Genomic DNA, 72,089 nt, shown 5'->3' on the forward strand with positions numbered 1-72,089 from the left:
ATCAATACGACCATTGAGTTGTAAGTCTGTATGGTCGTTTTTGAAATTAATATTGAAGAATATATGTCTATGTCGGTTAGACATTTGGCAATGGATGCCAACTTATAAGCTCTCAAGATTACTTCAATGAAATATGGAGGCGTTTGGGCATCACGAGCATTAAACTGTGACCTCGAGATTCCAGAATCTAATACAATCCTTGAAACGGTGGACAAAACTGGGTCACACAGGAGGCTGGCTAATATTAGTTTTATATAAAAATCTATTTGTCTTTTGCACATTAAAATTGTTTCCCAGGTGCATTAAGTTATGAACAATTTTATTGCTAGGTAGCAAGTTGGGGCGCTTATCTATGGAACAGAAATGTCATAACGATGTCGTTTGCACCTAGAGATTCCCACCAAGCCCAGGTTCAATTTGCTCTTGAAAGGGGTGTACCTGCAGTCATTGGCGTTCTTGGAACGATAAAAATGCCATATCCTGCTAGAGCATTTGACATGGCTCATTGCTCTCGTTGTCTTATACCATGGGGCGTAAATGGTGAGAACCACATGTTTTACCACATTTCATTGTACCAGATGGAAAATGGAACCTGTGTATAAAATGCATTCACAAATGCCCCATGAAACTACTTATAATGTGATAAAATTTGCCAACATTTTTATTAAGATAACATTTTCTGTCATCTGAGTTTGCGCCTTTGTAACTTGGTTCACTTTCTATGTAGATGGACTATATATGAAAGAAGTTGATCGTGTGCTTAGACATGGTGGCTATTGGGTGCTTTCAGGCCCCCCAATCAACTGGAATACTAACTATAAAGCCTGGCAACGTCCGAAGGAAGAACTCCAAGAAGAACAAAGAAAGATCGAGGAAATAGCCAAACTTCTCTGCTGGGAAAAGAAGTCTGAGGATGGTGAAATGGCAATATGGCAGAAGAGAATGGATGCTGATTCTTGTCGTGCTGCACAAGAAAATGCGGGAGTAACTTTCTGTAAAGAGTCGGATGATGTCTGGTATAAGAAAATGGAGCCATGTGTTACTCCATATAACAGTGCTAAAACTGATGAAGTTCGTACTGGCGATCTCAAACCATTTCCAGAGAGGCTTCACGCCGTTCCACCCAGAATTGCTAGTGGATCAGTTTCTGGAGTCTCCGTCGAGGCATACCTGGAGGACAGCAAGAAATGGAAGAAGCATGTCAACGCCTATAGAAAGATTATCAAAATTATCGACACTGGGAGATACCGTAACATAATGGATATGAATGCTGGATTTGGAGGTTTTGCCGCTGCACTTCAGTCTCCTAAGTTGTGGGTAATGAATGTTGTACCTACAATTGCTGAGCATAGTCACCTTGGCATTGTTTATGAACGGGGATTGATTGGCATCTACCATGACTGGTATGCTTCTATTTCTTTCTTCTGTTCCCTTCGCGTCTGCTGATTTACATCTTACAGAACTTTATCAGAATTATAAGATGTGCCATGTAGTTCATAAAATACAGTTTAAATGAAGAAGAATAAATTTTTTTTTTCAAGAAAGAAGATATGGACACATATTTCTTATATTTGAAGGCCTGAAAGTCACATTTTTGAAAATACTAAAATTGCATAATTTTTCTATAAAAATCCGGGTAGTTTGACCTTGAAACAGATATTTGGTTTGCTAAATTTAATTTTCTTCTCCAGGTGTGAAGCCTTCTCTACGTATCCAAGAACATATGACCTGATCCATGCTAATGGTGTTTTTAGCTTGTACAAAAACAAGTGAGTATCCGGCTATCATGTGTTGCTATAAGTTTCCTAAAACCATAAAAAAAAGCCCAGATTATTTTTAAATTTCCCATTAAACAGGTGTGAGTTTGAAGATATATTGCTAGAGATGGACCGAATTTTACGTCCCGAAGGTGCAGTTATACTACGAGACGAAGTTGATGTACTTGTCAAGGTGAAGAAGATGATTGGAAATATGAGATGGGATTTCAAGATGATGGATCACGAGGATGGTCCCCTTGTTCCGGAAAAAATACTCATTGCTGTTAAACAATACTGGGGAAATTCCACATCTACACAATAAGAGCCAATAGAGTCATTGTTTGCAGAATGACACGATTCATTCCTAGCCTGTGATGCTTTGATTTCTTGTACAAAATCAACGGGAATATTCGCGCCTTGTCCATTTTACCGGGCGACATTTTCGCTTCAGAATGGGACAGGGGACGTCTAGTTGGGCGTAGATTAGCATGTTTAACCATGGATGAATCGTTCTGTATGTTGTATTTTGGTCGAGCTTCTTGTTACATTAGTACTATTTATTGCTCTTTCTGAGCCCATTTCTCCCCACCACCTCCTGGATTCATCGTTCTAGCCGCAGTAGTTTTTTGTGGTTCTTGCGGAAGAGTCATGCATAATACCAATATTCCATACTGAGTTTGAACTTCAATTCGATCAAGTAAGCTCAAAACTCAAAAAAGCAATCATTTTGCGAGTGAAATCGTGCTCCGTTCGACATGTCCATGCTTCACACGAAGCCCTATTTCGTCAAGTTCCAGCTTGAACCAGGCTTGAAATTATCAACGTCGTTCGAGTTCAACTAAAGCTCTACAAGTCCGTACATGAATCTGACCCGCCACAAAGCCCGGCTGACAGCAAGTTCGATCCTTTCCAACCACAGCCATGATACCTTATTTTGTAACCTTTCAGAATCCAAGAAACCGTTTTTATGAAAATTACACAAATTTTATTTATTTTCTTTTTTTATATATATAAAAAAGAAATCCACAGGCAAAATAAATTTATGTTTAACCGAATTATCCATCGATGAACAATCTTGAATTAAAAAAATCCATGCATTTGATTCTGTGGTTAAGATCAACTGGAGCACATCGACAGTGTTAACGAGTTTAAGGCTCGAGTATACGCAAACAATTTGGTCACACAATGCTTGGTTGAGGTTTTGGAGAGGAATTTGTTCAAATCTCAAAACCCGATGCTTCGTTCTAAATTTTGGACCTTGGGATCAGATGACTATAAGTCGTCTACCAATGGAATGGAAGAGTATTGTATTTACGAAATAAGGATCAACCTTCATTATCTTCAAAATTTTCTCGAAATTTTGGTGCAAATTTTATAGACAATGGACAAAAGGCCTAAAACACCCATTATATAGATACTCTCAACAAAGTAGTACCAGAGCCAGCCTTGGCCTGGGACGAACGAAAGCCGCAGCTTTGAGTGTTATACAAACACAGTGCGAGAGACAATGTCAAGCAAAGGAAACATTGTCCAACCTGCAATACCACGCTTTGATGATCATTATAATCATTGGAGATACATGTGGTCTAACACTTGAGACATTGATGTTAAATGAACTACACGTCGTCATCGACATTTATATCTTTACTTTTATTCTTATTTTTTTGAACCTTTAAGTAAATTTTTTTTTTTCGGGGGGAGGGGTGGAAGGTTTGGGTTGGGGGTTTTAAAGAGAAAGTAATGTTTAATTTGATTGCTCGAAGTAGAAGAAGCATGCATTGAACACAACTATTTTTTGGTGCAACACTGAATGGTTGCAACAGATGCTGCTAAACTTCAAATACATCATCACAAGCTAACACTTTATTCGAGAGGCTCGAGAATCAAATCTTCATCATAATCATTCTCAGCATGGTTAGCAATTGCGATCGCGGAGGCTGCCGTTCCAGTTCCATTGATATTTCACGGAACGATCGCGGTTATCGTCGCGGAGTATTTTAATAATAAAAATATAAATAATTATATAATTTGGAATATTTTTAATTCAAAAAAATTGAAAAAATTACATAAAACAGCGTTATATTAATCAACCGTTTTCATCCGAAACTTTGTCGCGGCAGTTGCCGTTCCACCCGTTCCGCGACCGTTTTTGCGAACCATATTTCTCAGGCTTCACTCCTCTCACTATGGACAGTGGTCCGAGCAAGAGTTGTAAAAACCGGCAAAGAGGATCCTGCAGACCTTCCATTTCATAATGCCCGAATCGCCAGTCTCTCTCAACATAAATAAGGTCGCTTAATTGATGGTTAATCTTTTATTATATAAAATTCCAAGATTACTTTAATGAAATATGTAGGCGTTTTGACATGGCTCATTGCTCTCGTTGTCTTAAACCATGGGCGTAAATGGTGAGAACCACATGTTTTACTATACATTTCATTGCACAAGATGGAAAATGGAACCTGTTTATAAAATGCATTCACAAATGCCACTTGAGATTACTAAGAATGTGATAAAATTTGCCAACGTTTTTACCTAGATAACATTTTCTATCATCTTTAACCTGAATTTTGTGCCTTTGTTACTTGGTTCACTTTCTCTGTAGATGGCCTATATATGAAAGAAGTTGATCTTGTGCTTAGACATGGTGGCTACTGGGTGCTTTCAGGCCCTCCAATCAACTGGAATAATAACTACAAAGCCTGGCAACGCCCGAAGGAAGAACTCGAAGAAGAACAAAGAAAGATCGAGGAAATAGCTGAACTACTAATGCCGAGAATAGTCACCTTGGCATTGTTTATGAACGGTATGCTTCTATTTCTTTCTTCTTTTCCCTTCGCGTCTGCTGATTTATCCTATAGAGCTTTATCAGAATTATAAGATTTGCCATGTAGTTCAGAAAATACAGTTTGAATGAAGAAGAATCATACATTTTTTTTTTTGGAAGAAAGAAGAATCATACATTTTAATGACTCTTTCTGTTTAATTTTTGCTTCTCATTGTTTATTTCTTCTAAGCATGAGATATAGACACATATTTCTTCTATTTAAATTCCTGAAAGTCAAATTTTTTAAAATACTAAAATTGCATACGTTTTCTATAAAAATCTGATTAGTTTGACATCGAAAAACAGGGGAAGTTCTATGCTATCCGAAGGGCACTGCCCTTGGGATGACATGGCAACCCGTGATTGGTTTAAATCAGTGGGCTCTGTTCTAGGCTACCCCAAGGGTACTGCCTTTGGGTTGGCATGACAACCCGTGATTGGTTTAAATAAGTGGTGCTACCCCAAGGACAGTGCCCTTGGCTAGCATAGAACTCACCGGAAAACAGATGTTTGGTTTGCTGAATTAATTTTCTTATCCAGGTGTGAAGCCTTCTCTACATATCTAAGAACATATGACATCATCCATGCTGATGGTTTTCACAAGCCATGTGCAATTCCACATCTACACACAACACAATAAGATCCAATGGAGTCATTATATGCAGAATGGCACGATTCATTCTTAGCCTGTGATGCTTTGATTTCTTGTACAAAATCAATGGGAATATTAGCGCCTTCTCCATTTTACCAGGCGACATTTTCACTTCAGAATGGGACAGGGGACTTCCAGTTACGCGTAGATTAGCATATTTAGGTTTTGACCAGGGATGAATCGTTCTGTATGTTGTATTTGGTCGAGCTTCTTGTAACATTAGTACTATTTATTGCTCTTTCTGAGCCCATTTCTCCGGATCACCTCCTGTATTTGCCGTTTTAGCTACAGTAGCTTTTTGTGGTTCTTGTGGAACAGAGTCGTGCATAGTACCTATATTTCATACTGAGTCTGAACTTGAATTTGATCAAATAAGCTCAAAACTCAAAACGCCATCACTTTGCGAGCGAAATCGTGCTCCATTTGACATGTCCATGCTTCACACGAAACCCTATTTCGTCAAGTTTCGGCTTGAACCAGGTTTGAAATTATTGAAGTTGCCCGAGTTCAACTAAAGCTCTACGAGTCCGTACATGAATATGACCCGCGAAACGCCCTGCTGACAGCGAGTTCGATCCTTTACAACCGTAGCCATGATACTCTATTTTGTAATCTTTCAGAATCCAAGAAACCATAGCCATGATACTATGTTTTGTGACCTTTCAGAATCGAAGAAAACCTCATTTATGCTGGTGCAATCTGTTGTTCCTTCAAGTACAAACAAGAAGAAAACATAGGACCAAAATGGTATCCAATTTCGGGTTCAAAAATATTAATTGTGGAGAGCACATGTGAACCTCGCATTGGCATTTGGGCTTCTGTGTTTTTTGTATTTTATTGGGCACCATGCGTTTAAATGGATGAAGGAGAATGGAGACTAATTGCACATCGCTTGTGAAAAGTATGGCTATGTTTAGTTCAGTTGGTGAGATTATTGAATGATTAATAAATGAATGATAAAATATATGATAAATAAAGATTGGTAATTTGTGTTGAAAATAATATCGTGTTTGGTTTGATTTTTAAGAATAAAATTAAGTAATGGTTTAAAATTTTTTTCCAAAAATACTCTTTACTGAATAATTAAATTAAAACCTACTTTTTTGTTTTTTCTCAAACATTTCCTCCGCGATATTACAGAAACACCTAGCCACCATTCTCGCTCATGACCGTGAAGAGCATTTTACAGAAAGCAAAAAAATTTTGGATAGAAACGAATAATGGATGTTTAACAACTCTCCCCAAAATTATAATTTCTCCGAAACGCATCATCTTCACAAACAACGTTCAAAAATTTCAAGGGCATTACGCATTTTGTCTGCATATGTGGATAGCCAACACGAAATTCCAACCTTCCATGTTAAATGTTCAAATTAATGTTGTGAAGAAAGAAAAGCCTGCGCAATGAACTTCCTCCACTTTTCTAATAAAAAAAAAAACTGCAGAGATTTCATCCCTCTAAAACCCGATGCTTGGATCTTATCGTGAGAAAAAGTTTTACATCGGATCGGAAGAGATCACTTTGGAAAGCCAACGCAAATCTTTGTCTGCAGTATATATAGAGATCGGAGGTGGTGTAAGGTCAAGAATGGTAAGGGTAGTAATGGAAAGTGGAGTAGGATAGAAAGAATGATAAATAATAATAGGGGGTGCAAGTGGTTTACTTAACCCTTCTTTATTCACCTTAGTCCTATCTAGACAACATTAAGTAGGTTTAATAAAAATTCAACCAAACAAAAGACTAACACTATAATTCACCTTGGTCTGAGTGATAATTGATTAAATCGAATAAAAAAAGTTCTAAAAAAAAAACTTATTATTTGAGTAAAACTGAATGCTAATCTATATCATATTATCTCTACTGTAATATACATAAATTAAGTGAACCATATAAGTATATATTTTTCTCTTTATAATATATCAAATTTTATTTCCCAAAATACACATTCTCCATACTGTTCATTATTATTTTTGTGAGAAGAATAAAGTAAAAACTCAAACACAAATTCAAAGTAATATGAATACAAATAAATATCATACTTAAATAAATATGTTAATTAATTATTAAAAATATTGTAACAATCATCTTTAAAATTCTTAATTTTAATACAATTTATAATTTAATTTTTTTTCATACAAAAATTACATGATATGTAAAAATATTTTTAAAAAAATTATATGCATTCATGTGCATATGATTTTGTTTATCTTTTCTACAATATCTCATAGTAACACACGAAAGTTTATTTATAGAACTATAGTTTTACCCCGTTAATTTATTACACAATTTGATATTGTAAGTTTATTAGTAATGTCCGTACTTCTTTACATCTTCTTGCAACTTGGGGGATTAAGATAATAAATTATGTGAGTACGTGAAAACTACGTACGTACAATGGTACTAATAAGCTATAAAGCTTGAGTTCCTCGTGCTAATTACTTTTTGTTGGAAAACATATATATTAATTATTTCCCAAAATACTTCTTTCCAAAACACTATTATTTTTTTAAAAAAAAATTAAAACATAGAAACTAAAAATTCAAATATTTATCTTTAATTAATTCAACAAAAAAATATTACTCTGCCATAGTTCGCCCAAAAATGTACATAAATAAATTAAATTTTTACATGCATGTGTCACATGCCAGGATTAATTACTTTGTTATAATAGGTGCAGAGCTGGATTACGGATGCAAGAATTAAACTTAGAGAGAGCTGAAACGTAATGTAATAAATTATATTTTATTACAAAAAATATAATAAATCATATATATAATATATTTAAAAATCATTTGAGAATTTTATGGATTTAGAGTAATACGAAAATAAATACGACTTGAAATATTTGTTTTTCCCCACTCTTATAATTTATCTTGATCCAATAGCGAATAATTTATCAAAATTAATAAATTAAAATTTCATTATTGAATTTGAAGTGTTGCAATTTTTAATCTCTGAATCATGAAAATCCTCACTTTTTATACATCACATAATACAACGATTATCGTATTTAAAAATTAATTTGAAACAAAAGAGATTTCGTGTGTGTACGTACCCAAGTCGTGAAATTGAATTTAATTTACAGATTACTACCAGAAAAACAGTAAGAATTTTACAATACTATTAATTATTTTGGATCTCTATATAAATAAATAAATAAATAAAAATAGAGGTGATTTTTTGGTATACCGTACTAAAAATATTGATATGAAAAAAAAATTCATATCGATATTGATAGAAAAATTTCGAAATTTTGGTATGAAAAAATTTCATATTGATACCGTGTAGATACCGAAAAAATATTTGTATATTGAAAAAATTTCGATATGATATGTCGAAAATTCGATATTTTGATCCGATATTCCAACCCTAAATCCACCGTAGCCCTAAATCTAATGTACATCCGTCCCCAAATATATAGAGGGGATGTAGAGTAACCAGTACCTTAATATCATGTTATCAGTTATATGTGGACTTATGGTCACAAAATTAATTAATTATATTGTTATCATTAAAAAGTTATTACAAAATACTATAAATTTGTTAAACATAACGTAAAAATTATTCAAATTAAATAATTACTGAAAATACTAGTATATTCTCTAGATTATTTTAAAAATACTTAATACAGAAAATATAATACCTAAAAAAAACTAATTTATAGTACACATAACCGGCACCAAGATTACATGTAATAAAATAAAAAAAATCTTAATCGGATGAGATATTTCAGCATTCATGGATTTTGGGTTTTGGTTGGTTATTTATTATTGTTTAAAATAAAATTCTGGGACCAGTTTAAATTATTAAATTAATCAGAAAATAATATATTAAATTAAACTCCTACAAGGAAATATCGGATTATACATATTAAATTAAAAAAAGACAAAAAAAATCAAGACCCAAATAAAATAATAAAAAATATTATCTCCAACCAGATCGGATTGATGGAAAGTGTGAAAATACACTTATTTTGGTCACAAGTGTAAAATTTGCCGACAAAAGGGCATGAGAAAATGGACTCACTCTCTATTATTAATGGGATTCAACATGCTATAAATTTTTTTTTTGACAGTTCTCAACATGCTATAAATTGAGGCAGACATTGGCTGTAATGCTGTTGATTTTCTGAATAAACAAATATACTCTTCACATGGTTGCAAAAGGCTTTGTGTAGTTTTCATTATGTACGTGCCAGTATTTAATCTGTAACATGGGACACACAATCAATTGCATCCACCACAAAAAAAAAAAAAAAAAAAAAACAAGCATCGTAATTTTTTTGTGTACCTCGATTTTTCTCTGACAAATGCTTCCCAATGATCAAACATTGATCGTTTTATCAAAAGTTATATATAACTGTGATAATGTGTTTTCAAATATATTTAACCATATGACAATCATTGATCTGTCGTGTTTTGATCGCTCTATTCAGTAGGAACAATTATTGCATCTCAACAAAGGGGCTACTGTTGGAGCACCCTTATGCCCCCTTTTTTAACACTATGTTGTGATTTCAAGTTCACCCAATCTTAGATATTGACTTAATTGGGTCAATTTCCTAAAAAGAACCATTCAATGATAGGAAGTAGTATCACCGTTGATGTAGCCAAAAATAGCTTGTAAATGACACGTTGATTCCGCAAAATTCGGAGTATCAACAAATCCTTATATGTTCACGGTGGAGATTTTTAGTGGGTTGCCGATGGGGCGAAGGCAACCAATGATTGCTAAAGAAAGTCAGAGGAGCCGGGAGGGTTCCCGGCGATGGCACTCTGAAGCTCAAGTCAGTGATTACTCAAGGAATAATAGTCAAGAATAGAGCGTTATAGTGCTAAAGAAAGTGTGTACCTTAATAATGAGGTGACTTGAGCTATTTATAGATATTCGAAGAGTTTCACGGGCTTGAGCATCTTATGGGCTTTTGTAGAATTCAGGGTCTGCTTGAATTAAATACATATAATATTTAAATAATTAAGCTTGAGCCTCAAAAATATTTGGAGTGGAACTTCATAATTGGGCTCAGGTCCAGTTGAATTTTTAGGTGTAACCTATCAACAGTGTATGCAACTACAATGTTAAAAATACCTAATTGAGCTCGATCTTTTATATAAATGGATTTTTATTTTTATTTTTTATTTCATGTTACACCGAGTGATTTATACTTGATGCAGTTTGGCGATGATAGTACGAGGTGGGGCAACACATCCCATGTTCAACGATTATGAGCCTATGAGGGTTATGGTCGATCGACTACTGATCATTCACGTCCGGCGAAGCATGGTCTCAAGCTGGTCTCTTTTGAAATATGGTGAAGCAAAATTATGTGAGTTTGCCCATACCAACTCTACAACACTACCAACCAATTAAAATATAAATAAGATATCTGTATAATTATTATCTCAAACGCTCACGTGGCAACAAAAATGCAGTATATTTAATGGGTTATTGTATATTTTCTTTTAAAATATACATTATATTTAACGATTATGAACGTATTAAGATGGTGAGTTTCAAGTATTCTACGACGGATTCGTGGTTCTGTCACCAATTTGCATGTAAAATCAATTGTATATATTCCTTTTATATTTAAAAAACCATTTGTATATTTATCTAATAATTATAATTATATATGTGTATCTTGACTTCATACATGCTTCTTGCTTTAAAATTTTGTACATTAAATTTTATTTTATTTTTTTGACAAAAAGTTATTAACATGTATTGGAAGAAAAGGAGGAAAATTGTATTTTTGGGAAGGAATATAAATATGTGATAATTTGATTTAGTGAGCGAAGAATTTGTTAATAAAATATCTAGGGAAAAATCGATTTTTAAGTAGAGGGAATGAAACTATATTTTTAATTCATGTCATAACGAATCAGATTGAGTCGAATCTGAAAAAATTGTAGGCTAAATTACATATATTTGAGCTCGATTCGAACTTCAAATAATTTTAAAACATTTTTTACTTGAATTTTATTCGAAAATTTTAAACATGTTTTATTGATTAAAAATAAATACTCTAAACTAAAGATTCAAAAATATTTATTTAATACATAATTATATTTATTTTCCCTTATATTATATTTATAAAATGTTAAAGTTCATGAATTATTTAACAATATATTTTAAGCTCAAATTTGACTCGCCAATAATTTAGAGCTTAATTGTTTGGGTTGGTTTGAATTCGATAAATTAAATAAGTATTAAATATTTTTTGATGCAGTACGAAAAATTCGTGATTCGGCTTTGTTCGTTTGCACCTTTTTACCGGCATATGAAGGACAAACTCATCTATAATTGGATTCTTTTTGAGTTGGAATTGAAAATTGTTACAATTGGATATTGCACTCAAGATTTCGTTCTAAATTTGGAATATGAACACGTCATCGTCTTGTATTTTTAGTTATTTTTCACTAAGCTAGAGAAGTTTGAGTACTACCACCACCAGGCGAGCTCAAATTTTTTGTAAGTTAAGATTCTTTTATTATTTTGAGTACAAAATAATGTCTAAATTACAATTTATATATCTTTATATCTATCATGATTTACCTATTTTTTTATTTAATTTATAGATTTCGAAATAATTCGAATTCTAACCGTGAAAATGCTTTTTTACAATACATATGTTAAGATTTTAAGTTAAGAAATGGATTTGGACTTGCTCAGGAAGGGTTGTCCAAGACCATATATTGAAATTTCAGTAACTCTATGCAACCGATGCAAGCAGGGGCGGAGCCAATATTGAAAAGTATCTGAGGCAGGCTCTGCCCCGTGTTAGACAATATATATGTATGAAAAGTCAGTTAAAATTGAATCGAACTTTCTAAAATCGAATTAACATTTTTTCAATAAAACGAACCGATCGAACTTTCCTATGAAGACCAAAAAAATCAAACAAAAATAATCTATTATTTTGATCAGTAACCAAATTAAACTATATTCTCGATCTTTTAGAATTTTTTTAAAAAATAAAGTTTTACTTCAAAAATTTTAGTTAAAAACTGAATTCTATAAATTTAAATTATTTATTAAAAACTATATTTTCAAGTTTAGTTTTATTGTCCAATAAAATTTTATAAGAAAATTTAACAATATTCAATTTTTTTAATAAATATAGGTATGTTCAATAAATAAAACTAATATGTTAATTAAAATTCGAAACCAAAGCGACCTAACCAATATTTTTAAAATTTAAAGCTGAACTTTTGAATAAACTGAACCGATTTTTCAGATGAATTCAACTTGGTAGGTTATTTCGATTGAAATTGATATTTTCTGCTCACCCTAAACTGTAATTGATGTTTGCCTCTGATATATCGATATATATGTTCTTTCAGTTTAAAAATAACTTTTAAAATTTTATTTCTTCATTTCCTGAAATAACTAACTAGAAAACTTTAATCATTCCAAAAATTTACTACAAACTGTCATTTTTCAAATGTCATAATTATTGAATTTTCAGTTATTTCAACTAGAAAATTTGCAATACAAGCTCTATAATAATTGTAAAGTCAATAATTCTCAAATATTTCAATTTTTAACCAATTGATTATTTTTCCTAAATATCGCAACAATAATATTTAGGGTAAAAGTACAAACTTCAAAATTCATTTGTATCCTAAATCAATATTATCGCAACTAAATATTCGATAAAAATTTTAGAGTTTTCGAATTTATCTCAAAATCGCATAATTTCAAAACCTACGACAGTAATCAACCAAAAAAATGTAATAGAGTTTTATATTTTTAATTTATTTTACATGGGGCTGAACATTTAAAATTTTAAACTAATAATTTTTATTTTTTTAAAAAAAATGTGTGGGGCTAGAGCCCACCCTAGCCCAAGAGTGGCTCTCCCCCTGTTTTCATACAAGACTTATCTTAACAATCTAATCTAACATTTTTTTTACATAAATATACAACTTTCAATTATGAATTTTCTATCGTATCCCTCATTTTCTTCATATTATATGTTAATAAAAAAACTTTTATTTTCTTCTTGGTTAGTTCACCATTAATTTAAATATTACCTAAAATTAATAATTACCAATGTGCAACACACGTGCATTCTTCATATTATATATATATATATATATATATATATATATATATATATATGCACAGTATACACACACCAATCACCTATATTGTGATATTGTCTATTTCTTGATTTATATTTGTTCATTTAACATTTTTCTTGAAAAAACAATATCCATGAGTTTGGATTTTCTTTAACTTCATCCTAGACCCCATGCATCAAATTACAAGGCCCCTCTCCATTTATTCAGCCTCCCCTTCTGACCCTGTTTCTACTTAACTTCTCTTCCTAATCGATCAAGAACTCAGACCAAACCTCAACTTGTCTTTCAAACCTTATATTTCACAAATATCTGCAAATTTTTTCTAATTTTTATTCCATTCCTTCTGCCAATTTTCTTACAACTAGATAGCATCTCCTCTGTTCATTGTTTCTTGCACCAGTTCACAAGAATGGCAATGCCTGTAATATCTTTGACTCTATCCAACAACAGCAATGCCAGAAGGGATGCTTCCTTCTCCTCGTACTTGAATGAAAACGAGGAAAGCTTCGTGCTTAGTTTATCAGGACGAAAGAAGACGGAAGACAAAGAAATCGATGTATTCGATGCCCATAAATACTTCAACGAAGGGACGAATCAAACCTGTAAAATCGTGAAGAATCTGAAAAACTTTCCCTATGTTGATCAGGGAAGGAAAGATGACCCGTTCGAATTTCTTTCGGTGAAAACTCGACGCTGGACGTCTTCCCGGAGCGTACGTTCGGAGTCGAGTTGTAAATCAAGCTGCAATAGTCGGAGCAGGCTGATGCATGGTACTGTTTCAAGAAACCAGCAGCCTGGAAAGATGAACAAGAGGATTACTTTTCTGGATGTTATTAGTTGTTCTTGCATTGGCAAGGATTCCAATGATATCCACGATTATGTGGCGGAAAATTGGAAATCGGGTCCGGGAGATAAATCCAGGGATTTGGGAGGTAAGAACTCGGAATCAGGGCACAATTGTGTGAAATCCGATGAGCCTGGATTGAGGTTGAACTCAGATAACCATTTCAGCTTCCCTGTTTTCAGTCCGAATTACGAAGAAGATGGTAATAACAAGAGGAAATCCCTGGAAGTGTTCGGTTCCCCGGAACTCGATGACAGGATATACTCCAGGGGCCTGGAGAAAAAATTCAACATGTTTGCATGGAACGCGGTTTCTCCAGGGAGAGCGGTGAACCAGATCAAAATCCCTCCGATTTCCGGGGGAATAGACTTTGATGAAACTCGTGGTGAAAGTGACAGTGACGCGAGTTCGGAGACGTTTGAAACCGAGAGCATGCCCAAAAACAGGGGCCTCTCTCTTTCCAGGCAGGGATCGGATTCCCTGTCGGGCCGAAACTACTACGCGCCAAGCGAAGCGAGCGCCGAGTGGAGCGTGATCACCGCGAGTGCGGCGGACTTCTCCGCCCTGTCGGATTCCGATGATGCGGAATCCACCGCGAGTGCGGCTCGTAAACCCGGAAAGAAAGTGAAAAATTCGTCGTCTACGAACGCCGAAAGTCCGAAAGTTGGATCCATTTTCCTGTCGGGGTGTAAGAATCAGAAAGCTGTGAGAGTGGCTGGAAATGTGCATAAACCTGATACAAAGGCACATTTTCCCAGTGCGAGAGGATTCCAAAAACATCCAGTTTCGAGATTTAGTGGGGAGAATAAGGTGATGGGTTCCAGTGCCAAAATCAGGAAGCCATCGTTTGAAGGGCAAAAGCTAAGTCGATCACGATCCGGAGGTGCAAAAAATCTTTTATACATTATGTAAAATGTTTATATTTGTTTATGCTGTTTGTTTAACCAATTGTTATCATATTAATGATGATTTAATGATGATAAAATTGCATATTTTGGTTTATGTATATTTTGTTGCTTCGAGATTTTGGGTACTTTTACATTTTAAAAATTATGATTTATGACTATCGTATTTCTATCCCTTTAATTTAGTCACCGTTTGCTGACGCGCACGGTGCCATATTGTTGCATTTTAGAGTAAATGTCTAAGAGTACAAAAAATTGAAAGATGCTTATTTGAAAAAAAAATAAATAAAATTGAAAGATACATTACTCATACAAACATATTTGGTTATGAGTTAGATTATGAAAATCGCAAAGAATCAAATAAACGAGACAAAAACTACAATTTCCTCGTAAATATATAATCTTTGGCAAAAAATGATCATATGGTGTCATATATCAATTTTGTGAGACTGATATGTTATTTGACTAGATTTATGAAAAGTTGTTTATTTTTATGCTAAAAATAATACTTTTAATTGAAAATATGGGTCGGATCGACTAATCTCATCATGGATATAGATATGTGAAACGTCTAACTAGAGATATACTCCTAATTTTCTAACAACGTCTATATATGGCTTATCATATATAGGCTAGTTACAATTTTAAATTGTCGGTTCCAATTCTTGATGAAAAGTTCAATGGAATCAGAAATATATTATATCGGTTGAACACGTCCGGTTCCTATGCCATTATGATTTTGTTGTGTATAACTCGTTTGAGTCAATGTTTAGTTTTTCTGGATTTTGATGATCAAGAAAAATATAAGAATGCAATTTCTAGGTTATTAAGCAACCAAACCAATTAAATTTAATTATCTAATAATTAATCTTATTATAAAATATTATTGCTATTACATATTTACATTTTCTACCGACAATGGCATTCAGTTTATGTACTAAGATAAGTTGTCTACATATACTAGCTAGTACGATTTTGATTACGACTTTAACTTAGGACAAATTGAAGAAGACATTTGGCACCTTCTATGCTACAATGGATGTTATTCATTTCAATTTCTTCGGTTGTTCGCTCGAACATCACATGAAAACCACATGTTTTTTTTTCTTTTCTTAATTTTAGAAAACATAGACATCGTAGCGTACTCCAAGTTTTTGTTTCATTTAATTAAATGATTTAGAACTGATTTTGTGCAAATAGTACTAGCATCAATCAACAAACTAAATTTTACTAGAAATTCATGATGCAACATATGCGGAGTTTCAATTATGATTATGTATATTTGATCGTTTGGAAGAACCAATAATTGAGATCATTAGAGAAAACGTTGCTTGTTTGTTCCATCGGCTGATATTCAACATTGTAGGCGTAATGCTCACTAATGCCAATGCAATGGCTCGCGAACTTGCCCAACCTATAGTTAAAAATAATTTGAGTAGTATCATTTGAAGTTAAGAATGAGATAAATAATGTAAAGATAAGTAACATATTGTAATAAAAAGTAAATAAGAAATGATAGTTAATATAGTATTTGATTTGATTGATAGATTATAATATGTTTGATTTGATTGATTAAATTTTATATAAAAATAGTAAATTACCATTTTGACATTTTAATAATTAATAAAATATGGATATTATTATTTATAAAGGGTAATGTAGTAATTTAAAATTAATGATTTGATTGATGTAGGATAAATAATTAATGAGTTGATTGATGTAAGATATATAATTAATTGATGGATAAATAATATGACAAAAAGAACGTGAGATGAGATAAGATAAGTTATACATAAATTAATAATATTGCAAAACAAACCGTACCCTAGGGTATGAACCTTGACTATTTTATAATTTATATTAAAAAGGCTTTACAAGATTTTTTTTTCCCTGCTCTAATGACCTAAATAGAAATGCAAAATAAATTATCTAAGGTTGTGCTTGGATAAAAGGATTTTAAATCCATGAGTTTTAAATATATTTAAATGTATTTTTGTTGTATATAGAAGTAGCAACATAAAATAATATTTATACCCAATAATTTTGGAAAATTAAAATAAAAACATACATGTGGATTAATAAGAATTTACATTTTTCAGTAAAATTCGTAATATAAATTTTACAAATACAATAAAATAAGATTTTATATAAACAGAGACAAAATTATGACTCGTAATTTAATCACAAAATTGATCAATAAAGAAAATATATTATTATTTATTCATCCTTATTTTACATCATATAAAATTAGTTTAATAGTCCTCATTGGCCAACAGGAGCATAGGCGAGTTGATATTTGGTAAGGCCTGAGGTGATGTGAGAAAAAATTCTTCAGTGTTGCGGGTTCGATCCTCGTGTGGAACATATTCTCTGCTGAAATATTGTGGGGTATGCTTTTGGGGGTTGACCATGTTGCTCCCTCCCTCAGGTCTCTGCCGCTCGTGCACATCAATCGATTTAACCCCGCATGAGCCAATGAGCTTTTGACTCATGTGGGATGAGGTCCCTTTTGGGTCAACCGTTTTATAAAAATAGTCCTGATTGATCCACGTATAATGACTTCTCACTACGTAAACATAATCTAAAAACAAAAACCGAACTTCTGAATATATAGACCAAATTAAACTAAAGTACTAGTTTTCCAAAATTCGATTATATAAAACCGATATTTTAAGAAATTTTATTTTTAAAACTGTAAATAGTATTCCATATAAATTCGTGTGTACTCTTTTGCTTATATATTGGTCGCATCTTTTTGTAAAAATTGAATATTGTAGAAGATCGGAGCAGCTCATGTTCTTGCAGCCTTTGGCCTGTCGTCCAAGGGGGAGAGTTTACAGATTTTTGTCCTATATTTCTCAGCTCCTTTCTATAACATGCTTCTGTGAAAGTTATAAATAATATGTTCTTTATATACAATATACACACATATATAAATATACATACATACATGTATATATATATATATATAAATAAATAAAGAAAAGCATAAAAAAATGTCACATATCTTAAAATAATAATTTTTACCATAACACACGGTACAGGCACTCAAGGAGTGTAGCAACATTCAGTCTAACAGTGAATGAGTAATTCTATGTTACATTGAGAGTTTTCATTCGATGATTTTTTCATGAGAAATGAACGGACCAATATCTGACTTGAAAACAAATATATGAACGTCTCGTGTAAATACATAGAGAGAGTTTCTCCCACGTAGAATAGAAACCCACAGCGAGAGCTTAAATTTGCAGTACTGTAGCTGTAGATATATATGTATGAATCCATCCGACCTTATTATTAATGAAAGGGACCCCTCCGCACAACAGGACACAACGCCTCATGGCATGAGACCAGCAACACATCACTGTACATTTTCACTGTTTGAACACAAAATTTAATAAACTATATATGCACAATATAAGGAACATAATAATTACAATGTCTCAAAAAAAAAAAAAGTTTGACAAGATACTCGATCTATCAATAATTTATTTATTTTACTCCATCCCATCAATTATGATAATTAAATAAATTTTTAAAAAGAAGATAATTAACTAATTAGAATAGTGCAGCAGTTTAGTTCGTGAAGAGCCGTGGGTAGGGTCGGGTTAGAGTATAGAGATAGCATTTGCATGGAAAAATGATACAAAAAAATGGTGAAAATGTGGAGGTCGTGTCGACCGAGCGGGTTGGAAATAGTTACTGATAAGTGATAACTGATAACTATATGGAAAAGAATTGAAGAAATAATTAGAAGGTTTCTAAAGATGAGATTCACATCAAATAAGTTAAAATTGGTTTGTGTGGAAATTAAACTTTAAGGGAAATTTCTAAGTTTCCAACTTTGAATGATGTGGAATAATTAGGACTGTGATACTGTACCAAAATATCGAATTATTGGGATATCGTACCGAAATTTTTTCGATATACAGACATTTTTTTTGTATATCAAATTTTTTTTTCGGTATGTGTACGGTATCAATATGAATTTTTTCATACCAAAATTTCAGAATTTCGGTATCGGTACTGATATGAATTTTTTTCATACTGATATTTTTGGTACGGTATACCAAAAACTCACCTTCAGATGTGATATTTAATCGCCGAAGATGTATATGACATTTAAAATGAAAGACTTACGTGAATTTGCTATATTTTTATGGATTTTCATAAAATCTAATATATTTGCAAATAGAATTTCATGGACTCGTGAGAATTATAAATCATTATGTTATCTACACATATATAATGATTTAGTATTTCGGATGATTCTATGCTACATCGGGTGAGATACACTTCTTTTATGTTTTTTATTAAGATGTTCGCGTGAACATCTTGCTGAAAAAAAATCATGTGAACCCCGCCTGTATTTTTTTTGTCATTTAGCATGATATTTTTTTGTCATTTAGGGAGATATTCGCACGAACATCTCAAAATAATTAGGAGTGTTCATCCGGTGTAGCATAGAATCACCCGTAAACGAATTTCCGTTTCAGCGGCGATATACAGAAATTGACTGCTATTGTGTACACAGCTTAAGAAATCCGATGCTTGACGAACCAATCTAAAGACTGCAAACTACATCATGGGTTCCAAAGATTCAACTAGAAAATGGATGCAAACAAAGGAGTAAGTCATGCATGTCAGCAAATAATTCAGTGAACATGAACTTAATATATATGGCAGAAACATACATCAGTAAATGGATAAAAATTAAAAGGGAGAGTTATGGCGGATGGTCCCATAGGGAATTGAGCTACATGGCTCCATGGTCGTGATATTGTTTGAGATTATCGATATATGCCATATTCAAGTCCATTTTCAACTAGTTCATCGGGATACTATTCATAACGAAAATATGCAACAAATTAGTATACAAGATCACACACATATATGATATATGTATAATGTATATATGTACAAAACTACGAGACGATATCATGGACCAGTTATGTGAGACGGGTCTGCTTTCGATCCGACTAATGAAAAATATTATTCTATAACAAAAAATATTATTGTCATTGTATATATGAGTAGAGTCGACACGTCTCATGGATATATACCTATGAGACCGTCTCGCAAGATTTAGATATGATGATGATTATTTATTTTTATTTTAATACTCTTTTTATATACATAACTAGTTAAAATATTAATAATTACAATAATTTGATTTAAAATAAAATATTAGAAAATTTAAGAACTTGGATGAGTTGATCAAATATGTCACAACTTACTAATGTATTGAAGTACGTGTTGTGTGCTTGTATAATTTTTTTATAATTAATTTGATTTATATTCAAATAAGAGTAATATCATGGTTGTAAAAAATATCGATGGACTAAACTGTAATTTGAAATATTAAAAAAAAAAACAAAAGTGTAATATCTATATCACATCAGAACAATTTTGATAAAACAAAAGATGAAGTCTAAGAGACATATTCTTTATATAGATAAATATAAACAATAATGGATAAATGATTAGATATTGTTTGAGATAACTTTGCTGATAGGAGGTTAAAAGATGCAGATTTTAGAGTATATATAAGACAATATCTAATAATTTATTTATTATTTTTGTGATACATTAAAAGTTGCATGTGCTAAAAGAGAAATTTTTTCGAATTGAAGTTGCTAAAAACTTATCTCCGATCAATCACGTTACAAAGAACTTGACTATTTTGTCCATGAAGAAAAAAAATATGGAGAAAATTGATTATGTAAACTTATCAATACTTAGACTTCTTAAACTGTTAGTTAGACCATATTCAAATAGACACGTGAATTTAATATTTTGTTGGGATGTTCCTAGCTTTATTAATATTTGCTTACAACATGCTCTTTTTGAGGATATATTTTGTCTATCCATTTTATTGTGTACTTTCATATCGATGAAAAAATATGTGAATAGTATGGATTTTAAGGGCATAATTTTTTGTGCGCATCTCAAGCTTAACACAATGATATTAGGATTTTAACCTGTGTCATAATTATAGTTTGCTTCTTGTACATATCGGTGAATTTTTCGGACCACACACTCCAACCGCAATTATTGAAATTAGGATTTTTTTTTTTCAGAATAAATTAGGATTTCATTATTTACTAGATGTTCACTTGCAAGATTCAAATACGCTCAACTTAAAGAGAATTTTATTTATTTATTTATTTTTGAAAGAGATATTTAGAAAGCTTATTCAAAATTTGAATACAATGGGGGGACAACTTGAAAATCAATTATTGAAGTGGATCGATTTAATTAAATCCCAAGATTTAATTTGTCTGCTTACTCCGTTTTGTCTTTAAACAAGACAAAGCTTATTGTCTACCAGTGGACCTTTACCTCATTAATTATTTTTTATTTTTGACGTATCATTAATTATTTTTTTTAAAAAAAATCATTTATTGGGTTATATTTAATTTTTACGGGCAAACTTAATTATTATCGGTGATCGGCATATGCACGAGTTGCGTCTGTTATGCATTTTTTGTTTTTTGACAAAGCAATATCGAGAACTTATACAACAATTTTCCAATTTAGATTCGCGGGAGAAAATGTTTTTCCCTTCCTATAAGGCTATTGGTTTGTCCGTGTTGTTTGTTAGTATTTGCATTGATTTAGTTGCAATATGAGGATTATTTGGTGTCACATTGGAATATCAAGTAGATTTTTACAATATATATTACATATTTTAACATTATTAATTAGAGCAGATAAAAATTTTTCAATAACCGTCCGAACTGATCGCACCGCATTGAACCGTTTTTTTTTTTTCATTTTTTAATAAATAACCGCAGTTTTTTTTAAAATATGAAACCACACCGCCTCCATGGTGTGGTTATTTATTTATTTCTTTATTTTTCCAAAAATCGCCCGTACCGCACCGACTTACCTTATATAGTTACTTTAAATAATGTTATTAACGACCCCTAAATATATAATATATTCTTTGTTTCTAACTTGCACTTTGTCATTTTCTCTCGTAGCATTCCTTCTATTTTTTCTATTTTTTCTTTCTTAACACAACAAATATTTTTCAAACTTATTTTATAATCAAGATTAAAAATGAAACTTAAAAGCATCTTATTGATATTTTTTAACTTTATTTTTTATGTTATCTATTTTATCTAATTATGTTTTGTACTATTTATGGTTATATTATCTTTAAATATGTTATTTATTATTTTTTTCAATTATTATTTTAAATAATTTGAGAATTTTTTTTTCATTCTACTTATCATTAAAAAAAATCATAAATCAACCACAACCGCTAAAAAACACAAAACCAATTTTATATGTATAATCGCAATTTAAAAAAAATAAAATAAAATATAATCAAAAAGGACAATTTGGTTTAATTTTTTTAAAAAAAAAAACACAAAATCGCACCGTGATCACTCCTATTATTAATCATGTTGTCGAAATTCACACGTACTCCTGCCCACAAATTCTTGACTTCTGACAAATATATGACTAGACCTGGCCAAGGACCGGGTTGGGCCCGGACCCGGCCCGTGGTCAACTGGCCGGTTAACCGGGTCAACGGGCCCGACCTAGAACCGGGACCAGACCGGCCACTAGGCGGTCCGGTCCCGGTTTTCCCTTAGGAAAACCGCCCTTAGGAAAACCGGCAACCCGGCGGGTTGGACCCGCCGGGTTGAACGGGTCCGACCCGCCGGGTTGGACACGTGACGTCCATCAGGGCGCCAGATGATCCAACGGCCACGATTTTGTGGCCGTTGAAACCCGCCCGACCCGGCGGGTCGGCCCGCCGGACCCACCGGGTCAACCGGAAATTTTTTTTTTAAAACCTATTTGTTATCTATAAATACCCTCAACCTCCTTTTATTTTGTTTACACAATTGTCTCTTCATTCTCTCTATTCTTAATTCCTTTTAATTTCTTGAATTATCAAAAATATCAAGTTTCGATTATTGGTTTATTGTCAATTGTTGATTTATTTTCATATTTATACAATTACAAATGTTCGGAGCGGGATCAAGTCGTAGGGGTGACAAAGGAAAAGGAAAGGAAAAGAGCATCATACCACCCGAGGTCGAGTATCCTCAATTCAATGTCGATGGATTTGATCTTGAATATTCCAATGATGAAATTCAAGAAATTCGACAAGAGGCGCAACAAAGACAACAAGTTGAACAACCACCACCACCACCACGTCATCATGCAAGTCAAGAAAGTATGAACGATCCGGCGGCCTCTCAAAGTCAAACTCGAGCGGTGCCTCGCCCGACATCCGATATCTTCACCAAACACTTCGACAAGGTGACGCTTTCCTCCGGTGATTTGCAAGCCAAAAGCAAATATTGTTCAAAATGTTACAAATTTAAACAAGGAGGTGGTTATGGAACTTTGACGCGGCATATCGAGAAAAATCATCCGGTGGAAATTGGTATTGATCGTGGTCAAACTCAAATTCCGGCATTCTCTTCTCAATCGGGTAATGAATCTCAACTATTTAAGTATAACGAAGCTAGATTTAGAGAAGAAACGGCTAAATTTTGTGCGGTTGAACAACTTTCTTTTAGTTTTAGCGATAAATTATCTTTTGAAAATTGGCTTTCTACAAGTGCAAATCCTTCTATTAGACGTATTCCAAGAAATAGTCTCAAACGCACAATGAAAAAGTTAGTCGTTGATCAAAAGAAAAAATTAATTAAGGAATTTTATAGTTTGAATAATAAAGTTTCTTTGTGTTCTAATATTTGGAGTGATCATTGACAAAGTTGTTCATATATGGGTATTACATGTCATTGGATTGATAATAATTGGAACATTCAAAAAAGGTTGCTTGCATATAGATGTTTCAACGAATCACACACGACACAAAATATTTCGCAGCTTATATTTGTTATTTTAGAAGAATATGGTCTAACTACCAAAGTTTTTTCAATGTCTTTTGATAATGTTAGTGCAAATACTTCTAGTATTAGTGAGCTTATTGAAATATGTAAACCATCACTAGGTGAAAAAAATTTCATATTAGATGCACATGTCATATTTTAAATTTATGTGTTCAAGATGAGCTAAAAAATTTAGGCACACATATTCAACCAATTAGAAACGCTATTCATTATTTATGGACGCACCCCCAAGTTATGAAGCAATGGGAAAAATTTTGTAGAGTAAATGGTATGAAGTCTAAGCGGTTTGCACGAGACGTTCCAACTTGTTGGAATTCAACATATAAATTGTTATTATCCTCTTTTGAATATAAAGATTTATTATGTACATTTTTTCATCAATTTGTTCAAGCTCGTGATATTTATTTGTTTCAAATCAATGAAACATATGCACTAGTATTTGTGAAATTTTAAAAGTTTTTAAGGATGCTAGTGACCAATTATCCGGTGTTTATTACTCTACTTCGCATTTAGCTTTAACACATTGTTGCAACATTGCTTGTATTTTTCATGAACATGTTAATTCTAATGATAGTGTTTTATCTCAATGTATTCTCGTCATGAAAGCAAAATGGGAAAAATATTTTTTGCTCATTCCTGAAATTTTTTTATATGCTTTTGTTTTAGATCCTAGACTTAAATTAGATGGCTTAAGCGACATGTTAAACATTATATTATGAATCTTTGAAGCCTATTGCGGAAACGATTCCTTCTATCTCATTGTTTTTGTTTAATATTAAAACTCATTTACTTGATATTTATAATGAATATAACATCAAATATGGTGGACAAATTGTTTCACATGAAACACAATCCACAGCAACAAGTAATGTTACTTCTAAACTTACTAAAGCACAACTTTTATTAAGGGAACGGACGAAACGTCCACGAGGATCCTCAAGTTCCAGTCAGGAACTTGAGAATTATTTTACCACTACTTTTGATTTTAGTGACAGATGAGGAAAACTTCGACATTTTGAGATGGTGGTCGCAAAAAACACAAATATATCCAATTTTGGCTATAATGGCAAAAGAAATTCTAGCTTGTCCGATTTCAACAGTTGCAGTGGAGCAAACATTTAGTATTGGAGGAAATACATTGGACGAGAGACGTTCTAGCTTAAGGCCGGAAAATTTGGAAGCCCAATGTTTGCTCAATGATTGGTCAAACGTCGCTACTCGAACACAACATATTCAAAGTGATGAAGAAGACCAAGATGATACCGAAGGAACATCCGGAACTACGACGGGAGAAAATGCGAATGAAGTAAAATAAAATGTAATACATTTGTAATTTTAAGTCATAAGATATTAAGATATTGAAATTCTAATATATTGTTTATTTAATAAATGTAATAAATTTTTATTATGAAGATATGAAATATTTGATTGAGATTATTTAATAAATATGTCTTATTAAAAATCTGTTTAAAAATTTAAAAAAAATTAAATTTCGAAGGTGTCTGCAAAATTTTTTTTTTTTTTAAATAGCACGGGTTAGCCCGGACCCTGAACCGACGGTTAACCGGACCCAGACCGAAACCGCCGGTTCACCGATCCGGACCGGAACCGGTCATTGGCGGGCCGGATAAGGGTTGGTTAAAAGCCAACCCGGACCCGGACCGTGGCCAGGTCTACATATGACGTTGCGCAAGATTATATCTCAACTCATTGCAATTGCACTTAAAAACAATTTCATTCTAACGAGGAATAACATCCAAACAAACATAAAAAATTAAAGTTTCGATGAAATTCAATTCGCTGTTCGCGATCGTAACGCTAAGATCATACACTTCCACGATCCGAGTTGTATACCGTAACATTCGTATTCCATGGAAAACATCCAAACATTAGAATACTGGCTCAAGATCTATGTAACCAACATACTGCTAGGAAAATATCAGAAGGGTACCAAAGTGTGAGAGAAGAGGCACCAACACAGATATTTTGCTGTAAATGCTCATCAATACAACTGCAGCCAATTCTGAAGCAGAATTAAACCTGAAAAGAAGTTCGAAGAAGACAATCACCTGTTCGCAGCCCCACTGAATTAAACCAGGACAAGGGTCCATTCGACATTAATCCAAGTCTTTTTCTACCAAGAAGAAGCATAGGATTAAACAATGGATTTTTTTTTTAAAGGAAAGCACAATATATTAACCGAGGGATATGTTCCGCAATGGATTTGAAATGACATTCATCTCGTTTTTATTTGAATCCATCTCAATTGCGGATGGGTCGATGCTACCCTCAGGGTAGCACCACCAAGCTGATCTGGGCTGATCAAATCATTTGATCTGCAAACTAATCTGATCCGTCCAGATCAGTTTTTGGGTACTACCCTGAGGGTAGCACGTATTGAACCCTCAATTGCCAAGGGTCGGTTTGAAATTCACCAAATATAAAATATAAAATCATCAAAACATTCAAATGGATTTGAAATACATGCTTTCAAACACCTCAGTTCAAATACAACCTTAGATGTTTCATCTTACATTAGTAACTCCATATCAAGTAAAGGACCAATATGGGAAACATTTTCTCATTGGACTTTGATCTGCTATAGACTCTGAAATAGGTAGCCTTACGTTTGAAAAAACCGTATCGAAACTATAGCCACATTCAATATTCAAATTGAAGTTTACAAGGAGCAAACTAGAGTTCGAGTTCAACAGACGAGATCATTGTGTAGCGCGGAGTCAAGCTGTCTCCAAGAAAAGCTTCCACCTCGATCATTTATTTCAAACATTTCAACGGAAAAGAGGCGGAATATAATACATCAGATGTTGTGTAAGACGTAGAGATATGCACAAATCATAAAACACCAAATCATCGAATATGGTAAAAATGAGACAAAAACCTATACCGATACACACTAGTGTCTGGCAGTGGATTATCTTCATTAGTTTTCCTTGCCAACTTTTACAGGCTGAGCTTCAAAACCCCCAGAAGATCTCTCCACGAGTGAATAAGGCATGTAAGTGCCGAGAATCCTATCCCACGTGACAAAGAATGGCTGTGAAAAGTTATACTTGTTGCCATATAGTTGATGGTGAATGTCATGATAGGCTGAGTTGTTTCTAAAGAAAATGTGGAATAGATTTCCGGGTAGCCATAGCCCACAGTGATCATCAACTGTTTTGATGGTAGCAAAGGAAAAGAAGAAGATGGAAGCTCGAGGAGACATGCCTGAGACCAGGAACGATAAAGCTCCACCGATTGTGTCAAGAAGAAGGCCCTCCACAGGGTGATTGTACAAAGCTCCAAAAGCATACGGGACAACAAGCCGGTGATGCTGAGAATGGATATGCCGATACAAGAATTTGTTGTGGTGCATGTAACGGTGCATGAAATATTGCCAGGTATCTAATACCACCATAGCGACAAAAAACTGTCGGGCAAGAACAATGAGTGACGCATGTTGAGCTTGTGCATCTTCGTTGTCACTTCCAGTAACCTACAAATACAGTTGCTATTTTAGAAATATCAAGGAAAGAATTACACGTGTAGTTGAGCTAGAAAAGCTCATATTTTAAAACATGGAACATAACTGGAAATTATTATTGCTTCAAAAGTTCAGATATGGAAAATTCAAGACATCCCAAAAACATTTCCTGGCAGGAACACTGTCCGGTATGTGTCTAAATATACAAAGCCCCAGAGAGACCAGCTCAGTTAAATAAAGAAATAGTCATGCTTCAGATGCATTTCATCCATTTAATCGCTCAAAATATTTCGAACTGTTCTTTTACCGAAACATTTACAATGGAATCCACTATGTAGCTTAACTATTGCACCACAGTGTTAATGCAACTGTTATGTAAAGCGCCCAGGTTAAAATCAATTTGGACACAATCTATCACTCTTTTCTTTTCTTTTTTTTGAAAAAAAAATCTATCACTCTTTTCAACGCCAGTACACATGATCAAAGATATTTATATGTACTCAGTCTATTTACTAGACTGACGTATGGAACTACTTTTTTCCCTAACATCTTCTCATGGTCGAAGAAAATGATATTTTTAAACTAGCAACATATGGATTTGATCTCCTGCAAAATTAAAAATGTTACGAGAAAGTGAACCCAACTCTTCAGGTGAAACTAAATGATATCTGTTTAGGGCTGCGGAGAACTATCAGGGAGCAAAAGTACAATAGTAGCACATTAACATGCGCCTCCAAATTCTCAACGTTCAATAAAACAAAGCAGCCAGTCATGGTATGGCAAATTTTTTCATGTCATACCCTATTTGATCCCCACATAAGGAAGTCATATATATAGGAATGAGAACATCTATGTCCTAAATGGACACAGTCTAATTGATGGACCCTTAAAACAACCGTACAGTACACTACAAATTCTACAAAAAATGGGGAAATTTGAAGGTTCTGAGTCTTTATGAAAGAAGCAACCAAAAACGAAAGAATTCAATTACCATCACTCGTCTATTCAATAGAATAGGAATGCATTTATACTTAGTTTCATTTAAAATTCCTATATTTGGATGTAAACGAAACAGAAAGAATATGGAAAGGTACTTTTTATCAATATGGCTCTAATCCCAGAGCTTTCAGACCTGCTGGTCAGTCTCCTCCTAATGAATGACATTAGGATTTAGCACGTTCCAAATTTTATAAAAGATTGGCAGACAGGGAGTTCTCAAAAACCTCATTTTCCACCATCTAAGATGTCAACGGCAAAATCTGAGAACTAAGATAAAAAACCTCGTTTTCCGATGTCAACGGCAAAATACGAGAACTAAGATATTTATCTAAGCTCCATGGTCCATAATGCCTAGTAAATACAATAAGATTTGGATAACACTTGACAGCTGAAACCTAAATTACATATGTGGATAGCAAATAACAAAGGTTTGTTTTAGCACTGACATCAAATAAGACAGGACGGACATTAAAATAGTGGACTACAACGAAACACAAACATAAAACTGTGGAAAAAATTTCTTAATGTATGGGAAGTCTCCAGGCATCAAAATTCCCGTATTGATTTAGTCTTTGAGGAATCAAGAAAAAAACAATCTATAATGCTAATTTTTTCAGGGCAAACTCATCCAACACGTACAAACAAGGATGCAAAATTAGGTATTTCCAAAAAAAGGAAATACATCCATTCTTCAAGCACACACACACAAGGACCACTTTATAAAACATAGAACCACCAGAATAAGAGTTCTTTTGGATCATAAACAGTTAAATCTCAACAAACGATCAATACAATATATAGCTGTTAATCAATACTTGGTCTAAACTATACTTATTAAATCCCAGATAAATTTCTACATGCTCGGAACTCACTGTATCCATGCATCAACAAAATACTTGAACAAAATCAAGAAAATAAAGAACAACTCACGGCAAAGAGAATGGTGGCCACAACTGCCTGAACAGCCTGCTGAAGAAGGACGCCTTTGAACACATCTTTCTTGGAGGCCAAATTCTTCTCATCTTCATCTTTCCTCGTGTGCAGCCTGTAATTATCGAGGAATCCTAGCATAATATATATTCCTGAATAAACCCAGTACACAATTATCGGTACAAACGTGCCCAATATCTCATCCGAAACGTCCCAACCCTTCATTATCTCCATACCCAATTCTTCCCCTCGAAAAATTCTACCTTCCCGGGAGAGATTACAAGTGGGATTTCGATAAAAACACAAGAGTGCCGGATTATGATGGATTCGCCTCTTATCTATATTCGAGGACAAGAAAACAAAAACAAACAGATAATCAGAAAAAGAACCCTAGATCCAGACACAGCCTGGATCGAGTGATTGGGATGAAATGGGTTTCGCTAGAAAAAGTGAGAATCGAAACGGGATTTCAATTACGACGATTGATTCTTGAATTTTTAAAGAGAAAAAAAGAAGTCTTTGTCCTCGAGAAGGTTCAAAATTATTGGACTTGGTTCTTTTAGCTTTATTTACTCGAAAGATAGGCGCCGGCTTAATAGACTATGAAAATAATAATATTATATATATTAATGTTACGTGATATATTGCAACAAATCAAAGTGGCGCAGCGGAAGCGTGGTGGGCCCATAACCCACAGGTCCCAGGATCGAAACCTGGCTTTGATATTTAGAAGCAGGCTTCCACAAACACCACTATTTTTTTTGTCTACATTTTTTTAATTTCAGTATGATCCGACCCGAAATCTCAATCGGATCCAATCACTAATTGTTTGATTTGATTTTTTTAATTTCAGCATGATCCGACCGACCCAACCCGAAATCTCGGATCCAATCACTAATCGTTTGATTTGATTTTTTTAAAAGAAAAAGATTTTTTTTAAATTTCAGCATGATCCGACCCAAAATCTCAGTCGGATCCAATCACTAATTGTTTGATTTGATTTTTTTTTTAAGAAAAAGATTTCATAAACAAATATCATGAAATACACAGTCTAACAGCCAAACCGAAAAACCAGAATAAAACCAAGAATAAAACCAAGTACAAGGACTTGTACAAGAAAAACAAACTGAGCTAGTAAATGCACACACAGGTTGGTTTGACGACGCATGTGATGAATATCCTTAAATCTTTCTCCCAACAACAAATCTTTGACCTCCATGACCACCTTCTCGTCTGGTCCCAACTCCCAAACATTCAAAAGGTTTTTGAATCGCCTTGACTACTTTCAAAGAATCAGAATAAGTCCAAATGTTACCAATATTACATTGCAAAGATAGCTTCAAACCAGCGAGAACTGCCCAAACTTCTCCTTTAAAAACTGATCCTGGTATGTAAATAGGGCTGGCCAAAGCAACCACAATCCGACCTCCACTGTCTCAGATAATGGCCCCAACCGAGAAACAACCCCTAATTTCATTAAAACCAACATCAACATCCAATCGAAACTGACCCGGCAGAGGCTTCGTTTGATTTTATTTTTATTTCATAATGATTTGAATCTTTTACTATATATTAAGTTTAAGGGTTGTATAATAACTGATGGTGTCTTGGTCTAATTTTGGATAATCCAAAATTGCCCCCTATTCACACCCACGTTTATCCTCTCCCATCCTTTTAACGCCTTGCTTGAACAAAATGATGGTAACCACGACAGATTCTGAGAAACAGAAAAATCCAAAATGAAGAAGAAAAATGCAAAATGAAAATGGTGGTTGTTTTTTTTTTTCGGATTTCACAAATTATCACCCACAAATTCCTACAGTGCTATAACTTAAACGAACTTTAGAAATTTCCCACGGTGAAGATGGCCTTTTCATTCGCCGCTTAGAATGCAACTGCGATAGATCCTCAGCCATGGAAGCTTCAATAATCGTGAAGGTTTTACCCCTTTTTTAAACCTTCAAGAACTGGTTATATTTATTTATTTTACTGTGTGATGATTTTTTATCACTGTTTTTTTTATGATTCCATGGTGTTCTGTGTTGGAAGGCTACTTCACTGTCTGTGTTTTCTGTTCTTTTTTGGGTTTTATTTAATGTTCATGACTTCTTCTTTTTCTCTGGGTATTGTGAGTTTTTTTGGTGAAATATGTACCTGACGCTGAGGAATGCTTCTCTGGTTTTATTTTTCCATGCCTTACAAATGGCTATAAAATGCTCATTCCTTCACATTTTAACCATACGAACCAACCATTCATCGCCTATTGGCCAATTCAAAGGGTGTTATTCCGTTTAGTATTCCTATAAATGCCAAGATGCATTTCCTTCTTGCAAACTAAAGCTGTTTGTACGATATATACCTTCTTTTTCATCATCGCTCGATGCTCTCTCTATTCACTATTTCTCAAAGTAATCTCAGCGTATTTTTGTGAAACTCTAGCCGACCCAAATCTTAATTATTGATTCTATATTTGTGAATTTGTAGATCTGTACCATTTCTTGATGAATTGGTGTTGATTCCCGTATATGGGTGTGGATATGTTTTTGTTTGTTTATTTAATTTTGGCCCACTTTTGGTTGTAGATTGTTTTGATTGAAATGTGTTGTCTTTTGGGTTGATCTTATCAGGGATTTCGGTTTTGGTGATGCAATCGGCATTGTAGGAATGTTACTGGGGAAGTGAGTGGTTATTTTAGGTATTGCGTTGCGGGTTGTGTGCGAGGATCGCGTTTGATGTTTTGATTTTGTTTCGGATTTCCTATCTAGGTATTGATTAGATTTTGTATTCTTTAGGATCGTCACTCACGTCGCAAACTTCATGTATTGTTCTTTGAGTATATTTTGTTGTTTTATTTCAGGATTTGTGTTGAGTTTCAAATTTCCTTACCTCTGTGCTTTCTGATTTCAGTTGGGTTTGTAAACGTTTTCTGCAAATGAAGCAATTATTTCTTTCAGTGAAGAACGCCACCTGCTCGACAAATTGTCAGAGAGAACTTCCATAGAATCGTAGCACTTCAAGCATCTCTCTGTTGCAAAACCCAATTAAAGTCTCATCTTACGTCCTTCCAATTGCATCATTGTAAGTGATGTTTTCACGGTTTAAAACTATATTAATTCACATGCCATCGACTTTTCTTCATAACTGCATTTTAACACTGAAACATTTGTGTATAAACCGAAAAAATTAGCATATCATATCAATTGCTCTTCTTTTGGTCGTGAAATTATGCCAATCAGTTTTAATGGTCAAATCTCTTTTAAAAGAAAAAAACAGAAATAAAACTTTCAGTTACAAACTACGGCACTATCACATTAAAAACCAAATTAAATAGACCATTTAATAAACACATAATCAAATTGTTGAAGGTATTATTTTCTAATCAAACTGTTGTAATCAAGATTTTGGAGGATATTGGAGGTATCTCCGTACAGGTAAGTTGTAGGCTTTATTTCAATTTTAATTCTCATGAAATCACACTGTTGGAAGTATTAGTTTGTTATGATAATACATCATCAAACTGTTGGTGGGTTGGAGGTATCCCCGTACAGGTGAGTTCGAGGCTTAATTCCAGTTTTTATTCTCACGTAATAAAACTATTTGGAGATATTAGTGTGTTATCTATGATTTAAGTACTAATTAAATAATATTATGTCTACATGTCACACAAACTTTATGCTTTGCGGCCACTGTTTTTCAGCTATATCTTTATTATGTAAACTCTCATGTATTGGCAATAGAAAAAAGGTTTAGTATACTTATGTATGATGTCCAAATTTCATGCAGCTTCATCAACTTTCTGGGTAATCTAATTTCATTTTTCTTGGTTTTTGTGGTCTACTTTAAATTTCTTGGAAAGACTCGGCAAAAACATCAATCACATTTTTTCTTCACATGTTTTAAGTCTCTTTAGATGGTTTACCCAATACATTCTAAATTTCTCAATGTACGGTTATGTTTGAGCGTCATTTATTTTGGATTTCATGCAAATAAATAATATCTTTTGCATTGATTTGTTGGAAAAAGTTGCACATTCTCTTCTAATTTATTATGCTCACAATTGGCAAATAGATTTCGACAAAGCGCATAAAGGTTCAAATTATTTCAGCTTCTGGAACTTTGCAATGAGAACGCAAGCTGAAGGCCTGGAAAATAATATGTTTACCTATATGGTTTTGGATCACATGTTTTTGTTTTTTTTTTTTGGCAAGTACTCTAGGTCAGCATAGCAGAAATCCATGTAGCCGTGAAAGAAGTTAAATTCAAATAAAAATACAGAAATCTCATTGAAGTTTAACTAAAGAAATAACTTATTTCATGGAACACGGCGTTTGCCATATTTTTTCGTTTCACACGCAATGCGTGTGCCACGGTTGCTAGTATATTTTAAAATTAACCGAACAGAAAAATAGCAGTTTGCTTCAAAGTTTACATTAAAAAATAATATCCAAATCAAAATGATTAACACATATTTTAGTAATATACCTATTTGTAATTGATTTTATTCATGTTTTTTTGTTTTGCTAAGAGATATTTGTTAGTAGAAGCGAAAACAGATTATTGTGGAACCTTTTTCAGTTCACATATTAATTTCGAGAATTTAATGTTTTTATACCAATTTTGTAATAACATTATTATATATTGTATTGTCAAATGCTTTGATATCTACGTATATGCATGTGTATTTTTGTTTGTTCTGAGGTAAAAATGAAATTCGAAGGAAAAAAAAATCAGATTTGGTACAAAATAATTGAGTACTTGGAATCTAAATTATCGTAGCCCAGATTCTATCTCGATTTCTTATGTCTATTTTGCACCCACCCTTATTCTTAACTGCTCTTCTGGCCTGTTGATGATTCTAGTATTGCATCGAAGCATGCATGGTTCCTTAAAAATTACATCGTTTTCCCAGGTTTCATTTGCAGTTAATGAGACACAGAGTTACAAGTAAAAGCTATTTCTCATTAGTCATTTTCATACCTTGTTTTCTTATATCCCCGGCTTTCACTCTCGTATCAAATTGTGCATGGGTTCCATCATCCATGAAATGGAATTGTCTCGATAAAGCATTTTAAGCAATGCAAGCACAAAACTGAGGATCATCTCCCTCTACTAGAAGGAGAAGAGGCGACGAAGTTGACCTTCTCCTCTCTGAAAGGACGAGTGGATTCATCTGATACATTGGGCAACCTCGAAACACTTCCCTTCCCTTTTCTTGAATTTGGTCCGATTTCCTCTATCATGTACTTCCATCCATCAATCGGCCTCCTTCGGCTAAATATGTGCGTTTTTATAAAGCTAGCAATCTGAATCACACCAAAGGTTAATAATAAAACAGAGGTAGACTCTGAGAGGGAGGGGAGCACTTCGAATACAAAACCAAATTTCATTTCTAATTTAGGTGAATGCCTGGACATAAACAGCACATGGGTTGTAATCAATGAGTTAAAACAGTTTCACTATACCAACCTGAAACTTATTGAATGCGATTCGGCGCTCAAATTCTTGAACCAAAATATCTTCTTCTCTTTGCGACATATCCCAGAGATTTCCATCTGGTGTTTTTGATGTTGTTTCCCAGCCATCAGGCTTGTTCTTGAACTCAGAACTAGCGATCTTCGAGTTGCCCAAATCAGTGTGAGCAGAATCAAATATCCTGCATTCATTGAGTTCAGTGAGTTCCAGTCCATCACTCTTAGTTCCCCAAAGTGTCTAATAATGAGCAAATTTCATCAAAGGCCATAATTTAAAGAACACATAGACACGAGCTTTCTAATGCCTTCTTGCTTTAGAACTGTCAAAATCAAGTACATAAATATATATTCTTGGCAGAAAATAACTACATCAGATGTTAGACTGATAGAAATTTCCATTCAAAATAAACTTTATTTCTTGATTTTTCACATCTTTCAAGCTTTTGTCAAATATTGTGCTCAAAGCAACAACAGACTTCAACCTGAAAGCCCAATAAAAAAAACTGGTCTGCAAGACCGAAGAGTTGCTCAAATTAAGTAGCACCCACAAGTTCTTGCGAAGTCCATGTGAGACTTGAGCCTCGACCACCACACAACATGCCTACTGCAATTCAGTAGAACGTACAAATTAAATCTACCCGATCCTTGTAGTGCTGCACTCTCTCGATATCAAACACAAAGATTTAAACTGTAACAAGTGAGTCTAAATAAAAGGCCCAAGAGATTTCATATCACAATTTTATGCTACTCCATTCATAAATTGGTAACCAATCTACCTAAGACTAGCTTATGAAATGTGTAACCAAGACAAATAATTTCCAAGCAAAAAATTTTATCACTGAATACTCTAAATGTCTTGCTTACTGCAGAATAACCTAAAAAGATACATTCATCAGCATTCACAACAAATGCAGATATATGATTTTTGTCAATGTCATAAATAAAACATTTGCAACCAAACACATGAAAAAAAGAAACACTAGGTTTATTGCCAAACCAGATCTCATATAGAGTTTTACCAAAATTTTTTTTATCTATAATTATCCTGTTCCGTTTTATTCTATGTATAACATGTAGTGTTCATTGGCCCTGCACAAAATCGTTAAGAAAATCATGAATCAGCTAATATAGTCCTTGCGGCTCGATTTAAGGTTCTATTTCTCTCAGCATCTCTATTTTACCGAGAATTTCTAAACAGGTAGTCTGATTCTATGTTCATCTAGATAAGATTCAAGAATTTTATTTGTAAATTCAGTTACTCTGTCTCTTCAAATTCAATGTCACATCCATCTATCACAACCGATTTCTCATCTTGAATGCGTTTTAAAAACTTCAAATTCAAGAAACATAAAAGAAAAAAAAAAAAGCAGTAAATGATCAAAACATAATTGGCAAGAAAATTCCATCTTCTCATGGTAAAACTTCAATATTGATTAAGCAGAGGATAAATGGCATACTCAGAGCAGCTGTCGAGCAATTTTTCGATATCATCTCCACCTGAAACAAAGTTCCCCAATTTAGCTTCCTCCTGCTTCTCAATCTCCTTCACCCAAAGCCCAGCGTGTATTTTCTGCTTCTTCAATCTGTAATCCCTCTTCACATTCTCCAAGCTATACAGAGAAGAAGATGAGGGTTTCTCATTTCTGTCCTCTTTTGTGACCGTTTTGCCCTTCCTTTGATCCCAGTTATCGTTCATTTCCTCCACGAAGGCCTTGGTCTCGGTGTCTATTTCTTCCTGATGGGAGGGAAGGGTGGTGGTACTACTTCCGCTCTGATCTGCGGTGGGGAGAGAGAAGGAGACGTCGGACTCCCACGGGGCTCGTTCTGATTTGCCGGAGAGATCGTCGGGAAGCCATGCTGTCTCCCACGCTTCGTTCCACTCGTCCTCTCCGTTCCTGTTCGTCGACCGATTGGTGGATTGACGTCGCACGGTTAAGATGGCGGCGGCGGCCGGCCGCGTTCTGAGAATGGCTGTGAGTCGCCTGTGAATCGGATTCATTTCCCGAATGTGGTGCGGAAGAAATCGGGTCTCTTTAGGGGTCTATTCGGGTTCGGGTATCTCCACTCGATAAAGAAGCCCATTATGGTTTCAGCCCAAATAGGTTACGTAAATTAGATCTCAGTGTACTCACATTAAACCCTAGTCTGGCCCCTTTCTACTCCGATCAGCGACCGCGGATCGACGGACTGAGATTCCCTACGGTGGCAGTCCGCGGAGGAGAAAAGTTATGGTGAACGTTTCCTTTTACCGAAATTGTAAGCTTCTGTTTCTTTCCCATATTTGCTGATTTTTATTTATTTGTTTTTCTGCCTAAAGATTAGATTTTTGATTTAGTTGTGGTGAAACTGCTGAATTATATATTAAATGGTGGCATTGCTATTTGCTTGGTAGGCTTGGTAAAATTTTGTCTACTTTAGCATCGAATATTCATATTTTGGGTTGCCGTGAAAAGCAGATTAGTGGAGCAATGTAAATTGTTGGTAGGCACATTTTCTTACTCCAAATTTTGTATGGTATTCGCTGGCTATAGATGGGAAGACTTTTAAGAAGCCTCGTCGTCCCTACGAGAAGGAGCGACTAGATGCTGAGCTAAAGCTTGTTGGAGAATATGGACTGAGGTGCAAGAGGGAGCTATGGAGGGTTCAGTATGCACTTAGCCGTATTAGAAATGCCGCAAGAATGCTTTTGACTCTTGATGAAAAGGACCCTCGTCGTATTTTTTAGGGTGAAGCTCTTTTGAGAAGGATGAATAGGTATGGGCTGCTTGATGAGAGCCAGAACAAACTTGATTATGTCTTGGCCCTTACTGTGTAGAATTTCGTTGAGCGACGGCTCCAAACTCTTGTATTTAAGGCCGGTATGGCTAAGTCTATCCATCATGCGAGAGTGCTGATCAGGCAAAGGCATATCAGGTACAAATGGTGACCCAATTTCAATTATTCCGTTTGATAGAACTATTAGTTGAATATCAACTGTTCTCACCATTTTCTTGGCCTGTCACACCAGTTTGATTCTGGTGTAACCGAGTATTCTATACTAAATCAAGGTAGAAGTTTAGCAAACCATGTCAGAAAAGCAAAATGATGGTTATATCTTATTTGATAGACCTCACAATCAGTTTTTGCTGCAAATGCAGTCTGTTAAAATCTTTACTTGGACCAGTAATGATTTCGTTGGCTTGGTCCTATAGTTCTATAGTCTTTTTTTCATGACATTGATTATTCTCCTTTGGTTTGCCCGGCCGCAACACGATGGACTTTTATCTAATTAAGACTTAATTTAAACTTGCCCTTACGTGCTTGGTGCAAATAGAAACTATAACAAATGTATTTGAAACCAACAGGTTTTCTATGGTTGTATATGTTTGGTCACTAAGTAAGAAGTTTCTGCTGCCGTTCACTCTTCTTTAATTGCACGCTATACATTTTTGTGGCATGGTCTATACTTTATATGCATGTTTGCATAGCTTCTACTGATGCACGGTGTCACTTGTTGAAACATTTCAAATGATATGGGTACAGGCATGCCGCCGAAGGCATGCTGAATTACCTTATCAAGTAATTTCTTTGATCGGAAAGGATTTGTTTTTCTAGATGCATGTTGTAACTATCGACATGCTTTAAAGTTTAAACTTTATTAATTTTGCCTTGGTTCTTTAATAAAATGCATTTGCTTTCATCCTTTTTTCCTTCACGCGCCTAACTTCCAACTTCTATAATTGTGGAATGGACAAGTTTTATTTTTTCATCCAAAAGCAAGAGTTCCTAAGAGTGCGTTCAGGCTTCAATAGACTTTGGAAGCAAGACACAACGTTCCTATGATGCAAGTGCTAGTTACTGCATTTTCCGAGGGGAGATTCATAGTTAGTAGTTTTAAATTACAAGGAGAATTATGGATGTATAAACTTTACACAAGTTTTGTAATCTAAGAAAATGAAGTCAATTTTTGTTGATTTTCTTGAAAGAAATGCAATTTTTTTCTCTGTTATGCCATTTTTGATAATCTATTATCAGCAAAGGGATGACAAATTGTGATCATTCGCCACATGTCTGATTTGTTTATTTACTGATGGCCATTTTACTTCTTTTGTACATCATCTTCCAGAATCAGCAATTTTCTAACTGCAATCTCATTCCCAGTTCCCTCGGCTATTTGCTATAATGACTAGCATCTCATATACTGTGGTAGGGTTGGGAGGCAAGTGGTCAATGTGCCATCATTTATGGTGAGGGACTGAGGGTGGACTCCCAGAAGCATATAGATTTCTCCCTCACGAGCCCTTTTGGTGGTGGACGCCCCGGCAGAGTAAAGCGAAAGAACCAGAAGGCAGCTGCAAAGAAAGCTTCCGGTGGTGATGGGGACGAGGATGATGAAGAGTGATGCTATGAAGTTAATTATTTACCAAGGTAATGTTGTAAAAACTGCAGTTTTAAGTTTGTCTCTGCTTCTTCATGTGTCGTAATGTTTTCTCTTTGCAATCTTCATTCTTCAGCAAGAAACATTGTTGGGATCATTATCTTTAGCCGATTGTCGTATGCATTGATTCTTGTTAAATTTGGCAAATTGTCTGATAAGATTTTTTGATGGTGCCTTGTAATTTCAGATGAAATCATACGCATTTTACTTGTTTAATATGAGGTTTTATAATCCAATTTTTTCTTAGGTTGTTTCCACAGAAACAAGTTGTCATTTTTTTAAAATTATTTTTGTGATTTTTTTTTATTATAGTTCACAACTCCAAATACGGAATATTCTTTTGATGGAGAAATTTGGTGAAGACTGCGGTGTAGAAATTTAATGAAAACTACCGAAGATGAAATATTATTTGCATTATATTTAACACAAAAATAGTGAAAATATTGCATTATTTTAATGTTAACTGCTGGAGATGGTCCGAGGGTCTCGTAAACCAATTATAATAAATAACTAGGGATTTACAACAATTTAGATCACATCACCAAAAAAAGTCAATGAAATCAACTAAAATTAAAATTATAAAGGGATGTGAATAATTGATGATTGATATTTTGTTTGGACATGTATTTATAAAATTATTTTTTAATTTTTTTAATAAAATGTTTTAAAAGTTGTTTTAAGAATAAATGTGTTTGAACAACTATTTTATAAAAAATTTTTAATATTTCACCATAATTTCATTCTAAAAAATCTAAATTCACATCTCAAGTATTTTTTTTAAAAATTATAGTTAGAGTACACTTTATAAAAAAAAAATTCAAAAATATTATACAAAAATTTTATTCAAAAACATATTTTAAATTTGTTTCACATATAAAACACTAATTTTTTTTCAAAATATACGTAAAAATAGAACCCAAAATATTAAAACCAATTAAATAAAAAATCTACAGTAGAGGAAAATTCGATACCTGTGTGCAGCGTGTTAGGCCATTATTGGCCCAAATTCTGTGGGCCCCACAGATTTTTTGTGGGGCCCAAGCATTTGGGCCAATAATGGCCTGACAGCTACCCATGGGGGGTAGTGCCCCATGGGTAGGTAGACTGAAAAAAAAAAAGTAATATACAGTCAAGTTGTCTTAAAGCGACACCCATGACAAATGGCAAATCACGCACATGGAAGCTTTGAATTATTCAACCATTTTAAAAAAAGGTAATAATTGATTGGCTTTGTTGAATTCTCACGTTATTATTATAAAGAATAAATTATAGCAAAGAAAAATAAATTATGACGCTTTTATAGTCAGATTTTTTCCACACGGCAAACATAAAGAAGGGAGGAATCCAACCCCAAGAACTTGCCTCACAACTATTCTAATGTGAACATGAAAGGTTAGGTCACACTTAAATTTATACATTATTTTTAAAATTATGAACTGTCTAGAATGCACTTTAATTTTGATTTAAAGTATATTTAAAATAGTTTTTTAATTTAAAAAATAATTGTAATTGTGTGTGACTTTCATTGTATATATATATCACAAGTCTTTATTTTATTTTATTTTATCATTTTAATTTCAACTGCTGATGTGATGAAATAATGAAAAGCCAAAAATTTCTGTTACCATGTCGATATTTCAATATTTTTTGATATCACATCAATATCTTTTGGTTTGTCACGAGAACTCCGACAAAATAGGACCAAAAAATCAAAATCAATTGGTTCACACAGTTACCAAACTTTTTGAAAACTCAACTAGTGGGAAAAAAATAAAAAAAGAAAAACCAAGAAGGGTAAAGTTTATGTTATTTTTGTTGGGATTTATGCCCATAAACAAATGTTTTGTTTTATGTGAGAAATATTTCAATATTATTTTTGCATGAATTTTTTTGATGTTTTATAAATATCAAAAATTCCAAGATTATTGTTATGTGAATTTAAATATTTGTATATAAGTGTTATATACATGAGGATAATATTTAAATTATAATAATCTAAATATGTCCGCAATTAGAAATTAAAGTTGAGATCTTTAATTTAAAATTGCTAGTGTGGTTCATTATATTCTGAATAAAATAATCTTATCCGGATTGTTGATAATGAGATTATTGGAATGAAAACACTTTATATAATTTGATTATATAGGACTGGAACATGACTAATTTTGAATCTCTATAAATTTTCATATCATGTTGAGAATTCAATATTTAATCGATGATGATCATATATGAGTCAATCTTAATTCTGAGTGATTAATAAACTCCTATTTATGATTTTGTATTTTTTGACATATCAAATAATGACACAAATTACATGGTGTCAAAATTCTTGATACATTGGAAATACAATAAAATAAATAGCTGAGAATATTAATATGCAAGACGAAATTCATTCCTTCGTAAAGAAGTCAGATAAGTTGTTCTCTTAAGTATTGATTCAGGACTTGAATAATAAGAGCACTCAAATTTATGATTAGATCATAAATATATTATTCATCAGAGAATCAATGGGACTTAAGGAAAAAGATATAATTAAAAAGGTTAAATGGAAATTACCTAGCTTTAATTATGAACGATTTATGGAGGATTAATTTATATGTAGTGACTATATCTGTAGTGACCCTGCATGGAATCATCTACTAACTGGCAACTAATAGCATGCATTAAACTTAATACAGCAAAATTCTTAACAGAGTAAAAACGTGCGGAAACATAATCCATAATTTACATAACAGCTTAGGAAAACATATCCAAACTTAAATCTGTAGTGATACAACCATATTGAAATGCTTAAAATAAACTGTCTAAAACATTTATACAGCTAAACAAATCATGCTGTATAAAATCCCCTGAAAAGCTCTGGCTCCCTAATCCTGCCTCGAGCTACCGGCTCCGTCCATCCTGCGACCTGCCCCGTGGAATGGGTGTCCAAGATAACAACTAGGACGTGAGCTCTAATGCCCAGTACATAAACATGAGTAAACATATATATATGATGCATGCAACATGATGACTGGTAAATGGTCATCTGAAAAGTCATGCTCAGTACCGGCGCCACATGAGTGCTGCCACCGCACGGATCAACCTTTGGGTGCAACCACACTCGTCTAATACACCAGAGTAGTCAGACATACATGTCCCCGCCGTCGCGGTACTCTAAGTGGCAGACTATCGAGTATAGAGCTGAGCGGCTCTATAATCAGGTATAACAAGGTATAGGCTCAACGTGTATGTGAACATGATATATGAATATAGAAAACGGTAAAACATTCATCATGCCACATAATAATGCCAAATAAATGCAACATATAAACATGTATACTCGCTGGCAATCTCAGTCAATGTGTATGTACCTAACACCAAATTCTGAACTAAGCTGGAAAAAGACAACCCCTAGCTGTCCTAGGTCAACTCCCGACCCGACCTGGTCTCAAGTCCGACCCGACCCGACCTGGCCGCTTGGTCCGACCCCGAGCTCTTCCTTCCCGAGCTATTCCTTCCCGAATTCCCGAGCTACTCTTTTCCGAGCTCCCGAGCTACTTTTTTCCGGGCAAAGATATGAAGTGAGATGGAAGTGATGTGAAAAAATAACTGAATCCCCAGCTCCTATTTATAGACAAATATTTGGGGTGATCGGGATTCTTGAGCTAACGTCGAGACGTCCGAGCTCCTATAAGCACGCCACGTATCAGATGCTTGAGCTGAGTCACTACCATTATTGACAGCTCATGCTTAGGCACCAACTGTCATTCATGCAAGCGTCCACACACCTGCCTGCCTGTCCTGGAGGGTTCGGGCTTCCCTAATAGCAGTTCGGGATTCCCTAACAGCAGGTCGGGATTCCTTAATAGCAGTTCGGGATTCCCTAGCAGCAGGTCGGGATTCCCTAGCAGCAGGTCGGGATTCCTTAATAGCAGTTCGGGATTCCCTAGCAGCTTTTCGAACTTCCTTAGTAACGAAATTCCCTAACAGGCTAACAGCAGAATTCCCTAGCCGTAGAATCCCTAGCAAGTGAATTCCCTTGCTAAAGAATCCCTAGCTGTATAATCCCTAGCAGCAGATTCCCTAGCTGCTCATGTTTCCCTAGCTGCTCATATTCCCTAGCTATATAATCCCTAGCAGCAGATTCCCTAGCTGCTCATATTCCCTAGCTGCAGTTCAGCAGTTCAACAGTTCAGCAGTTTAGACTGGACCCTTAATCATGATTATCATATTATTATCTTAAAATGGAATCTGGGTTACTACATTCTCCCCCACCTTTAGATATTTCGTCCGCGAAATAAAATCTAAAGACAAATTAAGATAACAATATGAAACAGAAAACCATGTTTTATTACAACAACGGTAATTACATCTTTACATGGTAATTAAAAGTACATAGCAAATAACTCAGGATATTCTGCTCGCATATGGCTCTCGGTTTCCCAAGTTGCTTCCTCAACGCCTCGGCGTTGCCACTGTACCATCACAAGTGGTATAGTCTTGTTTCGAAGAACTTTCTCCTTCTTGTTTAGAATACGGAGTGGTCGTTCAACATACGACAGATCTGGCTCTAGCTGAACTTCAGAAGACTGAATCACATGTGATTCATCAGCTATGTACTGTCGAAGTAACGACACATGAAAAACATTATGTATACTGGAAAAAGATGGCGGTAACGCCAAACGATAAGCAACATCTCCGATCTTCTCCAGTATTTGGAAAGGTCCAATGAAACGAGGTGACAACTTGCCTTTCACACCGAATCTCATCACCTTCCTGAAAGGTGATACTCGCAAGAACACATATTCACCAGGCTCAAACTGCAATGGCCTGCGATGAATATTAGCATAACTGGCTTGTCTATCTTGAGCAGTTTTGATTCTCCGCTTGATCAAATCTACCTTGTCTACAATCTGCTGCACCAACTTAGGACCCTCGACTTGTCGTTCTCCTACTTCATTTCAGAATAACGGAGTACGACACCGTCGACCATATAATGCCTCGAAAGGTGCCATATCAATACTACGATGATAACTGTTATTGTAAGCAAATTCGATCAAAGGTAACTGATCCTACCAAGATAAACCAAAGTCCATGACAGAAGAACGTAGCATATCCTCCAATGTACGAATCGTCCGTTCTGACTGCCCGTCAGTCTCCGGATGATATGCAGTACTTAAACTCAGAGTGGTACCCAACGCCTGCTGAAAACTACCCCAGAAACGTGAGGTAAATCGCGGGTCTCTATCACTGACTATGCTCACTGGAATTCCATGCAATCGCACTATTTCCTGGACATATAAGCGTGCCATGCGATCATAAGAATACTCCCGGTTGTAAGGAATGAAATGTGCTGATTTTTTCAGACGGTCAACAACGACCCAGATAGCATCACACTGACGTGATGTCATAGGCAAGTGGGTAACAAAATCCATAGTCACGTGCTCCCACTTCCATTCAGGAATCTCAAGATTCTGCAGTAATCTACCTGGTCGTCGGTGTTTAACCTTGACCTGTTGACAAACCAAACATCTTGAAACAAATTGATATACACTTCGCTTCATCCCTTTCCACCAGAATCTAGTTCGCAAGTCCTTATACATTTTCATACTTCCAGGATGAACAGATAATCGACTCCTGTGAGCTTGAAAAAGAATATCATTTCTGAGCTCCGCAACATCAGACACAACCACTCGATTCGATAAGCATAATAAACCATCTGCCTGATAATGGAATCCAGATGTATTAACTCCATTGGCTAGACGTGCCAAACGCTGAGTCTTAACATCAGATATCTGAGCATCTCTGATCCGAGAATACAATGTTGGCTCAGATAGAATAGTATACAATCGAATCTCATTTCTCCCTTTCTTGTGCTTGAGCGTAAAACTCAATGAACAGCACTCTTGAATCATATGAGATACTTCACTAGTTTGAAGTGCAGAAAATCTCACCTGCCGACTCAAGGCATCAGCAGTAAGATTAGCAGAACCTGGATGATATTTGATTTCGCAATCATAATCCTTCAGAAGATCCATCCAGCGTCTCTGTCGCATATTCAACTCTGCCTGAGTGAATAAATACTTCAAACTCTTGTGATCCGTGAATATCTCAAATTTTTCGCCATAAAGATAATGTCTCCAAATCTTGAGAGCAAATACAATGGCGGCTAACTCGAGATCATGTACTGGATAATTATTCTCATGTGTCTTCAACTATCGAGAAGCATAGGCAATAACATGTCCATGCTGTGTCAGAATACATCCCAACCCCTGACCAGATGCATCAGTATAGACAACATAACCTCCTGATCCAGAAGGTAGAGCTAGCACAGGTGCAGTAGTAAGACGTCTACGCAGCTCGTGAAATGAATCCTCACAATCCTAGGACCATATGAAGGAAACATCTTTCCGAGTAAGCTGAGTCAAAGGCTTGGCCAACTGTGCAAAATTCTCGATGAACCGACGGTAATATCCAGCTAAACCCAAGAAACTACGAATCTCAGCAACCGTCGTCGGACGAGACCAGTTCAACACTGCCTCTATCTTACTAGGATCAACAGATATTCCTTCACTAGAAATCACATGACCGAGAAACACTACCCGATCAAGCCAGAATTCACACTTGCTCAATTTCGCATACAACTGCTTATCTCATAACGTCTGCAACACAATCCTCAGATGTTGTGCATGCTCATCCTTGTCATGAGAATAGACAAGAATATCATCAATGAAGACAATGACAAATCTATCCAGATATTTTCGAAATACCTGATTCATCAGATTCATAAAGACTGCCGGTGCATTCGTCATACCGAATAGCATCACCAGAAATTCATAATGCCCGTATCTGGTTCTGAAAGCAGTCGTAGAAATATCTGAGTCTCGTACCCGCATCTGGTGGTATCCCGATCTCAGATCTATCTTGGAGTAAACAGAAGTACCCTGTAATTGATCGAATAAATCATCAATTCGTGGCAAAGGATACTTATTCTTGATGGTGACACGATTCAGCTGCCTGTAATCAAAACATAATCGCATTGATCCATCCTTCTTCTTAACAAACAAAACAGGTGCTCCCCACGGAGAAACACTCATACGAATATATCCCTTATCAAGCAGATCCTGCAACTGCTATTTAAATTCCCTCATCTCTGATGGTGCTAGACGATAAGGTGCTCGGGATATAGGCGTAGTTCCTGGTACTAGATCAATACCAAATTCAACCTCTCGAACCGGAGAAAAACCAGGAATCTCATCAGGGAATACATCAAAAAACTCGCTGACAACTGGTAGCTGATCGATACCCGGACTACTCGTGGACATATCAACTGCATAAATGAGGTAGCCCTCCCCACCTGACTCCAAGACATGACATGCCTTCAGAGCCGATACAAGTGGCATCGGAGGTCGCGCACCCTCACCATAAAAGTACCAGCTATCACCCTCATCCGGATGAAACTGTACCAGACGCTGATAACAATCCACAGTAGCGTGATGCAAAGTCAGCATATCTATTCCCAAAATACAATCAAAATCTGTCATCGCTAATATCATCAGATTAGCCGATAACACATTACCCTCAAACTCTAGAAGGCAACCCATCACTAGACGCTTAGTTACTACCTCCTGCTCCAGAAAGTAGATACAACTAAATCCATATCTAATGATACATAAGGTAATATATGTCTCTTAACAAAATGATTAGAAATAAAGGAATGCGACGCTCCAATATCAATTAAGACAAGTGCAGGAATACCACATAACAGAAAGGTACCTGCCAACATGCGATCGCTTCCCTCCATAGCCTGCTCCTGAGATAGAGCAAATACCTGCCCTTGAGTCTGTGGACGGTAACCAGAAGAACTCTGTGGTGATGTCTGTTGACGTGGAAAAGTAGAAGCCTGAGATCCAACCTGTGATCCCGATCCACTAGCAGAACCCATGCGCTGAGAACAATCTCTCCGCAGATGTCCCTGCTCACCACAAATATAACAAGCACCAGTAGCCTTCCAACACGAAGCCGCAAGATGCTTCCCACCACAGTGGCTGCAAAATTCCTCCTCCTTCTTCTTCTTCTTCCCGAAACGGAAAGTACCTCGCGAACAACGAGAACCAGACGAAGTAGTAGTAGTAGTAGTAGAAGACATAGGTCCAAATTGCACAACAGATTGAGCCCTAGGCCCAAGAGATCCACTAGGCTGTCCTGGCATCATCAATAGTGCCCGCCTATTGCTGTTATCCACTTGACGGCAACGGTTCACCAAAGACTCATAAGATGTTGGATTATCACATACGACAACTTGTGAGTAGATATCTTGATTCAGGCCTTGCAGAAAAATATCATACTTAGACGCATCACTGTCATTGATATGAGGACTAAAAGGTAGCAGATCAAGAAATCATTGCTGATATTGATCAATAGTCATTGATCCTTGCCTCAGAGTCAGCAACTCCATAGATCGTGCCTGTCAAACAGCTGGAGGAAAATACAGTTTCTGAAACTGCTGACAGAAATCCCCCCAAGTCACCTGTCCTCTCTCAGTACGTGCCTGAGTAGCTTTGGCATCCCACCATAAGCGTGCGCGATCCTCTAGAACGAATTCTAGAACTTCCAGTTTCTGCTCCTCAGTGCAATCGAAAGCTCGAAACGCACTCTCAAGTTTAGACATCCAACCTCTTGCTTGTTCAGGATTCTCACCTCCCACCAAGGGTTTCGGTCCTACTTGCATGAACTTATTAATAGAGTAACGAAGTCTACCCTCATGAGGATGATGTCGATCATCCTGATGGCGATGGTGACGATGATGATGACCACCTCCCTGGCCAACACTATCGTGACTCTCGTCAGCCATATCCTGAAAAGAATTGCACATTAAAATCCCAAATGCGCAATAATTACTTAAGATGAGAGTAAATCCCAAGTACTAATCCCAAAATCCATGCATGCTCTGATACCAAAAATATAGTGACCCTGCATGGAATCACCTACTAACTGGCAACTAATAGCATGCATTAAACTTAATACAGCAAAATTCTTAACAGAGTAAAAACGTGCGAAAACATAATCCATAATTTACATAACAGCTTAGGAAAACATATCCAAACTTAAATCTGTAGTGATACAACCATATTGAAATGCTTAAAATAAACTGTCTAAAACATTTATACAGCTAAACAAATCATGTTGTATAAAATCCCCTGAAAAGCTCTGGCTCCCTAATCCTGCCTCGAGATACCGGCTCCGTCCATCCTGCGACCTGCCCCGTGGAATGGGTGTCCAAGATAACAACTAGGATGTGAGCGCTAACGCCTAGTACATAAACATGAGTAAACATATGTATATGATGCATGCAACATGATGACTGGTAAATGGTCATCTGAAAAGTCATGCTCAGTACCGGCGCCACATGAGTGCTGCCACCGCACGGATCAACCTCTGGGTGCAACCACACTCGTCTAATACACCAGAGTAGTCAGACATACATGTCCCCGCCGTCGCGGTACTCTCAGTGACAGACTATTGAGTATAGAGCTGAGCGGCTCTATAATCAGGTATAATAAGGTATATGCTCAACGTGTATGTGCACATGATATATAAATATAGAAAACGGTAAAACATACATCATGCCACATAATAATGCCAAATAAATGCAACATATAAACATGTATACTCGCTGGCAATCTCAGTCAATGTGTATGTACCTAACACCGAAGTCTGAACTAAGCTGGAAAAAGACAACCCCTAGCTGTCCTAGGTCAACTCCCGACCCGACCTGGTCTCAAGTCCGACCCGACCCGACCTGGCCTCTTGGTCCGACCCCGAGCTCTTCCTTCCCGAGCTATTCCTTCCCGAATTCCCGAGCTACTCTTTCCTGAGCTCCCGAGCTACTATTTTCCGGGCAAAGATATGAAGTGAGATGGAAGTGATGTGAAAAAATAACTGAATCCCCAACTCCTATTTATAGACAAATATTTGGGGTGATCGGGATTCTTGAGCTGACGTCGAGACGTCCGAGCTCCTATAAGCACGCCACGTATCAGATGCTTGAGCTGAGTCACTACCATTATTGACAGCTCATGCTTAGGCGCCAACTGTCATTCATGCAAGCGTCCACACACCTGCCTGCCTGTCCTGGAGGGTTCGGGCTTCCCTAATAGCAGTTCGGGATTTCCTAACAGCAGGTCGGGATTCCTTAATAGCAGTTCGGGATTCCCTAGCAGCAGGTCGGGATTCCCTAGCAGCAGGTCGGGATTCCTTAATAGCAGTTCGGGATTCCCTAGCAGCTTTTCGAACTTCCTTAGTAACGAAATTCCCTAACAGGCTAACAGCAGAATTTCCTAGCCGTCGAATCCCTAGCAAGAGAATTCCCTAGCTAAAGAATCCCTAGCTGTATAATCCCTAGCAGCAGATTTCCTAGCTGCTCAAGTTTTCCTAGCTATATAATCCCTAGCAGCAGATTCCCTAGCTGCTCATGTTTCCCTAGCTGCTCATATTTCCTAGCTGCAGTTCAGCAGCTCAACAGTTCAGCAGTTTAGACTGGACCCTTAATCATGATTATCATATTATTATCTTAAAATGGAATCTGGATTACTACAATATCAATGAACTATTTATTTTGTTGAATTATTTTATATATATTTTTTCAAGAGTGCAATTCCAAGTTTATAGTGGAATAACTTTGGAATTAATAAAATTAATATATAAATTAAAGAGTTTAATTTATTATCAATTTTATTGGAGCTTGAAATTATAGGTCCATAGTTCCCCATGCCATCTCCAAATTTAAGAACACTTATGATATAAGTATTAAATTTGTTAACTTGAAATTATTGAATTTTAAGTAATTGCACACTCGTATTTTGTATGAATAAAATTACAAGGAAAAATGTTTTCTTTGTAATTTTAATTACAAAATTATATTTTATCTCAGTTAATTAATTTTGAATTAATAATGCTTATAATTTTCTCTATTTATTTATTAGATAAATATATATGGGAAATGGATTTTGAACTGAGAAATAGATGAGATTTTTTTTCATCTATTTACATTCATGCGTGTATATATGTATGTATGTATGTATATATATATATATATATATTTATGAATACAAGTAAATGATTATATAAAGATATAATCAAGATTGAGTATAAGATATATAATACCTATCCACCGTGTATCACTTCTATCTCATTTAAATATTTAAACAAAATTGTTTTGTTTAAAAGATAGTCTAGAGATCAGATTGTTGAGAATATATCTCAATCAATTGTGATAAGTGCAAATTGCTCAAAAATCTCCAATGCAAACATGTTTTGCTCTGCACTCCTTAGCCATTTTTTTGTACCACAATTTTTGTTAATTTGTACCACATCTTATATAGTTTTGTACCACATCTTGTATTGTTTTGTACCACATTTTATGACTAGGGACCCCAAAGCAAAACATGTTTGCATCCCTTGTGATAATATATATGAAAAGATATGTATTTTCTTTTGAAAAATTTTCGAAAAGAAAATAGTAATATATCTATATATATGTGGTTATAGGAGAAGTAACGAGAAGACGTCGTACTTCACAGTGCATTTATAATACTAATATATTAAGAAAAGTTGGTGACGCCCACGCGTGGTTGATCTGGAGAATAGGCTTGGAAGGACTGCGATATCAACATTCAAGTTTAATAGGCTTGGAAGGACTGCAGAATCAACATTCAAGTTTTATAAATTTCTTTCAATATAGGTATATTTTCTACTTAGTTGATTCTACGTTAAATTAATATAGATATTGATTGTTAAACAATTTTAACAAGAAAATTGTTTTTATTCCATTCGATCTATACCAAGCTTCCGCTACATAATTTTTGAAATTCGGTTTACGAAACCAACAATTTTACTTTTACATATAACATGATAAGGTAGTGTGTCCATTAAAGAAAAAGAATTCGCCCCTTCAAACATTGAATCTGGTCCACTTCAAACATTGAATCTGGTTTTTGATCAAAGGTCTGTGAGCTCTGCAAATTAGGAAGTATATGGCCGAAGCTGTAGTCTCTGTGGCATTGGAAACGCTTGGAAATCTGTTGATAGAAGAAGCAACATTTCTGAGAGGAGTGAAAGATCAAGTTAAGGGCCTTCAAACTGAGTTTGTCAATTTACAATCACTCTTAAAAGACGCAGATCGGAAACAACACTACAGCGAAACAATTCGAAACTGGATCAAAGAGATCAGGCGTCTTGCATACAGAGCCGAGGATGTTCTTGAAGAATATGTCATTAAAGCTGCTGGTTCTGGAAAAGGATATCAGGGATTTCTTAATATTCTGAAAAGATTCGTCTGTTTTGCGAATGAAATGGGAACTTTACACAAACTTGGTTCTGAAATAGAAACAATCAAGTCACACATCACCATCCTCACCGGGAAAATGGATAAGTTCGGCATAGAAGCCATAATTAGACGTGATGATCAAGAGGAAAGTACTTCTGATGACAACAAACGGCGTTTCATTAGAAAAACATATGCTCACGAGGAGCTTCAACATTTCGTAGGGATGGAGGAAGACATTGAAAATCTTGTTTCTCTTCTAGTTTATGATCAAGAAAGTCGCCATCGGGTTATCGGTGTATGGGGAATGGGTGGTTCTGGGAAAACCTCTGTTGCCAACAAGGTTTATAAGCACGTCGATGTCAAAAGATATTTCGAGTCATTTGCTTGGGTTTGCATAACCCAAAAATGCCAAATGGAATCTGTGATGCAAGATATCTTTCGACAGCTTCTCCCCGCAGAAACAAAGAAAGATACAATAGACGAGTTGTTGGAGCAAATTTATAAAGTGCAAATGGAAAAGAGATGCCTGATTGTGGTGGATGATATCTGGAAACTCGATGATTGGAAATGTCTGGCCAAATGTTTCCCAAATGTTGGAATTAGTCACAGCAAAGTATTACTCACAACTCGGAATAAATACGTAGCAGATATCGGATATCCAATTCAACTAAAGGGTATCACAGAGGATGAAGCATGGAAGCTCCTCCGCATGAAAGCGTTTGCTAAGATCGATTTCCAAGGTCAGTTAATCTCTTGATTTATTTAATATTTATTTCCCATGATTTTAAGATCATTTAAAACAGTTTAAAATCATCAAATTATTTAAAATTTAAAAGATAACGCTACATATTTGTCTTGATGACTAGCAGAAGTAGCATGGGATGAATCTGAATATGAGAAACTAGGAAGGAAGATGTTAAATAAATGTGACCGTTTGCCACTAGCGGTTGCTGTGCTTGGAGGAATATTGAGCAATAAAAATTCTTTGGAAGAGTGGGAATTAGCAAGCAAAGATGTGAATTCTTACATAGAGAGAGGTCAAGGAGATGTGAAGGAAGTGTTGGGTTTGAGTTATGATGAATTACCATATCATCTGAAACCTTGTTTTCTTTCTTTGGGGTTTTTACAAGAAGATGAGAGTGCAAAAGTAGAACAAATCTATCATTTGTGGATGGCAGAAGGTTTGATTCAATCGAAACATGTTGGCAATGGCGAAACAATGAGCGATGTGGCAAAGTTGTATTTGTATGAGTTACAATTTCGAAGCATGGTTCAGTTATCTGATGATCTTTCGTTACTCTCTCTTCACGACTCAATATTGGACTTGTGCCGATCAAAGGCTAAAGAGGAGGAGTTTCTAATGGTTGTGGACAAAGGCGATATTTCTCATGATCAGAAAGCATATAGATTGTTCGTGTACTTGGAACATATACAAAATTTCAATGATTCGGACGTTCTTAAGGCGGTAGAAAACAGTACCTCGTTAAGATCTATGCGAATTACAATTGCCAGCTGGAATTCTACATTCTCGATTATTAATCTACCAAAAGAAATCTTCAATATCCCACAGTTTAAATCTCTTCGAACGCTAATCCTTTGGTCTCGTGCTGTTACCCGTGTGGAATGCTTCCCCGAAACATTAGGGAATTTAATCCATCTTAGATTGTTAGGTTTGATGCATTTCCATTTCAACGGTTTTCCATTAGAATCAATCCACAAGCTATCTTTTCTACAAACTCTTGATTTTTCTAATACCTCTGTATTAGAGTTCAAGTTGGCTCAAGTGGATACATTTTGCAATATGCGGCAATTGAGGCATTTGTATCTTCCCAAAAATACTCTTGGAAATATCACAGAAGGAAAGCTCATGAGATTGATGAACTTGCCTCAGCTAGAGACTCTAAGTTATTTTGACAGCGCATATTACGATTCGGAAGATGTCATTCACTTGCAAAAGCTGCGAACTCTTGACAGATGTAGGATAAGTGATGATGAAAGTCTGGTACAAATCACAAATTACATTTGTGGAAGCAATCTAAGATGGATATATCTTACTATTGGACGTTGTGATTTTGATGGTGAGCAGGAGTCAGACCGCGCATTAACAAATCTACTGCAGATTCCGAACGTCACTCTTTCACTTCACATCTCTTATTGTAAATTGTCGAAACTGCCTCGATTAGAAAATTTAGACTTCTCAAAGATGCGTCCAGGCCTTGTGAACTTAACTTTAGAGGGCATATATGAAACAGAGATTTCGGAGGATGTGATGCAAGCACTAGACAAGTTTCCAAATCTTAAAATACTCCAGTTGTGGGGAGTTCGATTCAGCGGGGATGAAATGATTTGCGGCGCTGGAAGCTTTCCTCGACTTGAACGACTTTTTTTGGGTAAAGTTGAAGGGAAGTTTGAGTTGAGGATTGATGAAAATGCCATGCCCGATCTATCATCCATGCAGATTCAGGTATGCTCTGGAATCAATTTAATGATTCCAGAAAGATTGAGGTTGCTTGCTCGGGCGTAATTTCTCCTTAAGATTTGATCAGTTGTAATAAATAATTTAACGAAATGTTCGATCGAATAAATCTTACATTATGACCTGGTTCTGCATTTCGTTACTTGCCAAACATAACTGAATCATCTACTAGTATCAATTCACGGCGGCTTCATACTTAGTCTTAAAAGATCGGCCAAGTTAGACAACCCATCCATTTTTTAATTCCTAGTGGAATCTTTAACCATTGATAATCATACTATGAACTTAGAGTTTTCTGTTGATCAATCTTGAAATATGATTTATCAAAGAGTTATCTTATCCCAACAAACTACAATCAAAGAAATCTCACAACCAAATATCACATTCGCTATTTTTTTTGGAAAGGTAAGACTTGTAATTTTATTTAACATCAGAAATATCAGCATTTACAAGATTTATCATCCAAAACGGAAAATTCTCAGTTTTCCAATATACCGAAAAACTAAAATTAAAAGTTAGAGTTAAAAACATATATTTACGAAATTAATGTAGGAGTATAAATTAAATCTATTAACTACCTAAAAATGTGAATAAAAAGGGTAAGATTTTATCATTGTGAAATCTATCTATCTATTATTTATTACATATCTAAAAGTGTGAATAAAAATGTAAAGTTTTATCATTTTGAAATAACAAATTTGTCATTTTATTTACACTATAAGTAAGGTCATATAAAAATATATAGTGATATAATACAAGTTAAATGACAAAAAATAAAAATAATATACAAGTTACATGACTATAAATAAAAATATATATACCACAATAGAACCAAAAATCTATGAAGCAAGAGCAAGAATCGATTTGTGATGCAAGTATACTGGTTTAAAAGATAAACATGATTGTTTTCGAAAAAAAAAGAAGAAAACAGATAAACGTAATTGATTTTTTTGTGCAGAAGAGAGAGAATGTGAGAGTAAGCTGAGGGTATTTTTGATATCTTGATTAGGGAGTGGAGACTAAAAAGCATGAAAAGTAGGGAGCCCTAAAGATCGATTGGATTATAGAGTGGAACCACTAATATTGAAATTGATTTGTCCTAAAACAATAATTATAAAAGCAAAAGAAAAAGTAAAGGTAAAAATAAAAATAAAAGTAAAAGTAATATACAGTCAAGTTGTCTTTAAAGAAACTTAATAATTGGCTTGCTTTGTTATTCCCACATTATTTTAAAGAAGAAATAACAAAGAAAAATAAATTATTACACTTTTATAGTCATATTCTTTGAACTTAGGTTTGTTTTTTTTCCTTCAATTTTTTTCCTACCGACAGGAGTTTTACTTTATTTATTTATTTAAATAAAAAAGGAAGAAAAGAAAAATTGGTCCACATGCAACATAAAAAAGTGGGGAATCCAACCCCAATAAGGCAATAACTTACCTCACAGCTAATATGAATTATGTAATTACATATGTAAAATGAAACGTGACACTTAAATTTATACATTATTTTTCAAATTACGTACAAACGATTTAAATGCACTTTAATTTTTTTAAAAAAATTAAAGAATATTTAAATTTTTTTGTGATTTCAAAAATAATTTGCAACCGTGTGTGTAACCTTCACTGTAGTCTATAGACATATCACAAGTCATTAATTTTTTTATTTTATTTATCATTGTAGTTCACTGCTGAAGTGATCATATCAAACAAGTTCACAATTTTCGGTGATATTTCGACATTTTCAATCTCATATCAATATTTTCTGGTATCATAACTCTAACAAAATATATGACTAAAAGTCAGAAAACATCAAAGTTAATTAGCGCGCACAAACCAAACTTTTTGAAAACTTAATCAGTGGGGGGAAAAAAAACCAAGATGGGTAAAGTTTATGCTATTTTACCTTTACATATAACATGATAAGGTAGTGTGTCCATTAAAGAAAAAGAATTCGCCACCTTCAAACATTGAATCTGGTTTTTGATCAAAGGTCTGTGAGCTCTGAAAGGTACGTAATGTATAAACGAAATATATATAAATTTAGCCTACTTCTTATATTGAATATAATTTCCCTGCAAATTAGGAAGTATATGGCAGAAGCTGTAGTCTCTGTGGCGTTGGAAACGCTTGGAAATCTGTTGATACAAGAAGCAACATTTCTGAAAGGAGTGAAAGGTCAAGTTAAGGGTCTCCAAACTGAGCTTCGAGGCATAAAATCACTCCTAAAAGATGCAGATCAGAAACAGCACAATAGCGAAACAATTCGAAACTGGATCAAAGAAATCAGATGTCTTGCATACCAAGCAGAGGATGTGCTAGAGGAATATGTCGTTAAAGCTGGGTCTGGAAAAGGAGATCTGGGCTTTCTTAACATTCTGAAAAGATTCGTCTGTTTTGCGAATGAAATGAGAACTTTACACAAGATTGGTTCTGAAATAGAAACAATCAAGTCAAGGATCACCAGCCGCACCAAAGACATGAAAGAGTTTGGCATAGAAGCCATAATCAGAGGTGATCAAGAGGAAAGTACTTCTGATCATGAGAACAAACGACGTTTCATGAGAAAAACATATCCTCACGAGGAGCTTCAACATTTCGTGGGGATGGAGGAAGACATCGAAAATCTTGTTTCTCTTCTAGTTTCTGATCAAGAAATTAGTCGCCATCCGGTTATCGGTGTATGGGGAATGGGTGGTTCTGGGAAAACCTCTGTTGCCAACAAGGTTTATAAGCACGTCGATGTCAAAAGATATTTCGAGTCATTTGCTTGGGTTTGCATAACCCAAAAATGCCAAATGGAATCTGTGATGCAAGATATCTTTCGACAGCTTCTTCCAGATCATGTTGGCGGAGCAAATGATATCAACGAGTTGGTGGAGCAAATTCATAACGTGCAAATGGAAAAGAAATGTCTGATTGTTGTGGATGATATCTGGAAACTCGATGATTGGAAATGTCTCAGCAAATGTTTCCCAAATGTTGGAATTAGTCACAGCAAAGTATTACTCACAACTCGGAATAAATACATAGCAGAAATTGGATATCCAATTCAACTCAAGGGTATCACAGAGGACGAAGCATGGAAGCTCCTCCGCATGAAAGCGTTTGCTAAGATTGATTTCCAAGGTCAGTAAATCTCTTCATTAAGGCCTTAATTTAAGTTACTATGAGACAGAAACATGAAATTATAAAAGTTAACGCTACATATATATTTGTCTTGTATTCATGATGACTAGCAGAAGTACTAGCTTGGGATGAATCTGAATATGAGAAACTAGGAAGGAAGATGATAAATAAATGTGACCGTTTGCCATTAGCAGTTGGTGTTCTTGGAGGGATATTGAGCAGTAAAAATTCTTTGGAAGAGTGGGAATTAGCAAGCAAAGATGTGAATTCTTACATAGAGAGAGGTCAAGGAGATGTGAAGGAAGTGTTGGGTTTGAGTTATGATGAATTACCATATCATCTTAAACCTTGTTTTCTTTCTTTGGGGTTTTTACAAGAAGATGAGAAGGCAGAAGTAGAACTCATCTATCATTTGTGGATGGCAGAAGGTTTCATCCAATCGAAGCACGTTGGCAATGGCGAAACAATGAGCGATGTGGCAAAGTTGTATTTGGATGAGTTACAATTTCGAAGTATGGTTCAGTTTGATGATCCTTTGAAAGCACTCTCTCTTCACGACTCGATATTGGACTTGTGCCAATCAAAGGCGAAAGAGGAGGAGTTTCTCATGGTTGTGGACAAAGCTGGCGATGTTATTTCTGATCAGAAAGCATATAGACTGGTGATGCACGTGGATGATGAAGACAATGATTTGGTCGTTCTTAAGGCAGTAGAAAACAGTAACTCGTTAAGATCTATGCGAATTACAATTAGCGGGAGTTGTTCAGGCTGCTTCTCGAATAATCTACGAAAAGAAATCTTCAATATCCCACAGTTTAAATCTCTTCGAACACTAATCCTTTGGTTTTATAGTTTAAACATCGAGGAATACTTCCCCGGAATAGAGAATTTAATCCATCTTAGATTGTTTGGTTTGATGGGTTTTCATTTGAAAAGGTTTCCATTAGAATCTATCCACAAGCTATCTTGTCTACAAACACTTGATTTTTCTTACACCTCTTTATCCATGACGTTGGTTCCCGTGGATACATTTTGCAATATGCGGCATTTGAGGCATTTATATCTTCCCAAATTTCCAGTTCCAAGACGACCAAAGCTCATGAGATTGATGAACTTGCCTCAGCTAGAGACTCTAAATGGATTTCAAAGCAAATATTACGATTCGGAAGATGTCATTCATTTGCAAAAGCTACGAACTCTTGACAGATGTAGGATAATTGGTGATAAGAGTGTGGTACAAATCATAAATTATATTTGTGGAAGCAATCTAATAAAATGGGTGGATATTACTATTACTGAATGTAATTTTAATGGTGAGCAGCAGGAGTCAATAAGAAATCTACTACAGATCCCGAATGTCACTCTCAAACTTCGCATCTATTATTGTATATTGTCAAAACTGCCTCGATTAGAAGCCGTAGACTTGTCAAAGATGCGTCCAGGCCTTGTGGAGTTGTCTTTAGATAATATACTAACAGATGTTACGGAGGATATGATGCAAGCACTAGACAAGTTTCCAAATCTTAAAATACTGGAGTTGACGAGAATTGGATTCCGCGGGGATGAAATGATTTGCGGCGCTGGAAGCTTTCCTCGACTTGAACAACTTAGTTTCTATGAAGTTAGAGGGAAGTTTGAGTTGAGGATTGATGAAACTGCCATGCCGAATCTATCATCCATGTGGATTCATGATTGCTCTGGAATCAATTTCACCATTCCAGAAAGATTGAGGTTATTTGCTCGCCCGGTAATTTTCTCCTTGCAATAAATAATTTGAGTCAAATGTGTTGTTTACCATTATTATCTATTATGCATTTAGATTTATGAAATATACTTTTAACAAAGTAACCTACTTTTCACATTTGCTTGTAGCTTGGGAGATTTCCTTCGAACCGGACGGAGAATCCGATATCTGATTCGAATGGAGGAGAGAATTAAGAGATTGTTTTAGATCCAATTAAATGAATGGGTAATATTCGGGTATGAGGATTTTTGGGTTTGGGATGGATACGGACGTAGTAACATTCCATCCATACGTATCCGACCCGAATATCCGATTATATATATATATATATATATATGTACATTTACGCATATATTTGTATTAAAGAAATGTTATTCTAATTTTTTTTGTTAAATGATGCAAGCGAAGCCTCAGCATTTTCCTTACTTCTGTATGATAATTATTATTATTTTTTTTTTTGAGGCAATTCGTTTTAAAATGCCTTCCTGCTTCTGTTTCCCTTTTGTGATCTCCTTTCCCGTCTACCTCTAGTCATAAGGCTTTCACCTTGTGACTGAGAGTTTGTCCGAAACTTCCTTTGTAATTCTTTTACTTTTATGGCAGAGGGTACATCATCTAAGGTTATAGTTTGAACCCTGCCTTACAGCAATACAACACGAAAGTTTTCATAAAAGTGAGGTAGGGAATTCAACATGATCAAGGCCTTATATTCATCTTCCAACTTGATTTCAATGTTCTCAAGATCGTCTAGAATCTTGATGAATCATCAATTTGTTCAGAGATTCCCTTATCATCAGAAATCTTGAATGAGTACAACGTTTGTTACATATAAAGTCTATTGGCTAATGGTTTAGTCACATACAAGTGTTCTAATTTGGTCCAAATCCCAGCTGTTGATGTTTCCTTTGAGGTTTTTCTAAGGGGAAGCAAAGTATGATTGCACTCTGAGCCTTCAACATGATCTGATTTTTGGTATCAACATTACACACATTTATCCATAACTCAAAATCATTGCTTCCTGAATATCGAACTTCATTGTTCCCATCTCTGTCGCTTTCCCTTTCCAATTTCCCACAAGAGGCGCTGGTGGTTAAGAAAACTAGCCACAAGATTTCACCAAGAAGAATTCATCAAGCAAGAATCACTACTGCAGGATCTAGAATGCAAAACCCACAAGAACACAGCGCCCTACCCTTGAACACAACACAACACATTTTATGACTGGCCCAAACTTGAGTCTTAGGCCCTAAGAGATGAATTATTGGACTGGAGATGAATTAAAACACAATTTTGGATAAGACAATTAGTGACATTATATATATCAAATAATGATAACGGTCAAGTATATTTGAGAATTAAAATTCATAATAGCACGATGTATATTGACTTGGATACAAGGACAAAGCCAACAATTAGTTTAGGATCTGCGTGAAGTTAATGTAATAAATTATATATTATTTAAAAAAGATAATAAATTTATATGTACTCACATATATATATAACAAAAAATTATTACATTGTACTATTCAATAAAAATGGAAAATTTTTTTTTCTTTGGTCATATATATATATATTTATCTCCTTACGATTTTGGTTATCTATATTGTCAAATTTCAACTTTAATTCACTTTTTTCAGTCAATTTTAGTTTTTTTTCTCGATTTGCCACTGACATGAAAATAATGCAGTATTGATGTGACACTGATGTGTATAGAGTCACATAATCACATGCGGTGAAAAAAATACTAGAGTTGCCAAATAAAAAATTACAAGACTAAAATTGAAATTTAATACATAGATGATCAAAATTGCAAAATGACAAATTTATAGTACCAAAAATACAGTTTTTTTATACAACAAAATATCATAAATATATACTATCAACCTTTCTATTTTAATTCTCAGTTTTTTTTTAAATATATTTCTCATCAAATTCCCGAAGTCTAAAGCGCACAGCTCTGAGAATTTCGGAGATGATTAGGACTTCCATTTTTCCAACAGATGGGGCTTTTGGAGGTGGTATGAAGATGCCTTTGCCTTTTCCTTGAACGTCGGTCAAGGTTTTGTTGAGAGCTGAGGCTGATGGTTCAGTGAGAGTGATTCCTTTGAGTGGATGAACTTGAGCGCTTATAATTGGATCTTGAGCCTTGATAATTTGATTACTGATGATGGAGACGACATCGACTGATGAAGAAGATATTTCCATCGAGATTGGTGCAACAGTAACTGTAGTGCTTTCAGCTGGCTCGGATGTCAGCTGAGGGATAGGAACTGTCTGAGTAGCAAGATTCATCGAGGTGGAGACTGCTACTGTAACACCCGGTATTTTAAATACGTAAATCCGCATGCATAATTAGGATATTTAATTATTTAAATTTTAGATTTATGGGTTAAATAATTATGTGAATTATTTGTGCATGATTTAATTTATTTTTAAGCATTTAACCCATAATTAGTAATTTTTATGATTTTCAATATTTTAATTATTTGATCGCGTAGACGGGACCAGGGACGGACGAGATGACAACTTTCTATCCAATTTATTTCATGAGCCTTTTTAGAGCCCTAAAATATTATTTTGAGTTTTATTATCTCAAAATTTTAAGTATTTAATTTTATATAATTTTAGGAGTCCATTTTTATCCAAATTAAGCCATTTTAATGACTTTTTATTATCTTTAAAATTCCCTTAATTCTTTATTTCGGGATTTAAATATTTTATTAAGTTAGCTAGTATTTAAATTAGTTAGGAGATCTTTTTAGGTTGTTAATATCTCCTAATTAGTTATTAACATATTATCTACGTAAATTATAATCCTAATCTACCAAACTAAGCGCCCAAACCCCCTTTCCACGCCTCATTCCCCTTTTCTCTCAACCGAGCGTCTACCTCAACCTCTCTTCCTCTACTCCATTGACAGAAACCCTTAGGAAGCCATAGCCGCGGTTCTTCAAGCTTCAAACTTGGTCGTTCATCGTCCCGTCGTCCCGGAGTCGTCTCACGCCCGTTTTTCTCTCCATTTTCGGTGAAAGGCATGAATTTCTTTCAACTTTTTCGTGCCTATCAGTTTTATAATTGTGTGATTTGTGTATGCATTAAAACTTTCAAATTTTTTCAGAAAATGGTTTGAAGGGTTCGAATTTTTCCATGTTTGTTTCATGTTCACGTTTTATTTTGGATATGGACTGGTCTAAGGCTGATGGCTCGGTCCAGAGGTGTCCTAGGGTGCCTTAGGGTCGGTTGGGGTCAGACGGTTCAGGCTGGAATGGGCTAGGTTCGAAGGGGTTCATGTGTTGGTCCTAGGTGGTTGCAGATTAGGGTTATGGGGAAGAGGGCTCGGCTGGTCCACGTAGGGCCATGGACTAGCGGGGTGTGACCTGGGTTAGGACCGGCAGGACCCTGGGAAGGTCCTGCCGGCGGCGCTCCGGCCGGCCATGGCCGGAGCAAGGCGGCAGCAGCCCTTAAAGGGCTGCTGCTCGCGCAGCGGGTAGAAGGGCTAGGGGGGGGGGGGGTTCGGGTTTTGGGTTGGGCTGGGGTGCTGGGTCGGGGCTTGGGGTCAGGGTCGGGTCTGGTAGGTCTAGGGTCGGGTCAGGTGGTCCGGGTCCGGGTTCGGTGGGCCGGGCTCGGGTATTTTAATTTTAAATGAATTAATAAGTTAATGGGTTTTTATGTGGACTACTAGATTTAATTAATGTATGGGCCACTTTTAAATATTATTTTGGGTTATGTTTAATTTTATGTGGGCTTAATTAATTTAATTAAGTGGGCCCACTAATCTTTATGGGCTTTAGGACCCATGAAATTTATTGGGCCAGTCTTTGGGCTTTTTGGGGCCCATTGGGCCAATTTAAGTTGTTATTGGGCCTAGAGTGTTTTAATGGGCTTTAATTATTTAATTGGGCTTAGAATAAATTTTATTGGGCTTAAGTATGTTATTGGGCCAGTTTCAGTGTTAATGGGCCAGATTTAAGTAAATGGGCTTGAGTGTTAGGGCCAGCAGTCCAAGACCATCCATGAGAAAATTGCATGTGTCCTGAATATATATTTAATTATTTTTATGCATTGAAGTAATTTAATATTTATATGTTAGTAAGAACTTTAAATTAAATATATATGAAGGACACACAATTTATTTAAAGTACATGCATTCATGAAATCAATTTTTATGCTATGATTGAAGTTCTATGGTTGAGCAAATAAAATATTTTAGGTGAAAATTGAAGTAGTGTGACCATTTATGTATGGGCAGTTTCTGCCATTTATGTATGGGTGGTTCGCCACCAGCCTCGTACGATGGTTTCTTAGACTGATCAGTCGCACTATAAGTATGGGTCACACTTACGGATAGGACCATTCGATGTTAAGAAAATAAGTGCTCAACAACTCAAGTATGTATGATATTATGTATGTTACGTATAATTCAGTGATTTCTTTAAGCAACAATTATGTTATTATTTTTGGAGGCATGCTCATGCATTTATAGGTTAAGTATTATGTATGAAAGTGTATTAAATTATTTTAAACCCTTGTTAGTATGCATGTTGGGCCTCTAGGCTCACTACACTGATATGGTGCAGGTGAGTACGTAGAGGAGCAGGTTACCCCTACCGGTGGTGAGGACGTATGAGCGGAGCTGCAGTGGCCCCGTGACCGTAGTCTGCATCGTGCTAGTGGTCTATGCATGAATATTTTAAACACTATTTTATTTGAAGATTTTATTCCAGTGTTGAGATTTAAGTATTATTTTTATGCAACTTTTTAGGGTATGCACTGTTGATTAAATTGTTTTGAATTATTTTAAGTATTGCATGATTCAGACGCTTTAGTAATTATTTTTATGTTGCATGATTATTTATTAAATTTTTAAATCTCTTTTATGGTTGTACATATATGTATGGGCATATATGTATATATATATATATATATAAATATTTTACTTAGTATTTATTTTAAAATTAAAAGAAAAAGAAAAAATTTTAAATTTTCCGCATTTTAGAAATTTATAAGTCTAGGATGTTTCAGTTGGTATCAAAGCACGGTCCTTGGAGGGGTCATTACTGCTATGCTAGCTCAGAAATCCAGGCTACCGGTCTGTAAGTTTTAAGTGTTTATAGCATGATTTAATTCTTTGAATTTAAGTTAGCATTACTTTTAAACCACTTAGTTATGCATGGCGATTTACGTAAAGTAATATGTGGTGGTGCAGAATGCCTCCCAGACCAGTGAACCGACGTGGGGGACCTCCACCTCCGCCTCCACCGCCACCTCCGCATAATCCTTTATCAGCATTGGAGCAGGCCAATGCTAATATGATGGCGGGTATTACTGCTCTGTTGGAGCAGCAGGCTGCACGTCCCAGATTGTCCCATGAGGAGGACGTTGCTGAGAGGTTCCAGAAGAAGGGGCCCAAGGAGTTTGTTGGTACCACCGATCCTTTGGTGGCTGAGGGATGGATTCGCTCTCTTGAGTCCATCTTTGATTATATGGGGATCACAGACACCGACAGGGTGAGCTGTGCGACGTACATGATGAGAGGAGATGCAGCCCTTTGGTGGGAGGGTGCAGTTAGAGGAGTCCATCTACCTACACTGACGTGGACCGAGTTCAGGCGTATCTTTTACGCCAAGTACTTCACTGAGGATGTGCGCAGTCGCATGATCCGGGAGTTTATGAGTCTCCGTCAGGGGGACAAGACAGTGGTCGAGTATGTGAGACAGTTCGAGAGGGGCTGTCGCTTTGTGCCTATGATTTCTGATAGTCCACCAGAGAAGTTGAGGCAGTTTGTGGAAGGTTTGAAGGCGGATATCAAGCATGATGTTTGCATGGCAGACGTACTTACTTATGAGTCTGCAGTCAGTAGGGCCTTGCGTTCCGAGGAGGGTCGAAGAGAGATCCAGAGAGAGCAGCAGGGTAAGAGGCAGTTTCAGCAGATGGGGTATCAGCGACCATCTTCGCAGCCTCCTGCGAAGAAGCAGTTGCAGGGCCATCTAAGGGCCCGAATCAGCAGAGGCCTCAGGGGAAGCCACAGCAGCAGACTAGGGGCGGGGCCCCTACTCCAGGGAGATATCCAGTATGTCCGAAGTGTCAGAAGATGCATTCCGGGCAGTGTCTTATGGGAGCAGGAGTCTGCTATCGTTGCAAAGAGCCGGGGCATCAGATTGCCAACTGCCCGCAGAGGCAGAACGTCAGTGGGCGAGTATATGTGATGCAGACAGAGGAGGCAGACCCAGATACCTCCTTGATCACCGGTATACCTAACCCCTAGAACTTTTTCAATTCTTTGCTTTTGTTTATTGCGATTATATCTGAATGCCTGTTACTTGAGTTTAACTATCAGCATGCTAGAATAAGAATTTTGTTTCTTTGTGGTTAGAATTAAGGATTGTAGTGTTTTAACCTTGGGAGCGTAGTGGTATGAATTGTTGGGAATCTTCTGCGTGCAGGGAGAATTCTAGTTGGAGGCAACTCCACGTTTGCGTTGCTAGATTCAGGAGCCACGCATTCGTTTATCTCCCGAGATTTTATCAGACGGATAGGCATTACACCGGAGGTTGTCGACTGTGGTTACGATGTTACCATGCCATCCGGACAGACTATCACTACCACTAGTGTTATCAGGGACCTGGAATTGGAGTTGCAGGGACACTCCATTCGAGCAGATCTAGTGGTTCTTCCATTGACCGGGTTTGACTTGATTTTGGGTATGGACTGGCTGTCAGTTAATGGAGCTTCGATTGATTTCCGACGTAGGACAGTGTCAGTGAAGCCAGCGGGAGGTGAGATGTTTACTTTCTTTGCATCTCAGTCTAGCAGTATTCCTCAGATGATATCACTTGTTCGTGCGAGGAAATTATTGCGCCATGGATGTCAGGGCTTTCTTGCTAGTGTGGTCACTACCTCAGACGTTTCTAGCAGATCTTTATCAGATATAGAGGTGGTACGTGACTATCCAGATGTTTTTCCTGACGATGTTGCAGGAGTTCCACCAGTGAGAGAGGTGGAGTTCAGTATTGAGTTGTTGTCGGATACTGTGCCTATCTCTAAGGCACCGTATCGACTTGCTCCTACAGAGATGAGAGAGTTGAAGGAGCAGATTCAGGAGCTGTTGGAGAAGGGCTTTGTTCGTCCTAGCTTTTCTCCATGGGGAGCTCCAGTATTGTTTGTGAAGAAGAAGGACGGCAGCATGAGATTGTGCATCGACTACCGAGAGCTCAATAGAGTCACAGTGAAGAATAAGTATCCACTACCGAGGATAGAGGATTTATTCGATCAGTTGCAGGGAGCTTCGGTATTCTCCAAGATCGATCTGCGATCTGGTTACCATCAGCTGAGAGTCAGAGATTCAGACGTGTCTAAGACGGCCTTTAGGACACGATATGGACACTATGAGTTCTTGGTGATGCCCTTTGGGTTGACCAATGCTCCAGCGTTTTCATGGATCTCATGAACCGAGTCTTTCAGCCGTATCTAGATCAGTTCATCATAGTCTTTATTGATGATATTTTGATCTACTCTAGGAGCATCGAGGAGCATAGACAGCATCTTCAGATAGCCTTGCAGACTTTGAGGGAGCATCGGTTGTATGCCAAGTTCAGCAAGTGCGAGTTTTGGCTTGAGCAGGTGGCATTTCTTCGCCACATTATTTCGAGAGATGGGATTGCAGTTGATCAGTCCAAGGTGCAGGCAGTGAGGGATTGGGGGATTCCAAAGAATGCTTCGGAGATTCGCAGCTTCTTGGGTTTAGCAGGATACTATAGGAAGTTCATCAAGGGTTTTTCCTCTATTGCAGTACCCTTGACTTCCTTAACCAAGAAGAACGCGAAGTATATTTGGAGTCCAGATTGTCAGAGGAGCTTTGATCAACTGAAGGGTGCACTTACTTCAGCACCTGTGTTAGCTATGACAGTGCCACATGAGGAGTTAGTGGTGTACACCGACGCGTCCAAGCTTGGTTTGGGCGCAGTACTTATGCAGAGTGGCAGAGTTATCGCATATGCGTCGCGACAGTTGAAGATTCATGAGCAGAACTATCCGACGCATGATTTGGAGCTTGCAGCAGTGGTATTCGCTTTGAAAATCTGGAGGCACTATCTGTATGGCGAGAAGTGCAAGATTTTCACAGACCACAAGAGTCTCAAATACTTCTTCACACAGAAGGAGTTGAACATGAGACAGCGCAGATGGTTGGAGTTGGTGAAGGACTATGATTGTGACATTAGCTACCATCCGGGTAAAGCTAATGTAGTGGCCGATGCTTTGAGTCGGAAGTCGTCAGTGGTATCATGTTTGACCGTACAGTTATCACTACAGAGCGAGATTCAGAGTTTTGGCTTGGAGTGTTATCCGAGTGGCCAGGCACCGAGCTTGTCAGTGTTGACGGTGCAGCCAGTTCTGCGAGATCGGATTAGAGAGGGACAGTCTACTGATGAGGAGTTACAGCGATGGAGACAGAGAGATGAGGCTAGAGGGAATCTCTTGCATACAGTGGAGGATGGTATCGTTCAGTACCGTGGTAGGATGTGGGTACCGAACGTCGATCAGTTGAGAGCTGAGATTTTAGCAGAGGCTCATACATCTCCGTACTCCATTCACCCCGGAAGTACGAAGATGTACAAAGACTTGCAGCTATTGTATTGGTGGCCCGGGATGAAGAGTGACATCGGGAGAGTGGTGTTAGAGTGCTTGACTTGTCAGCAAGTCAAGGCAGAGCATCAGCGTCCAGCAGGACTTCTTAGACCTCTTCCTATTCCGGAATGGAAATGGGAGAATATTACGATGGATTTTGTAGTTGGCTTACCGAGGAGTGCCAGAGGTTGTACAGCGATTTGGGTGATTGTGGATAGACTCACCAAGTCAGCTCATTTCTTGCCGGTGAGGACTACTTATACCTTGACACAGTATGCAGAGCTTTACATCAGAGAGATTGTTAGACTGCATGGCATACCAGTGTCTATTGTGTCAGACAGAGATCCGAGATTCACATCTGCGTTTTGGAAGAGTCTGCACACGGCCATGGGGACTAGGCTTCTGTTCAGTACAACATTTCATCCCCAGACAGATGGTCAGTCTGAGAGAGTGATCCAGGTTCTCGAGGATCTTCTGAGAGCTTGTGTCATTGATTTTCGGGGCTCTTGGGAGACTAGACTGCCATTAGTGGAGTTCACCTATAACAACAGTTTTCAGTCGTCTATAGGTATGGCTCCTTATGCAGCATTGTATGGGAGGAGATGCAGATCCCCTGTGCATTGGGATGAGGTTGGTGAGCGCATTTTGCTGGGTCCTGAGATTGTGCAGCAGACAGCTGACATAGTGACTCAGATTCGAGACCGGATGAGGACTGCTCAGAGTCGTCAGAAGAGTTATGCAGATGCCAGACGACGAGATTTGGAGTTCGCTGTAGGTGATCACGTATTCCTGAAGGTGTCACCGATGAAGGGAGTAGTGCGTTTTGGACGGAGAGGCAAGCTTAATCCGAGATTTATAGGGCCATTCGAGATCTTGGAGAGAGTTGGCACGTTGGCCTACCGTTTAGCTCTACCACCAGGGTTAGCGGCAGTGCACAACGTTTTCCATGTATCCATGCTTCGGAGATATGTCTCCAACCCGTCGCATGTATTGGATTTCGAGCCCTTACAGTTGCCACCAGATCTAGTGTATGAGGAGAGGCCAGTGCGGATCTTGGCTAGGGAGGAGCGGAGGCTTAGGACGCGGGTCATATCGATGGTCAGAGTCCAGTGGCTGAATCACTCAGAGGAGGAAGCTACTTGGGAGACCGAGGCAGACATGAGGACTCGCTACCCGGAGTTGTTCGGGTAAGTACTTTAATTTCGAGGACGAAATTCAATTTAGGGGGGGAGAATTGTAACACCCGGTATTTTAAATACGTAAATCCGCATGCATAATTAGGATATTTAATTATTTAAATTTTAGATTTATGGGTTAAATAATTATGTGAATTATTTGTGCATGATTTAATTTATTTTTAAGCATTTAACCCATAATTAGTAATTTTTATGATTTTCAATATTTTAATTATTTGATCGCGTAGACGGGACCAGGGACGGACGAGATGACAACTTTCTATCCAATTTATTTCATGAGCCTTTTTAGAGCCCTAAAATATTATTTTGAGTTTTATTATCTCAAAATTTTAAGTATTTAATTTTATATAATTTTAGGAGTCCATTTTTATCCAAATTAAGCCATTTTAATGACTTTTTATTATCTTTAAAATTCCCTTAATTCTTTATTTCGGGATTTAAATATTTTATTAAGTTAGCTAGTATTTAAATTAGTTAGGAGATCTTTTTAGGTTGTTAATATCTCCTAATTAGTTATTAACATATTATCTACCTAAATTATAATCCTAATCTACCAAACTAAGCGCCCAAACCCCCTTTCCACGCCTCATTCCCCTTTTCTCTCAACCGAGCGTCTACCTCAACCTCTCTTCCTCTACTCCATTGACAGAAACCCTTAGGAAGCCATAGTCGCGGTTCTTCAAGCTTCAAACTTGGTCGTTCATCGTCCCGTCGTCCCGGAGTCGTCTCACGCCCGTTTTTCTCTCCATTTTCGGTGAAAGGCATGAATTTCTTTCAAATTTTTCGTGCCTATCAGTTTTATAATTGTGTGATTTGTGTATGCATTAAAACTTTCAAATTTTTTCAGAAAATGGTTTGAAGGGTTCGAATTTTTCCATGTTTGTTTCATGTTCACGTTTTTTTTTGGATATGGACTGGTCTAAGGCTGATGGCTCGGTCCAGAGGTGTCCTAGGGTGCCTTAGGGTCGGTTGGGGTCAGACGGTTCAGGCTGGAATGGGCTAGGTTCGAAGGGGTTCATGTGTTGGTCCTAGGTGGTTGCAGATTAGGGTTATGGGGAAGAGGGCTCGGCTGGTCCACGCAGGGCCATGGACTAGCGGGGTGTGACCTGGGTTAGGACCGGCAGGACCCTGGGAAGGTCCTGCCGGCGGCACTCCGGCCGGCCATGGCCGGAGCAAGGCGGCAGCAGCCCTTAAAGGGCTGCTGCTCGCGCAGCGGGTAGAAGGGCTAGGGGGGGGGGGTTCGGGTTTTGGGTTGGGCTGGGGTGCTGGGTCGGGGCTTGGGGTCAGGTTCGGGTCTGGTAGGTCTAGGGTCGGGTCAGGTGGTCCGGGTCCGGGTTCGGTGGGCCGGGCTTGGGTATTTTAATTTTAAATGAATTAATAAGTTAATGGGTTTTTATGTGGACTACTAGATTTAATTAATGTATGGGCCACTTTTAAATATTATTTTGGGTTATGTTTAATTTTATGTGGGCTTAATTAATTTAATTAAGTGGGCCCACTAATATTTATGGGCTTTAGGACCCATGAAATTTATTGGGCCAGTCTTTGGGCTTTTTGGGGCCCATTGGGCCAATTTAAGTTGTTATTGGGCCTAGAGTGTTTTAATGGGCTTTAATTATTTAATTGGGCTTAGAATAAATTTTATTGGGCTTAAGTATGTTATTGGGCCAGTTTCAGTGTTAATGGGCCAGATTTAAGTAAATGGGCTTGAGTGTTAGGGCCAGCAGTCTAAGACCATCCATGAGAAAATTGCATGTGTCCTGAATATATATTTAATTATTTTTATGCATTGAAGTAATTTAATATTTATATGTTAGTAAGAACTTTAAATTAAATATATATGAAGGACACACAATTTATTTAAAGTACATGCATTCATGAAATCAATTTTTATGCTATGATTGAAGTTCTATGGTTGAGCAAATAAAATATTTTAGGTGGAAATTGAAGTAGTGTGGCCATTTATGTATGGGCAGTTTCTGCCATTTATGTATGGGTGGTTCGCCACCAGCCTCGTACGATGGTTTCTTAGACTGATCAGTCGCACTATAAGTATGTGTCACACTTACGGATAGGACCATTCGATGTTAAGAAAATAAGTGCTCAACAACTCAAGTATGTATGATATTATGTATGTTACGTATAATTCAGTGATTTCTTTAAGCAACAATTATGTTATTATTTTTGGAGGCATGCTCATGCATTTATAGGTTAAGTATTATGTATGAAAGTGTTTTAAATTATTTTAAACCCTTGTTAGTATGCATGTTGGGCCTCTAGGCTCACTACACTGATATGGTGCAGGTGAGTACGTAGAGGAGCAGGTTACTCCTACCGGTGGTGAGGACGTATGAGCGGAGCTGCAGTGGCCCCGTGACCGTAGTCTGCATCGTGCTAGTGGTCTATGCATGAATATTTTAAACACTATTTTATTTGAAGATTTTATTCCAGTGTTGAGATTTAAGTATTATTTTTATGCAACTTTTTAGGGTATGCACTGTTGATTAAATTGTTTTGAATTATTTTAAGTATTGCATGATTCAGACGCTTTAGTAATTATTTTTATGTTGCATGATTATTTATTAAATTTTTAAATCTCTTTTATGGTTGTACATATATGTATGGGCATATATGTATATATATATATATATATATATATAAATATTTTACTTAGTATTTATTTTAAAATTAAAAGAAAAAGAAAAAATTTTAAATTTTCCGCATTTTAGAAATTTATAAGTCTAGGATGTTTCAGCTACGGTGGCTTCTGTCACTGGAGAGGTTGGAGTGTGAACGGTTGATAACAACTTTATCCTCTTAGGCTTTGGTTGAGATGGCTTGAGAGTCATTTTCTTCCTTGGACTAAACAACAAACATGTTTGCATATCGAGCATTTACCTTAGAGGTATCATGTAGTAGGGAGCTCATCCTACGAGTTTGTGGATGGTTGGATACATAAGTCGTGTGTTAGGTCACCGTGATGGTTGGACACTTGTACTAGTATCAGGTCACTATTATTCATTGGGTATATGAGGCACCTCCTGAGGCGACGGCGCAGCGTGCTATATACCCTTGGGCCCGGTCTTTGAGCTTGCACTACAAGAAAAACGTCTAAAGACAACGCTTTTTCCGCGTTGTAAATGTCAACGAAAAAGCGTTGTCGTAGCCAGTGTTGTAAAAGACCATGCTCAAAGACAACACGGAAAAAGCATTGTCGTTTCTGGAAAAGACAACGCTTTTTAAGCGTCGTTGTATCTGTAAAAGACAACACTTTGTCTTTGTTCAAATAAAAAACAAAAAAAATTTAATTCACAAATTTTTAATATTATAAATCACTCAAAATTCAAAAATTTT

The 72,089-nt window shown here is 36.1% G+C and overlaps 6 protein-coding genes, 1 long non-coding RNA gene, 1 other non-coding gene and 1 pseudogene across 11 annotated transcripts in view; 7 read left to right on the plus strand and 2 right to left on the minus strand.

Annotated features, from left to right (window-relative positions):
• The window catches only part of LOC140879578 (probable methyltransferase PMT2), a 3,877-nt gene extending 1,540 nt beyond the window's left edge, over positions 1-2,337 (plus strand). Inside the window, exons 3-6 of the mRNA XM_073283340.1 lie at positions 330-540; positions 728-1,403; positions 1,692-1,769; positions 1,857-2,337. Of these exons, the coding sequence (XP_073139441.1) occupies positions 330-540; positions 728-1,403; positions 1,692-1,769; positions 1,857-2,079 (1,188 nt within the window). The 3' untranslated portion in view covers positions 2,080-2,337. The remainder of the gene's footprint in view (positions 1-329; positions 541-727; positions 1,404-1,691; positions 1,770-1,856) is intronic.
• Positions 2,338-13,733: 11,396 nt separating this feature from the next.
• LOC140879081 (protein PHYTOCHROME KINASE SUBSTRATE 1-like) lies at positions 13,734-15,080 on the plus strand. Its single transcript, XM_073282724.1, has one exon. The coding sequence runs from the start codon at positions 13,734-13,736 to the stop codon at positions 15,078-15,080; it is 1,347 nt and encodes a 448-aa protein (XP_073138825.1).
• Positions 15,081-26,425: 11,345 nt separating this feature from the next.
• Positions 26,426-29,905, minus strand: LOC140880656 (sphinganine C4-monooxygenase 1-like). The gene is made up of 2 exons (XM_073285285.1): positions 29,369-29,905; positions 26,426-27,451 (listed from the first exon to the last, which is right to left on the minus strand). The coding sequence occupies exons 1-2, from the start codon at positions 29,600-29,602 to the stop codon at positions 26,897-26,899; spliced, it is 789 nt and encodes a 262-aa protein (XP_073141386.1). The 5' UTR covers positions 29,603-29,905; the 3' UTR covers positions 26,426-26,896.
• Positions 29,906-30,021: 116 nt separating this feature from the next.
• TRNAM-CAU (transfer RNA methionine (anticodon CAU)) lies at positions 30,022-30,093 on the plus strand. The gene has a single exon. It is a non-coding gene; the product is annotated as a tRNA-Met (tRNA).
• Positions 30,094-30,610: 517 nt separating this feature from the next.
• Positions 30,611-34,020, plus strand: LOC140885539 (uncharacterized). Of its 3 annotated transcripts, XR_012150989.1 has the most exons (4): positions 30,611-31,306; positions 31,996-32,133; positions 32,276-32,446; positions 33,437-34,020. It is a non-coding gene; the product is annotated as an uncharacterized lncRNA (long non-coding RNA). The 3 variants fall into 3 exon arrangements; XR_012150987.1 differs by lacking the exon at positions 33,437-34,020 and having other exon boundaries at positions 32,276-32,669; XR_012150988.1 differs by lacking the exons at positions 31,996-32,133; positions 33,437-34,020 and having other exon boundaries at positions 32,276-32,669.
• A 130-nt stretch (positions 34,021-34,150) lies between these two features.
• On the minus strand, positions 34,151-36,838 carry LOC140885537 (protein GAMETE CELL DEFECTIVE 1, mitochondrial). The gene is made up of 3 exons (XM_073292523.1): positions 36,297-36,838; positions 34,835-35,021; positions 34,151-34,671 (listed from the first exon to the last, which is right to left on the minus strand). Exons 1-3 carry the CDS (start codon positions 36,836-36,838, stop codon positions 34,465-34,467), a joined length of 936 nt encoding a protein of 311 aa, XP_073148624.1. The 3' UTR covers positions 34,151-34,464.
• Positions 36,839-36,956: 118 nt separating this feature from the next.
• On the plus strand, positions 36,957-39,573 carry LOC140885538 (small ribosomal subunit protein uS4y-like; annotated as a pseudogene).
• Positions 39,574-50,826: 11,253 nt separating this feature from the next.
• On the plus strand, positions 50,827-54,176 carry LOC140885536 (putative disease resistance protein At1g50180). 2 transcript variants are annotated; one of them, XM_073292521.1, is made up of 3 exons: positions 50,827-50,981; positions 51,245-52,306; positions 52,436-54,176. In XM_073292521.1, exons 2-3 carry the CDS (start codon positions 51,274-51,276, stop codon positions 54,088-54,090), a joined length of 2,688 nt encoding a protein of 895 aa, XP_073148622.1. In that variant the 5' UTR covers positions 50,827-50,981; positions 51,245-51,273; the 3' UTR covers positions 54,091-54,176. The 2 variants fall into 2 exon arrangements, with proteins under 2 accessions (XP_073148622.1, XP_073148623.1); XM_073292522.1 differs by lacking the exon at positions 50,827-50,981 and having other exon boundaries at positions 51,129-52,306.
• A 1,750-nt stretch (positions 54,177-55,926) lies between these two features.
• On the plus strand, positions 55,927-59,338 carry LOC140882465 (disease resistance protein RPP8-like). Its single transcript, XM_073288487.1, has 4 exons — positions 55,927-56,052; positions 56,128-57,170; positions 57,284-58,917; positions 59,043-59,338. The coding sequence occupies exons 2-4, from the start codon at positions 56,135-56,137 to the stop codon at positions 59,106-59,108; spliced, it is 2,736 nt and encodes a 911-aa protein (XP_073144588.1). The 5' UTR covers positions 55,927-56,052; positions 56,128-56,134; the 3' UTR covers positions 59,109-59,338.
• Positions 59,339-72,089: the final 12,751 nt, after the last annotated feature.

This window comes from Henckelia pumila, chromosome 2 (assembly GCF_033568475.1).
Source record: "Henckelia pumila isolate YLH828 chromosome 2, ASM3356847v2, whole genome shotgun sequence".
NCBI lineage: Eukaryota > Viridiplantae > Streptophyta > Magnoliopsida > Lamiales > Gesneriaceae > Henckelia > Henckelia pumila.

What these genes read in the sequence shown, in the direction of transcription:
- LOC140879081 (XM_073282724.1), top strand. Translation starts at nt 13,734, where the DNA reads ATGGCAATGCCTGTAATATCTTTGACTCTATCCAACAACAGCAATGCC.
- LOC140880656 (XM_073285285.1), bottom strand. Translation starts at nt 29,602, where the DNA reads ATGGAGATAATGAAGGGTTGGGACGTTTCGGATGAGATATTGGGCACG. An exon ending in TGGCCACCATTCTCTTTGCC is followed by an intron (nt 27,452 to 29,368) that starts GTGAGTTGTTCT and finishes CTGTATTTGTAG; the next exon opens with GTTACTGGAAGTGACAACGA.
- LOC140885537 (XM_073292523.1), bottom strand. Translation starts at nt 36,838, where the DNA reads ATGAATCCGATTCACAGGCGACTCACAGCCATTCTCAGAACGCGGCCG. An exon ending in TTGCTCGACAGCTGCTCTGA is followed by an intron (nt 35,022 to 36,296) that starts GTATGCCATTTA and finishes CAATGAATGCAG; the next exon opens with GATATTTGATTCTGCTCACA. An exon ending in TCGCATTCAATAAGTTTCAG is followed by an intron (nt 34,672 to 34,834) that starts GTTGGTATAGTG and finishes GGTGTGATTCAG; the next exon opens with ATTGCTAGCTTTATAAAAAC.
- LOC140885536 (XM_073292521.1), top strand. Translation starts at nt 51,274, where the DNA reads ATGGCCGAAGCTGTAGTCTCTGTGGCATTGGAAACGCTTGGAAATCTG. An exon ending in TGCTAAGATCGATTTCCAAG is followed by an intron (nt 52,307 to 52,435) that starts GTCAGTTAATCT and finishes GATGACTAGCAG; the next exon opens with AAGTAGCATGGGATGAATCT.
- LOC140882465 (XM_073288487.1), top strand. Translation starts at nt 56,135, where the DNA reads ATGGCAGAAGCTGTAGTCTCTGTGGCGTTGGAAACGCTTGGAAATCTG. An exon ending in TGCTAAGATTGATTTCCAAG is followed by an intron (nt 57,171 to 57,283) that starts GTCAGTAAATCT and finishes GATGACTAGCAG; the next exon opens with AAGTACTAGCTTGGGATGAA. An exon ending in TGAGGTTATTTGCTCGCCCG is followed by an intron (nt 58,918 to 59,042) that starts GTAATTTTCTCC and finishes ATTTGCTTGTAG; the next exon opens with CTTGGGAGATTTCCTTCGAA.